This window comes from Diadema antillarum, unplaced genomic scaffold (assembly GCF_040938485.1).
Source record: "Diadema antillarum isolate AM-2024a unplaced genomic scaffold, OU_Dant_1.0 seq00000675_RagTag, whole genome shotgun sequence".
Classification (NCBI taxonomy): Eukaryota; Metazoa; Echinodermata; class Echinoidea; order Diadematoida; family Diadematidae; genus Diadema; species Diadema antillarum.
Genome location: NW_027271581.1, coordinates 1,329,227 through 1,396,116, shown reverse-complemented (window position 1 = coordinate 1,396,116; position 66,890 = coordinate 1,329,227). Strand labels below are relative to the sequence as shown.

Below are 66,890 nucleotides of genomic sequence, written 5' to 3'. Positions count from 1 at the left end.
AATGAGCCTCAAAAGGCTTCTTGCATTTGTGAAACTGAGTTACTTGCTTTTCTATGAACATATTGAAGATGTAACAGCATTTTAGTTGTGCTGTTGAAAGGCTCTACACAAAATCTGTATGGTTATTTATTAAATTGTTATTCTTTCTTTTCGTTTGTTTGGTAGCTTGTGGGAATTATGTACTATGTAAAGCAAATTTTTGATGGTTTGGGTTTAAAAAGAAAAGAACTCTAAAAACATATGTAAAGTTTTAATAGTACTACATTATATATCTCGAAATCTGCCAAGCATAATCATCTTCATATCGTATTCTGTAGATAAATGCACACACACACACACACAAACAAGCATGCAAATGGGCAAGCTAATTGTGTTCATGTGTATTGAAGTCATTCAATATGCGTCAAATAACCCCTCGGCAGTGTGTTACGTGTCAGTGTCTTTAAGCACCATTCTTCTCTTTGAAAAGAGAAGTTGGACCACTTCAATATTCACCTTTTTGTTTTGATTTCTGTAGTTTCTGAAGAAATAGCATGGTTGTCACTTAATTGTAATGTGGGACGTAAATTAATCCCAAATGCAATGTAAATGTCTTGTGTGTGCTGTACTTATGGTTATCAGCAGGAGAAAGGAGCTGTATTTTTCTTTAAAATTCTAGTGTTATTTACCTGACCTGTAGATCAGGAGACTTGGACATGTGAGAATTAAAAGCAATATTAATTGCAAATTTGGTATACATACTTTGTAAACTGATGTAGCCAACTTGAGGATGGGGGTTTCATTTTCATTAAATGTTTTAATAGTAGTGTGCAAATGATTTTGGTTTTTCCAACCAAGTTAATATCTGAACTGCTGACCCATTGGCAAGCCATGTTAGTCAAGAAAGATACATCAGAAGGTACACTGTACAATGCAAATCAAGGACCTCAAGACCAGGGGTTAGGGGGCTACAGACCCACCCCCACTCAGACTTTTTGGAGCTCTTTAAAAAAAAATCTACCCCAACCTGAATTTTAGTAATACTGATGTATTGCCTGATTTGTGAAATTCAGGGGATTTGTGTAGGACGCAAACAAGAATTTGCAGTGTCCCAGTTCAGCCATTTTGATACCCTGCTGATGTCTGGAAAAATGATTTACTTCAGATAGTGATGGATGTGTGATGTAATCACAATTTACATGTATTTGTAAAATATCAGAATAGTTCTATGTTTGTTTGTTTGTTTTCTTGTTTGTTTGTATTCTAGTGGTGTGAATGGACACATGTACAGAGACTCCAACTCTCCCGTTTTCGATGGGAGATCTCCCGCCGAAAGCCCATTTTTGCAAAATCTCCCGTTCTCTTGCCCTGGCTCTGTGTCTCCCGCTTGAAATGATTTCTTACTTATTACTAACGTATGTTGAAAAATAAGCCTTAGATAGCATGAGAGAGCATCTGGAACCCTTGAGCTTGACCCTGGACCCCGGCCGCAAGGAACTTCGCACTCGTAATATGGACTTTGTGCATATCAAGTTGGAGTCTCCCGTTTGCTAGGGGTTTCAGGCGGGAGAATCTCCAGATCAGAAGGTGCTTGGGGTTGGAGTCTCTGCATGTATTTTCCTTCTGTTGTGTGTTGTTCTGCATGGTGACTTCTTCTTCTTCTGTCTCATTCATAATGAGCACACATCACACTCTAACATTGAGAGTAGACACAACATATCTTATGTATTTCCTACCCTACAAGATCTCTGTTTCAAAGTATGAATTCATTTTGCTTTAGAATTGCTCTACAGCTTCACATGCATACATGAATAAAGATGTTATCAGGGAAGACCTACAATAGTGTTATATCTTGCAGAATTTTCTAGTCCTGTGGACTGGGTAGTAGAGTGTTCCAATAAACTCGAGGGGAAAATGGAAAACTGGCTGTCCCGTGTTTTTGATCTTTGTTGCTTTCATTTGTGAGGACAATATGCATGTTTGTTTTTGTTGTTGTTGATGTGCTTGTTTTTATAATTGAGCCTTTAGCCACAAAATTGAACGAGAAAACTTTAAAAATGTAAAAGCATCACTGACCACTGTAAAAGTGGATATTTTCGCATTAGTAATTTTTCACGCTCTGCCGAGTAAGACGAATTTTGCATGACGCAAATCTCTCGTTTGAAGAGGCTACACCCCCGTAAATAATGCCAGTGTATATCTTGGCAATCAATGACTTAAAAACCAAAGATATAAAACACCTGTTTCTTGACCCTGGCCTAATCTAAGCATCAGTCATCGCCACAGCGCCACGGGGGGGGGGGGGGGGGGGGGGGGGGGGGGGGCACCGCGAGAGGAGGAGATTGTTTTGGTTTTGGCATGGGCTATGTAGCTCCATGGTGCGTGTGTGTGTACGTGTGTGTACGTGTGCATTACACATTGTCAGCACCGGCAAACTGGCAATGCTCTCCTTCTTATTCCTGTATTTTCGTTATTTACGGGTCAATTTTTTTCGTTCGAAATGTAAAATGGATGACGATAGAATTTCTCAATAGAATATAAAATTGAAAACTTTAGAAAGGATAGAGAAAATTGAGTTCACTTTGAATGGTCTGCCACAGGCAGATATCCTTATCATGCTCTTACGTAATACGACAGCTGCTGGAGTCATTAAACCCTGGCTTGGCCTCCAGGTTTGTCACGCCTGAGCAGAAAGTTAATTTGCAATGGACAAATACTTCGACTCCCAACTCCCAAACGAAAAATCTTTAGCGAGGTATAGCACCCCATCAGCTTCGTGGAAGTGGGGTCTCGCCTCAAACGAGGGATTGACGGCATGCATGTTTTTTTAAATTCTGTGGAATATTGGCAAAATATTGCCGTGGGTTAATTTTGGGGCTAGTTTCTGGCCACGCAAAATGCACAAAAATTTCCACTTTTACAGTACGTTTTCAGAAAAAAAGTGATACATGTGTTGGTCTCTTACGACCACATCATATGCAATATTGTAGGAATGACATTCCATTCAACTGTCACACTGATCATACACAAAAAACAATTTATAATGGAAGTACATGTAAATTATTTTGTTATTTATGCACTTGTCAATGTAATGACTCACCCCACTACCCCCGGACATGGGTGCGTCATTTCCTCGTTTGGTCCGTCAAATTTGTGACCCAGGTGTTCGTCATTTTACCAGCTTTGTCCGTCAAATTTTTGACCGAGGGGTGCGTCAAAATCCCATCAATGTCGGTCAAAATTTTGACCGAGGTGTGCGTCATGGTACGTCACTTGGCTATGGAAAATAACACGCATTATTTTGAACCGAGGAGTGCGTCATGGTACGTTACTTGGCTATGGAAAACTGCACGCATTTTTGCACGCTACAAAAAACGCGTCCCGGATGCGTTTTTTTTTAAAGACGGCACAGATTGGGGCATGGCGCGTGTTAAACCTATGGGAAAAACGTTGGGTTAGGGTTTTTGGTTATGGTTATGGTTAGGGTTAGGGTTAGGGTTGGGGTTAGGGTTAGGGTCAGGGTGAGGGTTAGGGTTTGATGGTTAGGGTTAGGATTAGGATTAGGGTTAGGTTTAGGGATAGGGTCCCCGATAGATTTTTAGTTTCCCCAATCTGTGCCGTCTAAAAAAAAACACGCGTCCCGGATACACGTACCGCGAGTGAAATTACAGTGAGCGCTTTCCCGCGGCAAGTGAAAATCAAAGTCGGGAAGCGTTTTGGAATAAGAGGAAAAAATGCTTGCCAGAATCTGGCAAGCAAAGAATTTAAAAGCCATCCTTTCTCCTTACATTTTCCCTCCAACAAACCCATGAAATCATGCATACTCAATCTCAAACCAGGGACTGATCAGCGATGTATCAACTTAGTTCAATCTTTTCTGTCGAAACGGCAGCAGAAGAACTGCCTGCCGCATGCTAGTGCTCGCCGGGATAGCCCGACGTAAACCAGCTGGCCAGACGCGCGCGCGACGCTGTTAGCTGTGCGAATAAGATCTCTACGTACCGCGACTAGGCTGTAGTTACGCAGTACTCGAGCGGGAATATGTTATGAATGCCGCGCCGTGGCGTGGTGTGTACCTACCTGCGCTGCAGCAGTATGCATCCACCGCACTAGCAATGGCCGCGCACACACAGCGCATTCTGCACACATGGGAACATGTGATTGTCATGTATGGATTGCATGCACAGAATACATACAGTACTACTTACTGTTCGGAATATCGTAGCAGCAGCGTGATGTACGGTGAATGACAATACGGTGCTTACATGGTAAGGGAAACTTGCCGAAACTTTTACAAATTATGTGTACGAACCAAAAGAAAATGAAATTGCTCGAATAAAACGTATGCAAAAATCGTTTCAGTATTTACGGGGGTGCGTCAAATGTACCTAGGATGTCCGTCACAAAACTGACCGAGGTGTGCGTCACTTTCAACGTGTTGTCCGTCAAAAAAGTGACTGTGGTGTTCGTCACTTGCAGCGTTATGTCCGTCAAAAAAGTGACTGTGGTGTCCGTCAAAAACCCCGTGTGGTCAGTCAAAAAATGACCATGACGCACCCATGTCCGGGGGTAGTGGGGTGCGTCATTACATTGACAAGTGCATTACAACTACATCCCCTTCACCCATAGCAGTTATAATTACAGGGGGCTTACCTCATTAAACAAGGATCTAAAAACAATGGCAATTCCCTTGTTATGGCAGGTTTCTCACTCTATCATGGTACTTTAAAAAAAAGAAACATAAGACTAGAGACCGACAAAACCATGTTATAACAGGGTTGTGTTATATCCGAATTCTAGGGCCCATACTGGGATACAGAAGGTACTAGCTTATCACATAACGAGGACATTTCGGTGCTGAGAATACAAGATTTTCTCATTTTCATTCAGATTATGAGATGAAAACTTTTATAAAAAATATTAAAAAAAAAATACCAGGTACGTGTAGTTCAAGATGTGTGCAGGTCAAAAAGAAGCATGTGAGGCCTGCTATTTCCTCAGCTCAATTGCAAACGTATGTACATGTGTATTTGCAATAAAGGTCACTGTTTCGTGAAATCTGAAACTTTCAAATACAGTGCACTCCCGTTATAACGAAATGCTCGGGACCGGCAGTTTTCTTTCGTTATAACAAAATTTCGTTATAACCGAACAAACACAACATATAACGAAAACGAGGAAGCCACGTATATACAGATGTATGATATTCTGTTTGTTGAAAACTCGTCATACACTGGAAAGCTATGTGAACATTAAAACAAATAGTTAATCAATTTCAGATTATTGTATTACAATAATGCAAGTCCCCCGCGGAAACTCTGCGTGACGCACCAAGCGAACACACCGTGATGTGACGCGTTCACCCATGCAGAGACGCTGTAAATGCCTTGTTCCGCTACGTATTTTCGAAAGCGATCCGCATTTCGTTATAATGGAGCACATTTCTTTTGTTTTTCTTTGTCAGTGGTGCTCGGAAAAGACTTCGTTATAACGAAAATTTCGCTATAACCATGTTCGTTATAAGCGAATTTTGTACCATAGACTTTAATGGCGATAATTTTGGGACCAGAAGTTTTACTTCGTTATAACAAAATTTCCTTATAACCGTGTTCGTTGTAGCGGGAGTGCACTGTACCACCTTTCATTTGAGATCTTGTATATGAATGGAACTGGATGTGTGAGTCGACTCACACTTGCACTATGTGCATCTATAGAAGCAAAAACATTCAACTTGGAATCCACAAATAAAGCAGGATCTCAGATGAGCATACACAAAAACACCAGAAGCTAGAAGTGGCATGTTATCATAAAAGTGTAGGATTTATTTTCCAATAATCTTCTTTACACTTTGTGTTTTGATATTCCCCGTGTCGGCCAAGTATTCCCCACTTGGCACACAATTATTCTATCAACATACAGTGTACAATACATCGTAAATACATTGCATAGCCCACAGTGAATCAGCACAACACATCACAAAATAATACACTGTACATACAGAGCACTCCAGGTATAACAAACACATTTATACCAAAATTTCATGACAATAAAGTGAAAATTCTGAGTCCAAAATGACTACAATTACATACCTTTTTGTTTGGCTGTGTAATGAAATTTTGATATACATGTAGGACAACTGCCAGTCCTAAGGTCCTCGTTATAACAGGAGTCTCTTGTACATACAGTGTACATGTACTGTAAAACGAGGAATGTTCACATGCATTTTAATTGCGTGAATGTTGTGATAGCCAAGATTCGCAAAATTAAAATGCACCTGAAGTTCTTGTCTACACTCTACGCATTGAATCTTAGAGGCAACTTGCAAAAATTTTATGCCGCGAAAAAGGCCGTCGGCTCCAATTTGCGAAATTTCATGCCGCGAAAATATAGTGTTTTACAGTATGTATGAATATGGTGCTGAATTGCTGGCATTCGTGGCATCATTTACACAGTGACATTTCTGTTGTTTGCTGTTGTATTGTTTATAATTATAATGATTACTAAATTTACAATACTACTCATTTAATAGTATTGCATACAAAGAGGCAAAATATTTATTTTCCATATATGAGCCATCTGTTCATATGTACATGTAATCGTTCTTGTTGCACAATTTTCAAAAGCCTCTCAGAACCCAAGTTATAAATGACTCTTAACCCTAACTAGGCCGGGAAGGGGGGGGGGGGGGCCTCCGAGGCCCCCCCCTCGACGTTCCGCGCGATGTATCGCAATCGCAAAAAGCTATCGCCGCGACGTTTCATGACTTTTTTCTTTCAAGTCTCCCGCATCTTTTGACACCAAATTTGCGACGCCCGGGCACGCGATTCCGAAGTTACGCATAAATTTGTACATGCATGTCAGACCAAAAATTGCTCAAAAACGTGAATTCGTGTACAATTTCAATGCAAACTGTGTTGCAGGCAAATTTCATAAAAGCATGATTATTTTGGTGTTTTATTGATTAAAATCAATGAATAACATATTTTCTGGTTCGCAGCGATGTCGCGAACAAATTCCATCGAAAAAAACAATGAAAAACATAAAGTCGAAAAAACAAGGATATACATAAGAAATTAAAAAAAACAATAAAATACTTAAGAATTCTTTCTGATATCACAATTTTTTTAAATTACATTTGCTAAGGACACTAAAAAGAATATTTACACAAAAAATGTGCCTGTTTTGAGCTTTATTTTGTGATTTATACCAAATAGTCTGATTTCATGCATCATTATGCATAAATTAGCATAATTTAGCATAAATGATATTTTTTTGAAAAATTAACTTCATGGTATTTTAGTTTACATCATAGGCAATGTGTGTGCCAATTTTCGTCGCGATCGCGCGGTCGACGGCCGAGATCTGGAGGGGGGGCCTGGGAGGCCCCCCCCCGGCTCTATCAACTACCTAAATGTGACCGTGCACCTCAAAACGAACATAAAGTCGCACACACTGATTTTGCGTGAGGACTGAAAATAAGTGAAATGGGTCAACCTAGCCGACCTTGACTTTTTCATATTTTCTGAAAGAGCGGATCTTCTTTTACATTCTGCTAAAATTTGGTGTCATAAAACGGGCAGGAAAGTGTTTTTTTTTAGCAGTTTATCTCGAACATTTTTGGTAGAAAAGTGTGATTAGGCGTGTCTGTAGAATCCCTTTTTCATTTCTGAATAACCTTGTCCACACTCTTCACTTTCAACTCTAATAACTTTTGAAAGGATAGGACTAATGCTTTGAAAGTTGGCATTAATTATGGACAGAATGTGTTAAAGAGGCGTGCTTAATTTCAGTTTAATCTGATAATCCTTTCATTGTTGTTACTCTGGTGGTTTACTTCCTGTTTTTTGTCCCATTCATCGCACAGCCAGCATGGTTTGGTAAAGATTAAGCGCTTGAATAGACACTGTACTTCAGAGCCTCTTTTCTCAGTTCACACTTTTCCTGAGTTTGTGCTTTCTTTCCAATATTTAGATAGGTTAGGAGAGTCCATTTGATTTGACATATACATCATTTTAAAGCTTAAAGTCTGCTCTTTCAGAATATGGTCTTAACTAAAAATTCATGTCTGGCGACTTTTTGTTTGTTTTGAGGTGCAGTGTCACAAATAGCCCGGCCTAGTTAGGGTTAACCCTAAGAAGACTGGGGTATTTTGGTAGCTGGAAAGAGTGGGGGGGCTAAAGGACCCCCCCCTTGAGATCTCGGCCGTGGATCGCGCAATCACCGCGAAAATTTGCACAATGGTAGTGTGCGATATAATCTACAAGATCACATAATTAGATATTTCAAAATAGTCTTCTTTTATTCTATATCAATTAATTATGCTAATTTATGCAAAAATCAGACTTTTTGCTATAAATCAGTAAATAAAGTTCCAAAAGTGCAAATTTTTGGTCCAAATACTCTTTGTGGCATTCTTAGCAAATGTACTTGAAAACAAATTTGGTATCAAAATTAATTTCTTATGTATTTTATTGTTTTACGAATTTCTTATGTATTTCTTTGTGTTTTACCTTTTGTTTTTGTCTTTTTTTCAGCAAAATTTTATGTCAGACGTTTTTGAAGAACAATACTGCTAAAACAAATTGAATTTAGCCATTGAGAGTAAAAATAAGCATATTTATATGAACCATGTGAGAAATATCAATTTGCATTCACTTTGTACCCAAAATCACATTTTGGAGCCATTTTCAGTCCAATGTGCACATACATGTACAAAAAGTTATATACCATAACCATACCCCCGGGGATCACAAATTTAGTGTCAAAATGTGCGGGAAACTCAAAACAAAAACGTCATAGAGCGTCGCGGTGAAAGCAATGCGCGTTGCCGAGAAATCGCACAAAATGTCAAGGGGGGGGGGGCCCTTTTAGGCCCCCCCCCCCAGTCTTTTTAGGGTTAAATTTAGAGCACATTTGAAAAGAGGAAATTTCTGTATCTGTCTCCTATTGCTATTTCTTTGCAAAGGTCTATCTGATTTGTGCAGATTCAATGATTTCAACCAATTCCATTCAATCTTTCTCCTGTTTCCTCAGCTAACTAGAAAGCTAACCTGTCTTTCATCTCTGAAGAATCCGTATTGTATGTGGTAGGCAGAGCCAGCCAGGAATGACAGTCAAATGAATAGACAAACTGGGATTGACGTTTCAATATACTCGGCATATGAATCAGTTTTGTCCAGACATTAGGAACATGGCAGATGTACAAGTGTGGGTCCATGAAACGGCGCCCTCCTGAATACCCACGTCTGTGTACCTTTTAGCACAGTCATGCAGATTGACCAAATGACAGCCCTTCATGGTTGATGTTGCACTATTAATAGGGAGGGGTGATGGCAAGACGTGTCCACAACCTGGACTGCTCATGGAATAGATTCAAACATTAACCCTCTGGCACCTTCAGGGTCCTTGAGATGTCTTCTGCTCACCAAAACATGCAGTATATTTCTGCATGGTTTAGATTAATAGCTGTGACAATTAACCCCCCCCCCCCCCCCCCATACTTATTTTTCACAAATTGCCACACACTGGAGTGCAGTGCTTTCTTCACCAATTGGCCCCAATGACTGGACATTTACTGTCAAAGAATAGAGATTACCTAATCCCCATAATCCTTATTGTATCATCATGACCTTATGGACTAAAGGCACATTGTTACAGCTGGGTGGGCTTGCTTTTGTACTCCTGGCTAAAGTTTCAATGGATACCTGAATGCTTTCCAAGTAGCTTGGCAGTAAATTAACCTACATGCCTGGGCACATAAAAGGTTAATGAGTGTTCCACAACTTTCCATGACTTCCAACAAGTCAATCACGCCACCTGCTATCATTCACAGAACCTTTCATGTAATTTGCACACCACTAACAATGACTGCCAAAGTTTGTCTTTAGGACAGAGAACTCAAATCAAGAGATTTTCACATTGCTTTAGATTCCATCTGCCGTATCATTCCATGAATGGTAAAGCCAGGGTAAGAGACACAAATTTTAACGCCAACCATGCTTGCTATCCAAATGTATGTGCGCTGAAAGTCGTAATCAACAAATGTCTCTAATCGAGAGTCACTATAATTTTGAACCCTTATGGATTATTTGGAAGGAATTTCCCTTCATTCAGCCAGACCTAAAACGAAACATCCAACTCACTCAGGGTCGGAATGCTAAATGTCCAACGATGGAATTTTACATTGGCCGGCTCTGGAAATCCTACTGATGAATAATGGGACTCCATGCAAACAAAATACAAGTATAATGTGGAGGGACTTCAGCCCTCAATGTTCTTGACTCTGAGTACGACAGGTACTGACGTGCACGGCAGCATCCCAAGCTCGGTGATCACCATGGAGACGAAGTCGGGAGGCGTGACATCATAGACAAGATTGAGGAGGCTGAGAGAGTTGATGTCCCGCCAATTGTCAAGGTTGCTCTTGGGTCGTCTGACAGAAACCAAGTCCTCGGGGTCACCTGGCAATATGGAATGAAAATTGGAATTTAGATATCAGATTATTGGCTGATATGGGGGGATAAGACCAAGAAAAGAATCTTATCCAACATTGCTTGTAAGTACTATGATGCCAGACTCAAAATCATGTATACCATTACACATTCTTGAAATCTGGCAGAAACGATGAATTGTTAATTTTTATCTTCATCACATTCCTAAGAATATTACAGAACATGAAGATAAGTTTACTCTTAACTGAAAGAAACATATGCACTGTCTCTATGATGTCATTTGACATTGGAATTTCACATACTGTATAAAGAAGAAAAAATGGGATTGTAAAGCTCTTGTCATAATTTTCTTTGCCACAGGTGACATTATACTGAGAAGTCTTAATACTTTATCAAAATAATTGTTAATCATTGGATGTAATCATCCAGATCTCTCGAGACAAGGAAAACCAGTAAGTGAAGTGGTACTGTATACAACATATATTTAGCAAGTCTAAATTTTTGCGAATCAAGACTTCCCGATGATTTCATGAGTGGTTAAATTTGCGATCGTGGAGTACTGTACTGAACAGAGAATACAGGTACATCACATTCATATAGGGACCCGAGTCAATATTTTCGCAAGTCTTTAATTTCGCATATTGCAGCTGACTTGCGAAATTTGCGAAAATAAAAACTTCACTAAATATTTGTCATATACGGTATACATATTACACCTCACACAGTTTGACATAATAACATATCTTACATACCTAGCTCATTTGTGACAAAGCTGTCCGTCTGAACCCTGTCACTGAACTTATACGTCTCACAGCACACGAGGACGGGGACATTGTAGGCCTTTGCTACCATGGCGATGACTGATGACCCCACTCTCGACATCACATAGCCATTGGCTAATAGGGCATGGGCCCCTAGGAACACTTTAGAAACCTGGGGAGAAATATGGAAGTTCTACAAATGAATACCAAGGTACATCCAATGTGAACATAGTACAGCTCTTTATAATTTTGCCCTAAAAGGTGATTTTAAAACAGGCATTGTTTGAAGATTTTCATGGTGGTAAAATTTTCGGAGTGGATTATTTCATTGTACACCAGGTATTCTTTCTTGGATGTGAATGTGGTCCTGAACAGGACCTACTGGCACTCAATCTCAACATTTGGGTAACTGTTTTTTACCATCCTGGGGAAAATTCTTGTGAGGACTGTAAGAACATGCTTACCAAAACATTGACATTGAGTAGGTCATTTTCAGGACTACACACAAACCCAGCCATCCACCACTGAATGATTTCAAACGTAAGAATACATACAGTATGTGTGCTTGTGTCATCAAGTTTACGATGAATAGTGCTCCTGAAGCATAAGGTATAACCACCCTACAGTCTCCAAGGAATATATAGTTGTAATGATGACACATCCATATATCCAATATACTAAGAAATCATGTTGTTTTCTCTGATTGCTTCCAGAAGAGAAACCATGTGTCTTGTTGCACTCATGCAAGATGATTAAAAACTAATGCTCTGCTACATTCAAGCTTGGCATCAGTAATAGTATTGTTTGTGAAAAGATCATTTTGTACTCCACCTTGAAAGGTTCCATCAATGCAAACCATTATGATTTCAGTTTCTTAAATGAAAAGAAATCTCTGTGGAATGACAGCAAAAGCAAATCAATGCCTGCTCTTCACACTATGTCAATACATTTCCAAACATTTCTGATCATGGTCATGCTCAAATTGTTCAGTATCATAAAATACTGTAAGTGTTTTTACTCTCAGCTTCCAAGTTCTGACTTCACATGCATATAAACTATACATAAAGATCATATTACAGTAGGCTGGTGAAACTCTAAAAAGAGGAAAGTCTCTATGTGTTGCTTGAGCAATGCTGGAAAAACTTACACATAAACCAACAATAGCATACAAGTATCTGGATGGTTCTCTAGGTCTTTTTGTACCTCAGGCATCATATAGGAAATAGCATTGATGAGTATGTATGTACACTTGATGCCAGCCGCCACCAGCCGCCGAATACCCTCTCGACCCTCGACCTTTGGCCGGCTGTCCACCATGACGACCCGGAACTTGATGCCAGATTTGTGGGCGTCACAGAGGACCTTCCTGATTAATGAGGAGCTGGATTGGGAAACAGGAAGACATGAAGATACGTGTACTACAGAAATCTGTGCTTTACATCAGCATGGCTTAAAGGTACTAGCCCACATTTGCAAACCCACGAAAATCAAAACTGCATAAAACAGGTCCAATAGGACTTCAAGTACAAGTTATAACAGTAACATACCTCACCTGTTGCTCTTTGTCTATACCATTCGATAAAAGAGAGAAAATCATCGTTTTAAAATCAATTTTCAAACCGGGTCAACCCGACCCAAAATCGAATTACGAGCGCGGGCTATAGCTACGTACATGTAACTTACACATGTATCGCATGCATGTAGTACGTACGTGGACCGGAGCTAGCGAGCGTTATACGATGCATACGGTGCATTTTCATTTATTTTTATGAAAGTAATGGACTAATTGGAACGAAATTTTGCACAGGTGTTACTGCAATCATACCCAAACTCCATGCTAACTATGAGACCAATTGCTGCAGGTTTACAAATGTGGGCTAATACCTTTAAACTTTGATGACTCTTTGTATGAACTCTGTGTGTGTGTGTGTGTGTGTGTGTGTATTTTTTACACATATGTCAAAGCTAGGTCATGACGAAGTTCAATTAAAAGTTTATAATGAGCTTATGGGAAACTATGAACACATAGAAGATTAGTCCCGAGTATAGTCAGACAGATGTCTGTGGAAAATTACATGTCATAGCAATATTAGTTTGTCCTCAACGTGACGACTCTAAATCTGCAGGAATCAACACAACTTTGTAGTTTTTTTTTCACTGTAAGACAACAAACCACAGCAAATCAGATTTCTTGCCACTTGTGCTATATTGTAGTACTGCAGAAGAGCAAATTGGACATATTTTATGTCATGAAAATGAAAAAAAGATTCTTTTTCTCTAACAGAAAGTAAACAATCTGTCATTGTAAATACAATTTTGTGAAATTCTGAGAAAGTTCCCTCTTACCAGCTGTAAATGAGGATCACATCTCCATCTTTGATCTTTTTGCAGGCAAATGTTGTTGAGATGGCTTCTTGGGCCAGGAAGATTTTCTCCTTGATGTAGAGGTCAATGCACTCTAAAAGTCGCTGTTTGGCCTATGGGTGTGGAGGATGTTTAAGGACATACAGGAGGAAGAAAAAAGCACATTTTCACAATTATTAAACTTTGAAGATGACAGCAAAAGATTGAGAAAAGGCAAAAACAATCATTATGGTTCCACAGGTAATGCAAAACCCTCTTATCCACAGAGGGCAATTGAAACTCCCTACAAGACAAGTGACAAGTATGGACATTATGCCTATTTAAAGTACTAGTATGAGGCAATTGCTCAAATGTCCCATATCTAAAAGCGCAAGAGATTCTCTTCATATTGCCCTGTCTATGTGTACATTGTATATCAAACTTGTTCTGGCATTCTGCAGTATTTTGAAGCTAATTTCACACCCCAATTCCCACCCCCATCCCCACAGACCCATACACATTCTTGCAGATCTTTTGTGCTTCACATTCGTGGGTGGCGAGGTGGGTTCACTCAGGCACTACCGTGTCTGCCTCATGAACCAAAGGCCTCAACTGCAAGGCCCATTGTGAACTACGCGTGCATTAACATACTACCCCCTCTGCTATTTAAAGTGGCAATAGACTCCATTCACCTGACAGAACCTAAAAAAGGTACAATTTTTTTACAGAGTCACAGCCCATGCAAATGTGAGATCCAGCTTCACTTCTTGTGGAGAGCAAAGGTACAAAACTGGTTAAGTGGACAACCCCACACCCCCGCTGGTATGGGGTGAAAGTGAAACTGACCTCTTATTGTCTGCCACAGGTGACAAGCAATGGTCAGCAAAACAAGAAACAAGTATGAGCTGTGACAAATTTTTAATCAGTTATCGCCCTCTTTACAAAGTGGTCAGCAAAACAAGAAACAAGTATGAGCTGTGACAAATTTTTAATCAGTTATCGCCCTCTTTACAAAGTGCATTGGTAAGATCGCAACTGCTGATCTAAAATTTAACAAACACGTCAGAAAAAAGAACTAGTAGGATTCAAGCCTGTCATCTCCAGGTCGGAATGTCAGAATTTCAGAGCCTGGGCATTTGTTCTAAAGTTCATTGTGTCACAGCCAACAACCAGGGATAGCCTGGTGGTGGGGCTGCTGCCTGGAAAGCAGTAGATGACAGGTTCGAATCCTTCGGGTTCCTTTTTCTGAAATGCCTTTCAAAATGTAGACCAGCAGTTGCAATCTGAGAATACTTTTTGTACAGATAGTGACAACCAAAAATTTGTCACGTCACATATTCATTCCTCTACGTGAATGATCATCTCTTTCCTTCAAGAAACAATTATGTAAGTGGTTCCTGATTAAAGAGGAAAAGTGTAATTTTATCAAGTCAATGATTGGCAAGCTCACCTCTTTGTCAGCCATGCCTTGGGGGATGTGGTTGATCTGCATCTTGAGGTACTTAATGGCGTTCCCCATGCTGACTGACTTGGGCCTACACTGGTTCAGAAAACTTCACCACGCAGAGAAGAAGGAGAAAAGTATAAGAAAATACCAATACTCAAGAAAGCTGCAAGCATATCTGATCATACAGTGTACTTCATCTCAATCCTTAGGGGAATAAAAGGTATTATGAAGTCATTACGATTCAATACAGGTGGATGCAACAGTGAATATCTATGAACACAAACCCGTTCTGTGCTTGTTCAAACGTACTGACAATTGTTGCTATGGCTTACAACCAGAATGGATGTGGTAGAAGGGTGTGTAACCTGCTGCCTCTAAACTTCAAATATTCCAACTTAAAAGCTTCATGTGCACAGTTGCCACCTTTGTCATGAGCAACAGAAAGGGGTCTTTTTTTCTGTTCACAACACAGCAGTTATATAATGAAAAAGGAAAAGGTTGCCATGGTTACTTACTTGATGTAGGGCTTTATTCTGCTCTCCAGGTCCCTGGAAAGGTCCTTCTGAGGGGGTGTGGTATAGTCTACTATGACCTTCTTAAAAGCAACTAGTAGAGCTATGCACCTGTGTCAAAAGCAGGGAAAGGGAAATACATTTATTATTCTGTGCATGTTCAAACAAGTGTCTTGCACACATTACAAAAGCTTACTACAGGGATGCCAACCTTGTGTAACAGCATTGCAGTATTCTGAGGGCTGAAAAAGCATATTTTTGGAGGAAAAACAGTATTTTTACCTTTCTGCAATAGACATGTGTAGTAATAACATTGGGGAAAAATAGTATTTTCCATAATATTTGCCATATTTTGGGTAAACAAAAAGTACAGAATACTGCAATAACAGTAACAACTGGCATCTCTGTTACTATCATACAAGGTACATGTATGTAGAGTGAGATTCATTCATATTTGTTGCAAAAAGAAAGTAACTTGTTAGAGCACTTCCCGTTCAAATGTTTCCATGCTAGTGGTGCCAGAAGATCCAGTGAAAATAATCAAAAAATTTCCAAGCTACATGGCAACATCATCCACAAACTAAATGCATAACAACATCACAAGAAATGCAGAATGCCATTCAATCCTGGGACAAAGGATGCACCATGGCACTTACATCAGCTCTAAACAGTATTTTGGAGATTTGGGAAGTCATAGCTTGAGCTTGCATTACCACTGACCTCGAGTTTGCTCCCGAAATGATTCCTTCAGCGTACTGCAGACCCAGCTTGATGATGGCGGGGTGGATGCCCCCAGAAGCGAAGCTGAGCTCGCTGGTCAGCGACACCTGTCGCTCAAACTGGGTCAAGTGCGAGAAGAGGCTGACCTTCTTCTGGCTCTCCGGTCTCTTGGGAACCTGTGGGTACAGAGGTCAAAGGTCAGTCATGTATAGAGAGGTGTGAAATTGGCTTGGACAGTGACTGGCTACCCAGTGGTCTTGGGATGACAAACCAGTTAAGATGATGGTTGTCATACATATTTGCTTTAAATATACATATATAATCAAAGGATATTTATAGCACTCTGGATCTGACAGGTAACCTCCTATGCTTTAAACATGACACATAAAATGGTTAATGCGAGTATACCATCTTTGATTCTTCCAATTTATCTCACATTTTTCTCAGTCACATCATACAAGCTTGAAATTCACTGCTTCATACACATTTTACTGATGCCATCCTTCACTTCATTTTACTAAATCCTTATACGCTTTGTTTGCTAATTGATTAGTATGTCCCCTGGAGTGCTCTCCATGGCAATTGGCTCAGGTCTCTGGAAACTGATTGCCAATAAATAGAGATTATCTTATCCCCTTAATCCCTATTGTGTCACCATGGCCCTCCTTTTGTTATGGCCAAGTGGGCTGGCTAACTCACAGGTCTGGAGGGATTACCAAAATGTTGATGAAATAGCTCGGCAGGTTACAGTCAAGTGTACATAAAGGGTGACGTATCAACTAACTTAATTTGGAACATCTCAACATGTTTTGGCAAAGTTCAGTTTGGTGTTTCAGTATGAGCACTCCTGCCAATGAGAAATACATGCTTTCACTCTAAAGCCTAAAGTGACATTTCTGAATCAAGGAGGAAACAAAATAACTTACTTGTTGCCTTTCCAATTTTTTAGCCATCCTCTTTTGGACATTTGGGTCGTCAAGTTTGATGTCATCTGACACTCGGTACATGTCCTTCTTGCTGTGTGCTGCTGAAAATAGCACAGGATTATTAGTGAATTATTACATTGAATTACACTGATTTGCATATCACAGGAATGAAATGTGTCACAGGCATAAAATGTTGCATATCACAGGCATAAAAGCTGGTGTCATCAGCCAAACAATTTCTTCATTTTCTGATGGAAATACCAAAGAGCAGAAACACATCCTTTTTTGGTTTGGTTTGGTTGACATCCTACACTGGATATACACACAGTTTGTAGGGTTATAGATTAAAGGCACTAAATATATATTGACAAGGTGCCTGTTTTATTCGTCCATATATAATCACAATTTGGAGATTTTCATTGCAGACAGTGACTGTAGACAAATAATCAAGATCTTTGCATAGATTTTATTCTCCGTTCACATCACTGACATCACTTGGCATAAATGCTATGAATAATATGTACATACTATGCTCATAATGATAATATGCTATGGAGTATGACATACACTGTTAAAGTATGACTTTTTCAGCCGATTACTTTGTGGAAACAAAAAAAAAATTAATTCATGAGTCCCTTAATCTCACTCACTCTCAACACATTATATGTGAGCTAGTAAGTTCTTCTGGACAAGATGTAATGTATTTTTACACAATTTTATTAGTTCTCTGACATCATATCACAGGAGGGGCACAAAACTTCTACACCCTACGAAACATGTCAGTACATAGATATATCTAATTCACCTTCTGCAGGTTGTTTGGTGGGCTTGCTCTGAGAGGCATTGGCAGTGGTTCCACCAGCCTGACTGGTTCCCCCAGCACTTGATCCTGTCCCACTGGGTGCTGGTTCCCCAGACTTCTTGGCTAACTTTGCTGCTCTTTCTGCTTCCTGTTGGGGGAAAATTATTCTAATGAATCAGTCCCATTTTCTAACTTTTCACTGTTTTACAGCCTCACTGTAACATTTTGGTACATACAATAATTCCAGTGTAATTTGTTCATGCGTGCTGCAAAAGCAACATCTCTGTGAACAACTCACATATACCTCACTGTGCAAAGATTACTGCAGAAAACACTTGAAATAGTACAATAACCTGTTCTGAATTCAGTTGATTACTCCTAGAATAATATTAATTCGTTAGAGCTCTATGAATCAAATATAGATGACTGATAAGAAAGGAGTTTCTGATAGACGCCATTTTACCAAGATAGGTGAATTGATGAGGGCCAATACATGTCTTTATTACACTGACAATTCCATTTAAACAACAAGATATCACACAAACTAAGTCTTGATGCCCATTGGCTGTTGAAGACAAGCTGATCTTGCTACAACACACATTTCCATTGACACCTGCCCAAGTATACTTGAACTAGTTTCTTTAAATGAGTGAAAGATTATTCAAATAATGCCTCACTTAGCCAGTAAAGTTATAAATGATAAAATTTCATGTTATATTTTCTTTCCATACTGTGCATTTCAACTGAACCATTGCATATCTAGCACCTACAATTTGTCACTATGTCAGGCAAGGTTAAACTGATATTGCATCAAAAATTTGCAAAATGTAATACATAGGTAGGACCTAAATATTAAGATATCCATACCTCCAGGCAAAATTGTAAAAGTAATGCATGTACACTATTTAGTGTGCATTCAGCCACACGATTGTACTAGACTGATATAGATATACACGTAGCTGGTTATTTCAGGGTTATGTCTTCCTGTTATTAGTATTTACAGTGTATGTGCAGGTGTGTGCACAAACATGTTTGTGTGTGCACTGGGAGATTCAAAATCAAAATGCTTGCAAGAACCACAAGAAAAGGATAAAGCTTTGTCCTACCTGTTTTGCTCTTCTTTCTGCCTTTAGCTCTGCTTTGCTCTTCTGTGGAGCTCCATCCTTAGACCCTTGCAGAGCCTCCTTCTCCTTTTTCTCCTTCTCCTCCTGTAACTGTTTCAACTTCAGGGCCTTTCTCTCCTTCTTGGACAACTTCTTTTCCTCGCTACCATCCGCTGCAGCCCCATCTTTCTGTGCCACCTTGCCCTTCGCAGGGTCCACAGCAGTGGCAGTGGAGACTGCCGCCTCAGCCATCGTGTCTGTATAAGGATGTACTGTGTGTGATACAGACTGGAGATAAAACAAAACACGGATATCAAAATAAGAATGAGTAACAACATTGACAATTTACGCAGCAACTTGCAATATCATAACTTATGATATTTATGACATACAAAGTTGTAAGGGGAAAAAAAGCTCTGGAGAAGTGTCAGAAAAGGAAGAGGAAGAAAGAAAAAATCAAAGAAAAGAGAGTGTTTTGTGGTGAAGTAAATGTATGTGTTATTGACTGTTAAACAAAATAACAGGAGAAAAACTGAGAATATCCACGGCAAATAGAAAGAATGAATTTATATAAAATTTATGAGATAAGCTTTGAACTGTGCAAGCTAGGTAGGTAGTAGCGTAGACTAGCCCCAGGGGCAGGGCACTCCTTGTACAGAGTTGAACTGTGGGAGTTTCGCGTTTGGCATTCTGGCTGGCATGGTCACAGTTAGTAGTACTAGTAACTGTTACTACTTAGTAGACCAATAAATCTGCGTCTTGTTCAGTGGCCTCTTAACTGTACCGTGGCATAAGTACGGTAACACACAGTCGGCCCCTTGACCGACCTAAGCTAGGTGCAGCATGCACTAGATAAAGGCTAAATGAGATACAACTGTACATAATATCAATACTAACAGCATTAAATTTTAACTAGCATAGTTCTACCAGCACTCACCCAGCTGTCAAAAGCAGTTACAGTTTCGAAACCACAACCATGGCATAATTAACAAATTATCAATGGAATGGGTGCCTGAATATGGCATGAAATTCAATCTCTAAGTAACTCAAGGCAATGTTTGAAAACTTTTCACCGTCTCTGTCTGGGCTTGTCGTCACTTTAAATCGTCAAATGAGTACTCTGAATCAATCTCTCTTTCGCCGTTTATCATGCGTTCTGGCGCTGAATTGACGCGCCGAGACCCATCCATGGCATGCCCGACTGCGAGGTACGAGGGCCAAGTTTTGCGTGGTTCTGCTGAACACTCACAATTTATCGAACGTATGGGACTGAGGATGACGATCCATCTGGATGCAACACTGGCTCACTGCCGCATGGGTACACCCGTTCTCTCGCATTATTAAGCTTTGGTCTTTTTCTTACATAGTTTCAGCCTAGGATGACATAAAATCAGTTTTATTTTCTTACAAGCAATAGCGAACGGCAATCAGAAAGCGTACTATTATAATTTTCTTACCCACTGTCGGCAGTTGTCACTGTACACGACGCGAGAGTAGATTTTACACACAATTTCATCATGTACAGTGTACAAAGCCTGTTCCATGTTATAGCACAGTGTGCACTGGTACAGTGGTGAGGATAGTACAATATGTTGGATATCATATAAAGATGGAATATATTATGCCTTTTGGGAGTTTCATGTGAACCAAATTATAGTTGCATAACTGTTGATAACTTATAAATCACTTTTAACTAAACTATATGAGCTTTGTTCCTTAATGCATTTAGCAATGTTCAAGTCCCCCTTTCGTTCACCAAGCTGACACCCCCATACGTATAATGTAGTTTACCACTCAAGTAATTTATCAAGAACATAACACACATGGCAAAATACCACCGCACCCGCGAAGTCAGACGAACCAGCGATGTATGCTTGTATTCCACCCATATTTCCGTGATAGCGACAAGCCTACAGTTTTCAGTTTTACAACGAGTTTCATCCCTTTTCACACTTACACAGAGGACGAAATTAATCACACTAAGATGACAGTTAAGGGTAAGTTAGAATGAGACGTTTCATTTGCATCTTTTCCACCGCTCATATCGATAACTTCCTTTGCCTTTGCAACTTGGAGCTTGGCGGTTTTACCACGTAAACCCACTCTCTCGCAACTTGACAAGGCGGTATTTCGGTCACAAAGATAACTTGGTATTGAGCAAAGATGCATTGGGGCGCGCTTGAATTGAAGAGGATAAAAGCATGGGCTTGGCACCGGTGAATCAGAATTTGTATGTGTGTACCGCATCATGACCCAAATGCTTACTCGATGACATATATCGCAATGGAAAGCATGAAGTATATTGATTTCAATACATGCTGTTTGTTTTCTGACTTTACATTTTTTAACACATTGAAGCGGAAAAAAAGATACTCTATTGATACTCTAGGTTTAGTGGCACGGTCTTGAAACATAATTTTAGACGAAGATGTGATATCAAGGATCCATGCTGCATTACATAGATATATCGCAGTGACGTAGTATTTCTAACACTTGACCATGGTTTAGGCCCTATCGATGATCGTGTGATTATTGATAATATTCTAAGGAATGACCACATCTCTCCTCGTCTCATGCGGCACTAGGAATGCAGTATTAAGCATCAATAAATCCGCCACTCTGACTACTATACTACACTGTCACTCCTAGATTGCTACAATTGTGGTACTTACTATATGGTACAGACGTGTGGCTCTGCTTCTCCCACTGTTCCTTCTTGTACTCGTATACTTCTTTTATTTCTTGTACTATCATTACGACACTACTTCTTCTACTTCGACCACTAAGTTATTACTACTTCTACTAGGCATACTAGACCATTACTGCTACGTATTACAGCTTTTACCTATACTACTATAATATAGCAGTATACTGCTGCTTAATTCTAAGTATTTCTAACGTAGGCCTATACACAGCGTAAATGATAAATGTTTCTCACACTCTTTTTTGTTGTTTGCAGATGATTCAAACGTGTTTTTTTTCACATTCGGATCCCCACATTTTGGTGGATACATTAAATTCAGAACTTCAAAAGTTGCTTTATTGGATAAGATCAAACAAATTGTCTTTGAATCTTCTCAAAACTAAGTGTATGTTATTTAGTAATTCTTTGAATAGTCTTCCTAATGATATAGTTTTAGATGATACTGTTATAGATGTAGTTTCATCAACGAAGCTTTTAGGATTGACAATTGATAATAAACTTTCGTGGAAGACACATATTGATAATATTTGTCATACAATATCTTGTAACATTGGTGTTATAAATAAAGTTAAGTTTTATTTTTTGCATTCCCACCCTCCTTATGCTATATTCAACTTTGATTTTGCCTTGTCTCAATTACGGTATCATAGCTTGGGGAAATACGCACTCAATGCATCTCGATGGACTGTTACGTCTCCAGAAAAAAAGCCCTGCGTATAATTTGCAATGTATTTTGGAGATCTCATACAGACGTTTTATTTTTTTGAAAATAAGATTTTAAAGGTAACTGATTTGTATAAGTATCATCTTGGCCAATTCATGTATAAATTCAGTAATGATTTATTACCTCCCACTTTTACTGGGACGTTTGTGAGAAACAACTCCTTCCACAGATACCCGACTCGTCATTCTAATGAATTTCATTTACCTTTAACCAGAACTATATTCACTCAATCCACATTTATATTTGTTGGACCAAAATTTTGGAATAGCCTTAGTGATAATTTGAAAACGGCCCCAAGTTTGAATTGTTTTAAAGTTAAGTTAAATATTTTTTTTAGATATTTATAATAATTCATTTGAACGTCATTATTAAATATATGTATTTTTCACATTTAAATCAAAAAGATAAAATTTTGTTGAATTTTTAATGATTGCAGAATTACTGGAATATTAACTTTCATCTTTCCCTTCATATTATGCGTATGGTTTAGCGGTTCCGTTCACTCTTCACTTCTTGTCTTCTCAATCGACATAGTTCTTTCTTTCTTCTATTCTCCAACCATATTATTTCTTCTTCTTCTTCTTCTTCATTTCTCTGTCTTTTCTTTCCCGTTCTATTTTCTGCATGACAGCGACGTAGTGTTTGGATTTGTCTGGGTGTCTGTCTAGGGCTAGTTAGGTTTTTATTCGTAATTTGTGTAATTCATTTTTGTAAATTGAATTTCGTGTACAAAAGTAAAAGATCAATGATATCTTATGTATATTTTGTTTCACTATGTTTGGGGGGAATGCACCCTACAAGCATTGCTTCTTCAGCATTCCTCCCCATCTCCTGCATTTTCTAAACTTCAAAATGTTTTGTGCTTATTTTTTTCCACCCTATCATTTGTTTATCCTTAAATATCATTTTTCATATTTTGTAATTGTTGACACATATGTACTTATGTTTTATGTGAGAAAAAAAATGTATTTACAAGTTCTGCTGGAGATGAAAAAAATAAATGAATGAAAAAAATGAATGAATAATTATTTTACTGTTACTTCTGCTTTTACTACTACTTTTACGTCTACTTCTGCTTCTGTTGCTGTTGATGCTGCTACTATTAGGCCTATACTAACTGATATTATCATTATTATTATCAATATTACTTCTACTACTAGCGCTCCTAAAATTCTTTCCGTTTGATTGATTAGAGCTAATTTGTATATGGGAGCTGCAAAATTTCAATGGCGCACAGCCATCACATACAGTATACAATGATATATGATTGGGGATGTACATAAGCTACAAGCATACAGCACAAAGCACAAATCTCGCATGCAAAATGACATCACACACCCTATATACCATACTTTACCATAGCGATAATGATGAGTCCGATATAGGAAATGGCATCGATGAAAATAAAGGTAAGAGTTTATAGTGTTTTAGTATGATGACTTTCATAATATAAAAGTAATATGCCTAACATTGTAATTATTCTTATGGTGATGATAAGGACCAAGACTGCGTTTGTTTTCAATTTACGGTCATACTCAGGGTTTATTTTCATGTCATACAAAAAACCTACAAGATCTCATTTCAGCAGCATACAGAAGTCTCATTCTAACATTAGCATCTTCAGTATTCTAATGTTGTCCTTCTTTTATCTATTCTGTTACTATTCCCAGAATCAATCAATGTTCATTGTAGGATCTATAATAAATGTATTGCAAGAACCAATTAGTATACGTTGTGTGTTATCAGAAAGCAAGCGACATTAGGCAAAGGAAGATCGTAACCACAGCCTTCGGTAGACGCGTGATAACGATGATATCGATTTTCTCTTTCGATGTACAATACATGTCTCCGGACGACTGAGTTTGGTCGTCAATTTTCCGCCTTCCTTTATGAATTAAACCAAGACCGACGTGACCTAGAAGAAAGCACTTGTGTGTGCAATACAGACAATGTTTTGGACGTGTAAGCAATCGATGTTATAGGAGTAGGGTAGAGTGCTCGTTTCGTGGGACTTTAAGCCCGCTGCTTCTAAAACGTGGTAATTGGAAGTATGCGTGATTTTTTTCTTTTGAACCATTTTATTGATCAGATAATTGACACGTCCATCAAAGCAACACTGCATGGTTATATAATGATTAACTTACAAAACAAAACAAAAACAAAAAATGTAACGATGAAATTACATCAAACAGCATAAGATGCACATAGTGGTTAATGATATTGATTAAGGATAAGGATTATATTTTCTGCAGGGAACCAGTTCTTGTAATGAATTTCCTCAGTTTTCTTTTGTTTGGCAATAGTAAGTTCTATGTATATTGTGTTGAAATGTGAATGAAAGATATCAATCCAGATAAACACGGTGTTGTGTTTTTGCATTTACTGATATAGATGTACCTTTTGAAAATTAATATCATATGATTTAACAACAATTCCTTGTTTCCTCTCCAATCTTTGATGAAACCACACATTAGTCTTTTCCTCGTAAAAATCTCCTTAGATTTAAAAAAAAATCACTAATCTTGTGTACAAATTCGTGTCTGAGCTCACAAACAGCTTCACAGTCATAAAACATGCACATATGTGTTTCTAGCGTTGAATTACAAAAGGTACACCTATCATCCCTGGTTTCTTATTCATTTACTAGTATATTCAGCATTGGTTGATATAAGCAACGTGTTGATTGATTGTGAGTTCTCTTACCAATATTACTGCCACATAATTTTTCTAAATTGTTTTTAATGTAAAGAAGATATTCATGAGATTTTATTTAAGAACATGGTATAAGATTATATAAAACACGTTTTCGTCAATTTCATCACAGTTGTTGGAAAAAGATGCAGCGCTCGTTTGTTATTAATTGACGTGTTTGTTGAATCCGCATAATGATCATGTGCACATATTATTATAGGCTAAATTCACGTAGAAAAGGATTAAGAGAGAAAGAATGGTTTGTGTCATTTCAAATAAAGATGTCAAGATTTCACCAGAAAGCATGTCATCTTTTTTTCCCCTATAGAATTCCTTGTTCATCTGATGATTTGTTGACACTTACCGCATCACTTAGGCCTATACATTCGTAGCTATTGCATGTAGTAATGTGCTCACGCCATGTAGTCTGCAAGTGAAAATGCAAAGGGTTCCCAATTCAAACTAGGTATGATAGATTTCATATAAGATCTTTATCATCTTCTTTTGAAAACCAAATCAGCGTTCGGCATTTTGTAGCGCGACAACATTGACCCCGGGAAGAAAAGCATGAAAAGATTTGGCCAGGTTTTCCCCCATTGATTGTTCGATGAGACATCGGACGAATTTGCCCTCGTAGTAACAATGGTGAACGAAAATTAAGGAGTGAAAAAAAAAACCCGCAATGGCATGAGAGTCTGTTGGAGTTGTCTATTTGTAACACAATGGTTGGGGGTAGATGCTGAATCAAGTACAATATCACAGCGGTAGGCCACGTATGTCCTCCTTCCACCGAATAGTCGGGAACAAAATGGGGGGGGGGGGTGAACATCTGTCAAGGTTAACTCTTTATGTGCTTTGAGTGCCCATTGGCGCACACACACACACACACACGCACATAGAACATGAAAAACATAGCGTTTATACACACTGTCGAAAGTTTCTGTCACAGAAAGGGGTAATATTCTGAACTCCACCTTCTCTGGTCCTTCCTTCCATTTTTTTTTTTCTCTTTAAAAGGAGACCTCCCGATGATTTTCAGATTTTTACAATTGAACAACTATAAATTAGTTATACTGAGGACAGAGTTTCAGAATTTATCATAGTTGGGATGAAGAATAAGAACATTTTCGAAATTTATAACAAATTTCAATGAACAAGGATGATGACATGGCAGGGTCACCTTAATGTATGAGTTGGGGCTCAAGGAAGCAGAACAAAAGAAGAAGGTATGCATAGATTATACACAGGTGAAATCGCAAGCAAGCGGTATTGTAATGGAATTACACTGCTACATTTCTGAAATATGTGAGCCTACTATGTCATCATCCTTGTTAAGTGTAATTTGTTTAAGGTTATTACAAGTTTTGTTTCCCTGCTTAAGAACCACAATAAATTCCACAGATCTATTACATGGAGCTGTTGATTCATATACAGCATTATTTAAAATTATGAAAATCGTCTGAAATGCCCCTTTAATGTACATCTTTTTTTACACGCTAGTAGGCCTGTAGATCATTCCCATTATGTTGCAACTCTTAAAGAATAACATTGTATTCACAACGTATCTTCTCTTTTGGTCACATTTTCCTGGTATGCACGGCCAAATAGTGTCTGTGTCAAATTTTGCTATGTTATGATATATTTATATGTATGTGTATTCTAAAGTCATGGTAAATATTGTTAATAGTATGTTTGTATTATCAACATCATAATGAACAAATGTACAATGACATATAGATTAATTTCATTTGTATATTGGTGCTGTCGTTCAAGTTTTCATTCCAGTGTTCCACGTCCTACAAGCTTTTTTTTTTTTTTAGTGGGACACTCTTTTCCGTCGTTATGATTACTTACTTTTTTGTTACCAGGACAAAGTGTGCATTGTTTCTTTTTTTTTTCATAATATTTTATCATTCATGCATATACTTTATATTGTATTCAACGAACTATTTTATTAGATGAATGAAAGTCAAATTGACAATTTGTACCGCTTTGAATCATGTTTTCTTTTTCTTCTTTGATGGAAATAAATGAACTATATTGAAATGAATTAAACTGATCATCTACCACTAAAACGTCTATACAGAACTCGCTCGATTGTACACGATATAAAGACAGTTTGTATCCCTGCTGGAACGAACACAGTGTGTCCACTCGTAGTCTGCTATGTGGAAACGCTCCGAATCTAACAGTGTGATGCTGATTTAACAATATAGTGTGGTTTTTCAAAGAGTATTCACATAGTAATATTCTGTTTCACACTGCGAATGATTCATAATGTAATCATAATCTTCAAACGCTCAAATTTACCAACGTGAAGAGATTTGACACTGTGTTCGCAATGTGCTCACACTGTGTTTCATTATGTTTCACACTGTGGGACACTGTATTCTTTCCAGGAGGATGATATTGTCAAGAAGTCCTTGACTTTTCATCATGCATATTTGATAGTGTTTAATTGTGCTAAATTTTCTCTTTGATGTTGATTATATTATTTTGTTTGCTTTATTTTATTCTATCTGTGAAATTTAACGTCAGTTTCCCATATTTGGCTGCAGTGTAATTCAGTTTGGAAATAAATCGCATTTCTAAGGATGACAAGCTGCAGTGTAATTCAGTTTGAAAATAAATCGCATTTCTAAGGATGACAAAAAAAAAAAAGCTCTCGGTCATGGAGCAGCGCTGTGAAATATGGCTCCCGATCTTATATACACTCATGTTGTGCATATTAATCTCAAGCACATGCCCGCTTCCAAGTACGACTATAGGCCTACGTGTCTTATCATTTTTCACAGTTTTATCAAATAATCATGAATATATGTATGTGTGTATATGATTATTATGTATTGTTTTCATCCGATAATGGCATTTCATATTTTATTGTACATGCAAGTGTATGTCACTTCGCAATTCAGCCACTTAGCTGCCATGGCAGTATTATGAATAGATTTGATTGAAATGAAATGAAATGAAAAAATGGAGCATACTGTCACGTGCTTATGAAAACGGTATGGATCTAAAGATCACTGCATGCATTTCAGTTTTACAAACGAGGCGATCCACGCCCATTGCTGAACAGTATGACGTGTACCCTGTACCAATTTTATGGTATACGGAACGCTCAGTGTCGCTAGGGCTCGACTTTGTTTTGTTGTTCGTTTATTATTTTCATTCTTTCTTTCTTCTTTATTGTTTGGTTACCCGAAAATATTTCCGTGAATAGACTCCGTGGGTTCGCCCGTCACGCTCCAGCAAGAAAGCTATGTCGACTTTGCCACACTGTACGATTCGTGTAATGACAGTGCCCATAGTAAACGCACATAACATACAAATTGTACCTTTAACTGAGTATTGAGGCTTCAGTGCAGACATTGCCTATACATGGGAATAATTCTCAAATATAATGATATTTGTCTCTTCCGGAAGAATTTTGCTTTTGACCTTTGATCTCGACTGATTGAAATGTATTTGCTGGATTATATCCCATCTTTTGATGAATGCCATCTATCACACGAACACAAAGGGTGCATGAAAAATCCAAGTTGGAAAAATACATGCAGCATGGATTATCCATGTATACGCACAGTCTCATTCTCCCTAAAAACATGAACGCATAATACAAATTGATCATGCTTCCTTGTTGAATGAAAATTTGATTTGATATAAAGTACATTTAATGTTATACTGCCTATTATGATGTATGCAATCATTAACGTTTATAACCATGCTGTAGTATCAAATGAGATTGTCTTTTCTTCTTTTGTTCTCCTTATAGTTTATGTATAGTTATGTTGTTTTTAACAGTTTAAATCTTTAGGACAATGCACATAATTGTATTTTGTTTCGAACTTTAGAAGAGGAATTACTAAAATGAAAGAAAGAAGAAAATGTAGAGTTGTCCATGCAGAAAGCGTTCAAGTATTGCCTCATCGATTTCCAACCCCATGAAAGAAGCGTATAATTGGTGATATTTAGTCCACTTCTCTTTGTTGCATATTAATCAAGGATTTCCTCAGGATACATCTTAAACTTCTCTTTTCTATTTCTGTGTCATTCCACAGTTCTTCCAAGCTTTGTCATTACGTAACTGCAACCATGGAGACGCAAGTCATCAACATCTACGGACTCGAAAATGACTCTGGAATTCGAATCGCTCACTTTACTGTATAGGCTAATGTTTCAGTAAGGGCAAACGCATTAACTATACATAAAAAAGGAGAAATAAATAAAAGGTGACGAATAACGCTCACCTTGGAGCTCAGATCCGTGAAGTAAGATATTGGGTTTTAACAGGCGATCGTCGAAAATGGACATCGGGAGAACTGTCGAGTGGTCGGAAGAGACCTATACGGTCTCCGAACTGTTAGATTTTAATAAGATGCCGGTCGTGGCCATGGTGAAGCAGGGTCACTGCTCGCTGAGAGAAGAAGATTCGCTCAGCCAAGGACAGGTGAGTTTCTATATGTAAACACAGGTACATTCTAATCGATAAAATGAAATGTTATGGCTTATGAAAAGCTTCTTTGAAAGAAAGATATTATTTACAGGGGTGAAGGTTCAGGTGTGAATTTCTTCAACCTGTCTCCCTCTAAGAATTGTAGCTCAGCAGTTGCGATGTTAACATATTTCATAGAGGGAGACAAATAATGAAGAAACTCACATCTAAAAGCTTTTTTTTTTTCTTTCTTTTGTTGGGGACACATTTCATAGAAACTATCATTCAGGATCATTCGTTTCTGGCTGTCCTATCTGAAAATATTTGGTGTGTGCGTATTGTGTTTATGGAAGAGCATAAGAAGATTCCATTCTGTCTGTTGAAAAATACTGATGAAAAGCGCTGAAAAAGAAATATACGTGTTTATCTGTTAGCAGATGAATAGATGTGCAGCCATGAGGAATAATGAAGTTGTATTGTCAACTGCGAAAATGCCTCGATCCTATTATCACATTATTGAAGTTAAAGAAGAGAAAATGTCAGGAGTCAATTGAAAAATGTGTATGTGTTTATGTGTGATAGTGCACTAACACACATGTATGCGACTGTGCATCACAAAACTTCCAAAAAGAGATGTTTTTAGTTATCTTTCCATTGTAGAAAGGGAGATTTAAAGCTTCAAAATGCAGGATTGATAACTCATCAGGTTTGTGTTTTTTTTTTTAACACATCAAACTAAGTAATGGCATGTTGAACATACATGGATGCCACTCTTGAGAAAGGGCGCTTTGGAGATACAAATGTGTTTAAGTGAATTGATTGCCCCTTGTAATATATTATTATGGAAATTTAACTGGAAATTGAAAACTCCGTGGCATCTGCTGTGAATGAATTATCAGATTAAATGAATTGGTGCACTCATAAACATTCTATTTGTGATCAAAGGTGCTGCAAACAGTTTTCACATCTTCTGTACGTTTCAGTTTCAGTTTCAGTTTGATTTTATTCGTCCACTTGTACAAAAATACAGAAATACACAAAAATATACAATGAAATGAGAAAATCGGGGATTTCTAATCTTACTCGTATCGACAAAATATGGACATACAGGTACATAAAAGGAAATGACATACGTGTGAACAATTATATATTTAAAGGTAAAAGTGGAGGATACTGTAATCAATAACCAGTGTGTTTGACTGGAATTCTAATTTTAGTGAATAAAGGGGATAACTCTATCAGAAAAGTATATCGTAAATGATAGATATTGTTATACTTAAAAGGAATTATGTTAGAAAACACCCCAAACCATAAGTTATAGTTCATATTAAAAGATATAAATAGTATACGTTATGAACCTAAGTAGAAGATCAATCTATTCAACTCACTGTGCGTGCTGTGAAACACGGTTACACACAAATAACAAGGTACACAGAGACAGACACTGATAAAGACAAAGACACACAAACACACAAGTAAATAATGGGATATCAGTCCTATTTTGCCATTTGCAATTAACCATATGGAAAAAAAGCATAATTGCGTTGTTTTATAAACGTATATTAACATACATGCATATTGCTAATGTTTGTTCATCATATTGACATCGTCGTCGAGAAGAATATAACTTCGCTGAAGGTAACTTCGCAGAAGATTCAGATTAAACGGGTGTAACAGCAACAAATTAGTGATACAAATTTTGTCAACATTTTGTTGGAATCTAGCAGATCATAAGACGATATGTCACAAGACACACTACAGATTAATGATCAGAAACTTTCTATCATTTCTGTAACTAACGTGCCCAATATTCGTTAATCTGGTCGTAGGGGTTCTGTTTGTTGTTGAAATGAAGATGACAGCAAAATCACAATAATGATAATGATGGACATTGAAATAACGATGATTATGACAATGATGGTCATAGCAACAACTATGTAGCTTGATTTAATTCATAATCACAGCTCCTTATTTTACGCCACAGATTATCAGGATTGCTCGTCTCCACACGCAGAAGCGCGTCATCGCCCGCGACGCCAAGGGTCGGGAGATCAGCATCCCGCTCGACTTCCCGCTGCAATTCGAGATCCTACCTGCCAAGTCCGGCTCTCTCAGAGGAACATGTAAGCAGCTTGTGGTGTGAATAGAAACTTAGCAACAACTGTCGATGGTTTTTGATAGCCAAAGGTATAGAACTGCTTTGATAAAGGGGGATTCCAGGCCAGTTAAAAGAAAGAGTAAAATATTGTGACAAGCAAAACGGTGCAATGAACATTTTGATTAAAATCGGCTTGAAAGTATAAGGAAGTTGTGCCATATCAGAGATTCGCTAATTTTTTGTATAAAAGTTCTCGAAGAGTCGATGATTGTGAAAATGCAAATGAGTGAGCTGATAATGGCATCACCTGAAACATTCCATTTCACTTTCATTTTCATATCATGTCATTTCATTTGGATGCAAGAAAATTTTCCATGTTAGGTTAATTTGTCAGCATTCACCAGCAACCAACAAAAACCAATGAAAATGATGAAAGCATTAAATCTGAAATCTGAAAGTATTTACATGCACACTCATAAAATGGAGTCTCCTCTTGACTGCATTGACCGAACCACTGCCTATACAAGTATTATATTTACTTGCAATTTCTGGAAGTGAATAAGGAACTTTTTTAACTTTATTTGTTTAACATTCCAAGCCTTTGTTGACGTATTGTTTAGATATTCAAAGATGGCCGTGTTTTTGGTAGCATGAATTCTATTTGGAGAAGGAACAAATAAACTTGTAACCGTCGATATTCCATGATTATTTCCTGAATGCCCATCAAAAGACATCTTTGTTTCTTTGTGTCTTTGACTTTTTCCACTGTGTGCAGTTCGAAAATTAAAGAGAATGCGATTGACGGATCTCGTACGCAATTACCAGCTGCCGCACAAAATTAGACTTCCCTCCAGCCTCCGCACCAATCCCATCGTTCTGAATCTCATTGGCATCGATCTGGTGTCAGGACCCATCGACTTAATACGCATGGATGAGGAAGTCTACCTGCAGGGGAACGCAGTCAACTTTGGTCAGTGAAGCGTATCGGCCACAACATGATTATTATTATGCTAATAATACCCCTGGGGGGCATTTCATCAACGAGTTCGTCGGAGTTTTCACCGACAAATTTGCTATCAGCCAATCAGACGCAAGGATTTCATTAGCTTTTAACAGTTGTCAGTGTAAATCCTTGCGTCTGATTGGCTGATAGCAAATTTGTCGGTGAAAACCTCCGACGAACTCGTTGATGAAACGCCCCCCAGGTATCTCCTTTGTTCGTGTACCAAGGAACAGTTTTGAACAAAGCCATAATGACTGCGAGTTTCTTTGTTATTTATCATCTGGAATATAGCAGAATGGGGAGGATCAAAAATCGCATTAGCAAAAGAAAACAAATCATTTCTGTAATTCTTTTTTTTTCTCTATCTAACAAGATTCTCATTCAAATCTGAAAAACCTACACAAACGATTTGATTGATCTGTCGCTTTCTATCAACAAGTTACTTTCAAAGATTTCCATGATTATCCTATAAGCTGCTTTACATCAGAGTTATCATGGTCACCATTGCATGTAATACATTAATTACACGCCATATATTACGAACTAGGCCAATATCATTTTGTCACTCTACGTTACAATCGAAATTTGTCTTTTCATGTAGTGAAGTTGTTCACACAATTCCCATATGTCATAAATGTAACGAGAAAAATACAGCATCTCCCCAATTTTTGTGTAAGGTATTAGCGCGTCCACGTCCATAAATTGTCTTTGCTTTTATCTTTGTTTTCTTTTCTTCCTATATCCTTTACTCCCATGTAAGTCAACCATGCACCACTCAACTCTAAATACATCACATTTAATATCTCGACTGCGAAACAGAAATGATTAAGAATTAATTCCGCGTTTTCCTTTATACACCAACAGGTATGAAATGCATGACTGAGATTTTGGTAAATGATTTTGAATTCTCTACATGGATGAACTCATTTTCTTTCCTTTTCTTTTTATTGTCTACAGGTGAGCTAGATACAACCATTCTTAACATTCCCGATAATTCTGACCTGGAGGTTTCACTAGCCGTGGGCGCCAGGGCAGGCAAGGAGTCGCAGTTCAGGAAGTTGGAGAACAAGCTGGCGGACAAGGTGGCCAAAGACGTGCGATTCGGGACCGTGGTCGGAGCGCAGGGTGAGTCACGATGCGATCGCTCTGGCTTGGAAGTCACTGATCTTCACCTGTTCAATGAGGGTACACTTTAGCCGCGATCACACTGGCAAGTTTAAGATCGCGATCTTTAGGCCGTGTCACACCGTTCCGGGCAAGCTGCGCGGGCTTGTGGTGAGGAGGTAGTTTCCAGCACGTAGAAGATTTTCAGCGGGCGAACAAGAATGTTTGCAATTTTCATTCATGCCTTGTTATACCGCACCTGAGGAAGTTTTGCGGCTTGACTTGCGGGGAAACAAATTTACTCGCCGGAGCTCTCTGCAGTTGGTCCGCACCTGACACTTGTAAATCTAGCGCGTATCTCCCCTGTAGTTGCCCGGAGGTGCTCACGCAAGTCCGATTTAACCGCAGCCAAGTTTTGAGCATGACCAAAACTTTTTCCGGGTGAGTCGCGGGAATGCCCGGAGAGGTCCACGCAGAACACCAGTAGGAGGCCCTTAGCGGCAGCACTTCCCAGGCAACTCCCACGCAGGTACTTCGCAGTCCCGTATATTATGCAGCAAAGATAATGAAATTCTGTGGGATTTCAGCCATTCCATCAGAGGAATTCCTTCACTGAGTTGTCAGCCCCCACGCGACTGGTACATAGGTCACACAGTATACTCGCAAGTATGATTTAAGTAGAACGCGTCCAGCAAGTAAGACACTCGCTCAAATCCTTTTCCGCCCTCAGGAATGTCCGGCATGCTAGAAAATCCCTACACGTAACAAGCCCGAGTAGCTTGCCCGGAAAGGTGTGACAGGGCCTAAACACGGTTGCGGGTAAAAAATATGCGTGCGCACCTCCAGGCAACTACGGTTGAGATACGTGCTAGGTACTGTCATGTGCGGATCATCTACGGGGACCTCCGGGTAGTAAAAATTGTTCTTTGCAAGTAGCACGCAAGGCTTGCCCGGAAAGGTGTGACATGGCCTTTTTGTCAATGTGATCGCAAACTCCCGGTGAAACTTCTCGCGAAAATTTCCACTCAAACTAGGTATGATTCCCCCACCCCGCCAAACTTCCATTAGATCTTTTGCCAGTGTGACCAGGGCTTATAACGAGTAAAGTGGCGCCACTGATATTGCTAGAATTTAGACAGGGTGCTTACTCTTCAAATTACGTTGTTGTTCAATCATACGGGTGCATCACTAAAGACGAGAAAGTGGTACAACCACCAACTGCATGACAAGCTTCATTATCTGATGTTCTAGTTTTTGATGAAAGGTAATGTCGTCCTGACCCTGCCTCAAACTGCTTACTGATATTTTTTGAGTGTATCACTGTCATAATGATTTCATATTTTGAATATAAACTATTTTTTTTGTAATGACAGGTATGATCTATTTTTTCTCGAAGCACTTAATCTGTGTTCTGTGTATAATTACAAACAACAGAGAGATGTTGTGTGGAATCTTTATGTCTTTGCAAACAAATTCGAAATTGAATAGAAAAAAAAAGACTGGGCAGGTCTTCGGATGAACTGGGTCACAACATTCTACATGCCATTATTTGTCTAGTGAGCGTTATGCATGGATCAGGTTTGAAATACCTCTCCCATGAAAGGCTACAAGCCAATTTTGTAAGCCCACTTTTCACCAAAGCAGCTAGAGTTCACGTTTTCTATTAGCACTTGCCGAATCTATCTATAAAGTAGTCCATGCGCCGACATGCTTTTACTTACCTAGCTGAAGTGTGTTTGCGAGTTTCTCGTGCCTTATATAGACACTTGAAAAGAAGCAATCATTATTCTACTGTGTTCAAATTAACTTCCACATATTTTGACCATTTATGTCATACGATGTATAACTATCATGAGTAGCAATTTTAAACCACAGTAAATTTTCAAATGAGGACTGCCAAAAAACAAAAAACAAGTGGGGTAGCTATGAAATTACTATATGGTTCTGCAGGATAGGAAATAATAATTAAAAATTTATATCGTATAACTTCAGCACTTATGACATAAAGCAGCTATGCCCAGATTTTTAACTAAATTTTCAGTGCTTGTCAAATAATTTCACCCGCGCTGCTGTACAATTTTAGTCTGGTAAATGCATTTGCAAATATGGCACTGTGGTCCTTTCATCCCGAAGGGTTAGGGCGTCAAGCATAACTTATACATATAAAAAAAAATCATCAAAATTGAATTTGCTTATCATTCTTTCATGACAAAGACATCATTCTTTAGTTGCTGTTAATGAGAGTAACGAGGGATTTTCGTTTTATTCTGTCTCTGATAATATCAAGAAATCAAGCGAATATTACACATCGGCGCACAGACGACCCCGGCCCGCCCCCGTTTGCAGTCCACTATCGGTGGTGCCTCGTCCTACATCGAGCAATCCGCTGGCTACAACCACTCGCCCACCCAAAACGGTGACGCCGTTTCCGGTGGAATGTATCAGAAGCGGAACAGCCGGCCCAGTCTGGCTGCCATCGAGAAACGCCTGAACTCCGGCCCCTTTCCGCTGCCGAACGCCAACAGCAATGCCGAATTCCACTTCGACAATGCCGCCTTCGACAGCGCCGACCTCAGCGAATCGGACGAACTGGAGAGCGAGAGTGACAACAGTGACGCGCCCAAACAGGAGACGTGGACCAACATCAAACTGGATGGGGACGATGACGACAACGACCTGCCACCACCGAAAGAACTTTTCACTGCCGTCTCGTCCTTCTCCTTCCATAACCCTAAAACATGGGGCTTCGGCAAGCGAGGGAAGTGAACAACAGGGACGCATGATAATACTATACAAATTTATCAACTAAGTGGGTGCTAAATTCCTTCACTACCAGAATTATACGAACTGCGATGTAATATGCTACAGAGTCTGTGACAGCAAAAATCGATGTTTTCGTGTCATAATACGTATTGCGTCAATTTGTTGAGAAAATGATCTTAATAAGGTGCACTTATCATCTAATATACATAAAATGGACTCCTTGAGCACTGTGTTGAGGGAGGTAAGCATAATCACAGGACAATAGTTACTACAGCTGACCCGTAGGTTGAAGTAAACTTCTAATCACGTTGTCCGAAATATCTACAAGTATAGAATCAAAAACTGTAAACAAGAACAAGTGCATAGTAAACAATATGCTTTTGTCACGGTACTTCATGTGAAACAAGCCATTACTTAAGTTGATGAAAATTGTTTTGTATCCAGCTTTGTTTTTGCATTGTGCACACCATCAACCATGCTTCAAAAGCTCAATGAAGGTATTAGATTATTATCTGGTATAATCATAACAGCTAAGGTATTATTGTTCCTTGCTTTAATACTCTTTGACGTTGATTATGTGGTCGTGTCTGATGCCATAATTTTTCAATACATAAACTTTCCCATTCTGAGTGCACATCGAAACAGTCTAATGTGGGAGGTCATTAATCTGGGAAAAGATATTTTGTGAACACCTTTATTAATTAATAATTAGTTAGTTGAAAAATGAGCAAAGAAATGGGATTCCATTGGGATTTGAACCCGAGACCTCCGGATTGCTAGCCCGGAGCTCTACAGACTGAGCTATAGAAAGCCCTAGTACAGTGTTCGTTTGTGAAGCGTTACCCAGGAAAGTGATTCACTTTGTGTAATCTCGTACCTATTAATCAAGATTATGTTGCTTTCACGAGATTTTTGTACTATCAGACTTTGTAATCTTATCCTGTATACATTGAATTTCATTTCCAACGGCTTGCCATGACAATGTGCCATGCATCACTAAAACACCCGGAAACACGGTTTATCGCTGCTAAACTGGATGGTGCGTCTTAATGCATAGTAACTATAGTATAGGCCTAAGTTAAAAGTTCTTGAGGGCTACATTATGCAGCAAATTACTTGCCTATCGTTGCTGTTTTATATCATCAACTCAAGCTTGTGAACATACAGTTGTATAATGCAGTGACTGTTAAAATGTTCTGTGTTCAAACCTTTTTCTGTAATCTGTTTATATATTCTCAGATATTTGAATTTCATATCGTCACATGATTATAAAAGAATTATTTTGTTTTAGCATTTCGTGTCTTTCGCGATATTTGCCTATATAAATAAATTCATTAAAAAAAATAATACTATGAAAATGTTTTCGCAATTCATTTTGTTTATTTCATACGAATTGCTCTCTTTCTAATTTATCAGTTTTAAAACTTGCCCCTATCTATTACGCTTGCAATTAACCTAAATGGGTTTTCAGACATTGTATAACATCATTGGTAAACGAAATTCATGCCAATATTCTGATGCCATTCACGAAAGTGTGATCAATAATCGCAGTTTTCTTCTGTTCTACAGCAATAGCTATGTTTTTGTTTTATTTTGTTTCTGTGTTTTTATTTAGTTTTTCAGTGAGTCGTTACTGTTGCAGAGTAATCTTTGACACTTTAAGGTTTTTTGGGGAATAACAAGTTTTGTTTGAAAAAGAATGTCTACTATGCAACTCATTTATGTTCTTATATTTTCTTTTATTTGTGTTATATAGCAAGGTGTGGGCAATTCATTCATGTGGATTTGTGTCGCAATATCACCAAGATTCTATTGTAACAAGTTCTTGGTATAAATCATTTAATTACCAGCATTGAAAATTTCATACTAACTGTCAGCTGGTTATCTATTATTGACATCTGATTAAATCATCTGTTGTGGTAATTACGTTGCGAACTCCATAATGAAAGCGGATTATATGAAATGGGAGACTGGTGAATACATGATACTATAACTGTGTCATGTTGATAAATACTTAAGCATATTTAATAGATTATTATGATTGTGTGAATCTTTATGAAGTATTCAAAGAATATTTATTAGGATCGTGTTACAATACTCCAAGGTTAATGTGTTGTGATACTCAGCATTCTATATTCATATTAAATTGTATTAACGTGTAGTAGCAGCGATGAGTGTAGTGCACTGTCCCCTGCTTGACAAGCAGCGACAGGCTACATTGGATTACCTTGATGATAGAGAGTTGATTGTTGTTTTATTTTGTAAGAAATATTCTCATTTTGTAGTAATGTGGATTATACTCTTCATCGGTTATGAGGAAAATTCTGAATGATGATATTATTTGTCATTCTTCGTTTTAAGAACCATTGTACAACACAGTGTTTCCACCACCGGGTTGTCTAATTTAAGAGAATAATGGTCAAGCCTTTGAAAACGTATAATGGCTGATTATTGTAATTGAATACTCTCACATATTATACATGTAAAGATATATCGATGTTTCAAATGAATGAATATAGTTTGTATGTGTATACTGAAATACATTATGCATTGAATGAAGTACGTGCGTATTATATAAAAATAACGAAACAAAGAGCAACTGTCTTGGTGGTCTGTTATTTTCTAGTCTCTATATTTTTCCATTGAAAACAAGAGTCAAGATAATATGCTTTTTTATATCAGTTTATTTTCATATTTCTAAAGAAAATGGCATACACAAAATGTAATCATACAAGACTAAAATTACAAAATATAAAATAGGCGAAACTTCTCCTGAATATGCAACTGCCTCAATATGGAAAAACACACACAAGTCTGTTTATAGTAGTATATCGGACTATGTATGATTATTTTAAGTACGAGAAGTGTAATTGCGCCTATATACAGAAAATCAAGTTTATTCAGTCGTATAGGTCCTGGAATATAATCAGGTGTAGCGAAATCTGGAGCGCAGATATCTATTTGGACCATATAATTGAAGAGAAAATGACAAAACACGAACAAACTAATTAATGCTATACAAAGATACCACATGATGCAACATTATCAGTAATGCATTACTGACAAGTAAAGACATTGACGGAATTTGTTTTTTCCCCTCGACATGGAAAGCAATTATTTTACCTGGAGTGTACAGATGCAATACATTTGAAGGGGTCGGTGCAATAAAGTGCAAACCCACACAATAGTCATTTTGAGATAATCGCTGTTGAATCTTTGGAAAGTCCATCATTGTACATTAATAAAACATGAATGCATGCATTTTTTACCATCTTATTGGTTGAATTCAAATATGATATTTTCACGGAGGTTAGAGTGAAGGATAAGGATTATGAAAATGCATGTAACTCAATTTTGACCAAATTGTGTGTTAGCACTATATTGCACCGACCCCTTCATTTTATAATCTTGAATCCAGTTTCATGCAGCAATTGTTTCTTTACGTTTTGCATGTCTTACGCTATAACCCACAAATTCTTCTTTAAAAAGAATGCATATTCAGATTCAGTGTTTAGTTACAGTGAAAATGAATTCGAGTTGTCTCAAGATTCTTTAAGCAAAACTTCATTATGAGACAATACATCTATCTTTATACTTAAAGGACAAGTCCACCTTCATATACATGTGGGTTGAGTGAATGCAGCAATATTAGTAGTACACATCAGTGAAAGTTTGAGCAAAATCGGACAATCCGTTCAAAAGTTATAAATTTTTTGAAGTTTCTGCTCACTCAAGGCTGGATGAGAAGACTACTATAGCTTGTGATGTCATATGAGTACAACGATATAAAGAAAGAATAAAGAAAATTCAACATATTTTCTCTTTTCTCGCATAACAAAAGAACACTTGACTTCTCTCTTTCAGAGGGCAGGGGGAATAACATTACCCTTATGTCAGTAACAAGTCGAAGAAATGTGCGCTTTATTCAAAAAGTACAGTTTTGTGAAATTCTCTTTTTATTTTCTTTATATGGTTGTACGCATATGACATCATGCACTGTAGTAGTCTTCTCATCCAGCAGTGACTACGCAGATACTTTAAAAAATAATAACTTTTGAACGGATTGTCCGATTTTCCCCAAACTTTCACTGATGTGTTCTACTAATATTGCTGCATTCACTCAATCCACATGTATATGAAGGTGGACTTATCCTTTAATAATATACATGATACATAATCTACATTATACATTTACACACACACAGACTCACCCACACGCAAACATACACACATATATATGTATATATATATATATATATATATATATATATATATATACGTATGTCTATGTGTGTGAGTGGCAATCGCATATATATCATCCATAATCATGTACATATTTGTGTTAATTAACGCAGAGAATGAGGAAACTAAAAGGGAAGGAAAATATAGAAGTATACGATACAGAGGAGTAATAAAACTTTACGTTTACTGGTCAGCAACTATCAATTTGTATAGTGCACTATACACAAATATCATTTCCATTTCTTTCCCCAAAGTTGACGGAGTATGGAATGCTGGTATATAAACAAAAGTCACAATGGCATAATCCGCTCTTTTTCCATTGGGCGAACTTCTAATAGATTTTGTATGCACGAAAACTGGGTAGATCTCTATTGGCGACGCACCCAAGTTTATAACCTTCATCAGGGGCGCGCGCGATGCTTCGTCTACTGCAATCAATAGCTTCCCACGCTTTTTCTGTCTCTTTCTCTCTCTCTCTCTCTCTCTCTCTCTCTCTCTCTCTCTCTCAATCTATCTCTCTTTGTGAGCGCTCAAGCTGAAATAACATTGATGACTTTGGTTTGGATTTCGAAAGGCAAAGTGCGTTGGCGATGGCAAAATACATTCGAAGTCACTTGTTCAAAGTCAGTAAGCCGTAGATATTCGTTTAATTACTCATATGATTTCCTCTTTCTTTCCTATATTCTTATACTTCTGCACCCTGTCCTACATACTCTCCTTCTCATTATTCTCTTCCATCTTCATAATCTTAGTCATTATATCCATGCATTGCTAATGCAGTTCCCAGCCAACGAGGCGTCAATACAACATTTACATGATATTCAAATGAATGTGTCGTAGCATAATTTATACGACCAATACAAAGCTGTGCGATTTGTTTGGATATATCCATGATATCACGAACCAGTGTCTGTTAAACCATGATCTCAAACAAGAGCTACCCAACGCATCACTGTACGTTTATAAGAATCGTCTTGTGCATTTACGGCTACAAATTCTTGACATGCACTCAACTTATTGCGTGTCTATTTTCTTGTCCATAATTATACATGAAGCTCTTGCCTGTCGTTTACGCAAGACTTTACAAGTCAAACCTCAAGTCTCACGATCTCCCGTCTTTCTGACTTTGTTAATTGACAAGAAAACAGACAAACAAATGACGTAATCAAATCACAAATGTTATTCTTCATTTTAGCATGTGGTGATAATTACGAAATATTTGACCTCATAAGAAAAATGAGAAATTGCAATTTTTTAGAAACATCATAGTTGTTGATCAAGTAGGCTACCAATAAGGATTTCATCAGACGTATTACTATCATCTAATGGAACTTGACTGTATCAGAATAACATTATTATAATATAAACATGTTTTATCATGGATTCTTTTTTATGACAGTTCCGTAAGTTTGTCTAACTTCGTCGTATCAACAAGCGCTATGTAATTTTATTGTCCATACAAATCAGACAAACTGATTTGGACTAAAGCAATCGACACCCGCTGTATACACCCAATACTTATGGAACCAGTTGTAACGAATGAACCAATGTAGCGTCAGTATTTTCTACTCTCTGGTATATCTATATGAGCCGGGGGAGCACCCTCGCGGTAAAAGTCAAGGTCGGCGCTGTTTTGAGAACCAGCAAACGAGAGCACGTTCATGGCGGTTTGTGCAGGAGAAAACTAAATGGAGTTTTCCTACATAACAGGGCGCCAAAGATTCACGCCATAGCTAGTTGGGAATTTTGGCATACACTCTAGGTGCGCCCGTTGACGTCTGCCGAACTTGCTGGCGTGCTCGTTCATTCGCATCTTGTGCCTCAAGCAAGGAAGAAGAGAGGGATAGAGGGGAAAAAAATGGTGCGCACCCTTCTGTGCCTTTTCATTCAATCGCTGATTAACATGACAATCAGTTTGACGATAGCTGCTGAAAAGAATCTTCCACCTACATACTGTTTTTTCCTGCCGGGGTTGCGGGCTAGATAATGGGGAGAGACGGAATGTGGGGTGAAAGAAAAAAAGAGGAAAAGAAAAGAACGAGATTCGATCCAGTTGAGCGGACACGTTGGTCTAAACGGGCCTCGAAAAAAAAAAGCAAAGAAAGCAGTGCGTATCAGACAAATAAAAAGGCGAGGACACGTACATAGCACGTCCGTGCACCAGTCCAATGGGTAGGTTAACTTTGTAGCTGTTGTGTCTCACGGGTTAAGATTTGGGGCCGCATTTTTGGGGGTCCTAAAAGCGTAGAACGACACAGCGATGATACTCGAAGAACTGGTAGCTAATGTCATGACCGCGTAGCTTCCTCCAGCCAGGATTTGTGTACAGAGATTTTGTCAACTCACCAGCAAGCTTCTGTAACGTGTGGTAAGGTACAAGGGCAAGTGTGGGGCGTCACACGAAGGATGGAGATACTTTGGATATCGTGTCTTCGGTAGCATCCCCCCCCCCCCCTTGTCATTTCATACTAAGGAAGGTAAGTACATCCACAATCACAGTAATGTAAAATGATGTATCTTCGCTTTTCTGTATTTTAGGCCTACTGGCATTGGCCTGTGATACGTTTCTTTCTACACGTTACGTGGGACAGGAGTGTTCAAGGAAGCGTTGCAGCAAACTTTATAGCACTTGAATCTGTATGTGCGTGATAAATGGTTGCTGTTGCATTGTGTATATTTGGATAAGGATCCTTATATCCATTTCAACGTACATGGTGCATATACATATATATATATATATATATATATATATATATATATATGTATATATTTACATGTACATTTGTGTGTGTATACAAAAGTATACACTGTACATTTGTATTGTATGTGTGCATGTGTGTGTTTGTGTGTATCATGCACTAACAAAGTTGTGAACTGTGATGTAAAATATCTACCATATTTGTACATGTATATCATTATCATTCAAGTGAAAACTTTGTGGTTGTGTGTTGTGTGTATAGATACTCTGTGTAGTAAAGATTCAAATAGAATTGAATTCATTTGTTCAGCATAAAAAAACATCAAATCATGACAATGATAAACAATCACGACAAAGCATAGAGTAAAGACAGACATATGAAATACATATTAATAATATAATGCATACATGTCTGGTAAGCTGAAGGGAAGCAAATAACGAGAAATGAAAGTTCCCTTAAAATCAGGCGGATCCATCTACAGGTAAGCAGTGAAAATATGCATAAGAGGTAATCATTTTCATATTTTTTAAACAAAGGATGAACAAAATGTAGATGGAAGAACAGAACAAAAAAGAAAATATACATGTAGAGCAATGATACACAAGCACTACATTTACATTACATGGGACAGTACACAAACATTAATTATAATCATTAGATGAAATAATGCCAGCCATGTATACAAGCGTGTCGAGAAGTTATGAATGATAATTTTGTATATACTGTAAGTCTCCTTAAGTTTACATTTGAATACACTGAAAAAAAGCAGCTTTACGAATACCATCTGGTATTCAATTCCATATGAACGGGCCTTGATAAAAACAGATTTCTGAATTAATAATGTTCTTACAATATGTACTTTGGACGTGTAAAAATTCTCAGCATTTCTGGTACGGTAGGGATGAGTATTACGTAGTAATATCATATACTTACATGTATATCTATCATAAAGTGTTAAAATGTTTTGGGAATAAAAAAGGTGAAATGTGAGCTAAATAAGTTGAATGATTAATTACTCTTTTGTACACATTTTTGTAGTTTAAAAGGTCAGGTCAGGTCACACCCGTAGCATTTCTGCCGTTGGGGCACTGAGATGTCCTTCTCCAGGTTTCCTTATCCTCCGCCATTCTCACACAGATTTCCACCGGTTTCTCCGCCCATCTCCTCACATCATCCACCCAATTCCTCCCAATTTTCCTCCCAAAGTTTAAAAACTTTGTCTAAATATATATTATTTGCAGTATTATCCCCAAACAGAAAGACCATAATATTCTAAAAGGAGCGCAATAATTGCATTGTATATAATTTAAAAAAATACTGTGGGTACAGATTCAAGTAGAAAAAGTATCCCAACATTTTTTAAACCTTATTGCATATGATATTTATGTGCATTTGTAAATGTGCAACATTTTAATGTACAATATTATAAATGCTTTGAAGGATTCCGTGGAGTGATTGTATTAATGCGTTGCTACCTACAGTACCTACAACCATACCTATACATATCACAGGGATATACTTATGGATGATTCTGAACTCGGACTTTAAGTTTCTATAATTCAGATCAGATATTTGTTTTATGTCAGGATCATAGAGCATAATATTTTAATATGAATGATCATACGTTGTTTCTCAGTAAATGTGAAGTCGAAATTACGGTGATTAAGACAATGACATGTATTAGCGAAATATACATACATGTACAACACCTGTACAATTGTACATAATATTACTGCATGATGTATACAGTAACTCCCTTCATTGACGAGGCAAGTGGTGAAGAAGTGCATACAATGTGAACAAAAAATGTTTCTCTTTACTTTATCAGTTAAGCAAATACATTGATGACAGAACCTGAAATCTTAACTTCATATTTTTTTTTGTTTTGTTCAGAAGCTGGTATGAAAGCATGTACTTTATTATCCGATCTTAAAAACTATACAATATCTTAGAGTAAGGGGATTTGTCATTTTGCTACCACCCAAAGTATTAAATATCACTAGTATGTAGTCTTCAATTATACGTAACTTACAATTGTACATGTACAGTGTACAGTCACAATCTTCCACATCTGTATTTTATCTGAACTTGCAAACAGTGTATATCTGGACTTATCGGGATACACTCAATATACGTGTTTGTAATGTCAATAACCATCGCATTGTCTGCATTAATACCACTGGTTCATGAACGTCATTTCCGCCATTGTGAGAAAATGTATACCAAAATTCGCTACTGTAACATGTCGGCCGCCATCACATCGAATCCTACAATGCAATGAGGCATTCAGAACTCAATAAAAAAGGTAACACCCGAAAGTAATTAAGGTTGTAGTTTTCGTTTTGATTGACAATCTGTTTGAACTTCCTACTCTACAATGTAGCTAAGAATTATGTGCAATTAGCCAAAGCTGTAAGAACATGAACCAGTGTGGTCGATAAATATAGTTTTGTTTATATTAGGAAAGGCGGAGTCACGACGTGCATGTGTCTAATATGTGAACGAATAAAGACGAGAAATTAACTCAAATTGACAAGTACGCAAATATCGCTTTCGTACAAGCTATTAGAGAGGCCTTTTGGGATTACATCTTTAATAGCAGCCTGCTGCTGCTCTTACCAGGAACCATTTCCGAGATAGACGGATTTCTGGAATAGCTCATGGGTAGCCTTTGGAATCAATCAACAAAGACCAATCATTGCTGTTCGCTACACTCAGATATCAATGAGTTATGCCACTACACAATCAAGTTGGCAGTAAAAAAAAGGAAGGTGCAATATACTAAAACAGGCAAAGTGGTAGATGTTTCATCAAAAATGGAAATGAAATGTATATTCTACATGTGTCAGTAAATAAATCATCTTTTGTTAGACATACTTGAAGCCCCCCCCCCCCCCACATAGAAATTACCATTTCAAGAAAAAAACAGTATCCAAGCTGAATTTGTTTATGCGTGCACCTCAACTACGTATACAGATAAACGGGTTTACAGTATACAATTGTATATACCATAAATTATTCTATATGAGTTATGTGCACATAGGCCACCCCCCCACACACACACACACCCTTTCTGTATCTACTCTGTTGTATTCACAGAAGAGTACAACCTGTTCATGCCCAGAATACAAAATTAGATATGATAGATTATAATATTTCAAATCTTGACATAATCAAGCAATTAAACATCCCCTACTGTACATCTCCCCCTTTAAGCTTTGTTTTGCATTACCCTTCTGGGCCTACATGTATCCTTATTAATTAATTCCTAAACCTTTTGTACAGTATTGCTGAAATAGTAAAATGATGTGGGACTCTGAGCTTAGAATATAATGTACGGAGATGAACTGCACCATTTATGTAACTGTATTAAAATCTTATACATAAACTACATTTTTATTACAAAAATATCCAATGACTAAATTCAAATTCCATTCTCTTCAATGCAATTCAATTTATTTCCACATAATCATTACAAATACATAGATACATAAAAATGTGATATAACTGAAAATAAATGTATCTCACCAATTGGAAATAAAGAGTATGAAGAACAACATTATGATACATGCATATGCACCAAGAAAGTTGATCAACAAACACAAAATAAAAAACAAATAATAACATGGGAAATAATTTGTAGAGGGATTATGTGAAATATCTTCTTTTTTTTTTAAATAGAGACATAAAGTTCTATAAAACGTATAGGTATAATGATCCCCAAGAGAATAAGGAAATTGAATAGGACTTTTACAAAAGATATGCCTGACCTAGCAGCAGCAGGTGAATGTAATTTGTGTTGCAATGTTTAACACGAAAGAGGTACTGTACATGTACATTTGTATGTGTACCACGTCTTCACAGCAGATGTACTGTTGGCCTACATACTTGCTTACGAATGACGTAATGGCGGTCCATTGGATTAAAGCAGTTCTAATCACTCGTGACTGTGGATTTTGTATACTGATTCACCTGTAGCTCTGTTCAGCTATCCACTTACCCTCATGAATGGCGCGCTGGTGATGAGATTTCTTACGTGATGGGCATCTTATGACACATTCTGAAACGTTTGTGTTGGTATCAGTGTAAAGAGAAGTTACGAAATTTTTATTCCGACGCTGGACCTCTCTTCTGCTTAAAGGGATGGTACATTATCGGTGGAGATGAGAATTGGGCTTTTAACTTTTTGCGAGATACCAAGAAAACACTTATGATATAGTACAGAGCATACCATTTTAAGAGGAATTCAAAGTTTATTTGATGAAAATCGGGTTTGGAATGACTAAAACATCCAAAAACAAAGTAAAACAAAGCGATTGTAATAAAGTGTGGGTCCCACACTTTATTAGAATCGCTCTTTCTTGGATATCTCAGCCATTTCATAACCAACTTTCATCAAATAAACGTTGAATTCCTCATAGAATTACATGCTCTTTCATATTTCATAAGAGGTTTCTCATTATCTTACCAAAAGATGTTGGAAACCTGAAATTAGGTCTCAACCAAAACTATACGATCCCTTTAACCTTTCTCAACTATTACAGTTGTGTATATCATCACATAAGATGGTCCTTGCATATATTTGCATAGTGTTTAGTCAGAGATTGAACTTCTAATGATCACGAGACTAAAACTTTTAAAACTTTTTTAAAAGATTGCAAGACAGGGATGACGCTCTTAAAAATTGAAAAAAAAATGTATACATTTTATATGTTTATATCCGTCGTTTGCATACTGCAGTTAACACCTGCAGTATATATGTTCAAGTGCTTAGGACTAGCAGAAGTTATTCACCCTAGTCAGCTCTTGAAGCGTATTTATTGGAAACACTAGTTTCTTTGTTCAATAGTTCATTCGATTATTCTGTCGAACATGACTTGCTCAAGCTATTGGCCAGTTTATAAACGGATTCGGGTTAATTTAGAATCAAATTTGTGATCATATTCAACGACAGCTTCTCAATAAGAAGTCAATCCACTTGTGAAATAATACATGTACTCTATGCATTTCATTATCTGGATCCAATTTGCAAGATTTGTCATAAGCATGCCTTTGTCAAAAAAAGAAGAAGATAAGAATAAACCTGTTTGCATTAAGAATATGACTGAAATCATCTATAGGCCAGTAGCCTACGTCAGGCGGAGGAATACCAGAAGAATTAAAGCACATGCTGCTTATCTGTTACAAAGTAAGTCTGTAGCTAAGATATACAATCGTAACGACTTCTTGAGCATTTTTCCTAAAATAAAAAAGCAAAATCATACACTTCATACCGCTATGGGAATAGTTGCAACGGCCACACAACTTTACTCAAGACTTGAGCATCAGATAATCGGAATATAATGATAATAATAATAATACAGGGTACACTGTACTTATAATGTGCCAGTTCCACATAGTTAACGTGCTCAAGGCGCAGTAGAAGAGTAAGTTATGAAATACAAAAATCCTTACACAAACATGCACATGAAAATGAATGACACAATAATGATAATGAAAAAATATACATCATAATATACAATTCTACTGGAAAATGGTCATGAACAAATGAGTCTTGAGGGCAACTTTAAAGGAGTCAACATTCGAAATGTGACGGATAGCTTGAGGCAACTGATTCCACAGGTAAGGTCCAGCATGTGCAAATGTAGACGACGTGTAGACGTATTGATGTCTACCATTACGCAATTTTACACGTGTGTCTACAAGAGTGTCCAGTAAATAAAAACACACTGAAAAGTCTTTGGTGAAACATGTTGTCGGCCCTAATTAGCATTTTTTGGACTCAAATTTTGTCATGTTTTGAGATCTGTTGCTCCCCCCATCCACTGGTACTTACAGTACATGTATTCAATGGCAGTTGAGTCTGAAAGGCACCTCGGCCAAATTACATCGGAATGAGGGAAACAGTTCTTTTGTCAGTGACCATGCACGATTACACAATCATCATTGTCCAAATATCGGAATGTACATGTAGAATGTATTCATGAAGATGCACAAACACATTGTTTACAGGTGACGGTGGTGATGATGGGATCACAGAAAGACCTCCGTTTATACATGTTGTTCATATAATATGTGTAGTAGGTCCGTGATTACAGGAACATACTGTCGGGGATACTTTGTTTATGTATTGAATTGTATTAAACATTAAATGAAATGAAATATTAAAAAAAAATGTTAATTGAAACTGTACCCTCCTGAAACGCTGATCTTATTACTATCCGAATGATTCAGACAAACGAAATTGATATGATATAATCGTAAAAAAGAAGAGTTCTTTATAAATTTAGATTAATATGTCAGATACACTGTAAGTGTCGAGCATGCCAGGTCCTCTCAGTTCCGATTTTTATTTCATAATTTTTTGGGCAATTTCTATTCGCTCATCTTCATGTCTTTACCATTTTGTATCGCTAATATTTCATAAGTAGGGATGGCAATATGTACTGTAGTTACCATCGTGAAGGTACAATAATTATTTGATTTATATCTTCCTAAGGGAGTGGCTGGACATTTACATAATTATATGCAACGAGACATAAATCAATTGTCTTCCTACATGTGAGGCAGATCCACTTTGGTACATTATACTTAAAATATGTAATTTTTAGTGGCGGCATCTAGCGTTGGCTCAAAGGGAAAATGATTGTTGTGACTCCATGTCTTGAACCTCCTTGGATTAGCTCTTCCCGTCCTCCTTGTTATAATTATGTACATGTAGTCTCCTGTATACGTTGACCACACCCCTCTATCCATGGCACCATCCTGTGATTAGTTGTTCCGAATTCCAAAACCTCTTATTAAAGTAGAAAAAATCAGAGAAGCCGTGAGTTCGCGTGAAAGATAGAGAAAATTTGGATTGTGTAATGCAAAATGTATGTAAATTGCAAAAGTTTAGAGAGGTACAGCTGCTCATACTTGTATTACACACAGAATTGCCAATATCGTTGTTTTACTCTTTACACTTTTATGATTCATAACTTTCTTATGTGTTAGCACACACCAATTAACCTTGGCATCGGCGATGTAAGAAAGTATAAAACAAGCTTTGAAAAACAATGAATATCAATGTCTACGTGTACCTGTCGTTTTTGTCGCACTGATATATCAACTTAAATGAACTTAAGATAAAGATACAATGTAACAGATACAATATGTATGGGAAACTTGAGAGACAGGAGAACGAATGTATAATAGGTACATAAAAATATATCAAATACTTGTGTTTATAACATTATATGTATAATTTACAGGGAGGAGGCAGATGTTAAGGCCCTTCAGAAGAAAATAGTCAATTATGACGTACATTGTACATACATCAGACATTCAATCGGCCCTTCCTACAAGACATGGACGAAGGGTGGAAGAATAGCTATATACGGAAAATGTGCTAGACAAGGCATGCAATCGATAGCCCAAATCCAGGTCCTGTAACCGAAAGATCAATACTGAAGGCCATTTGTATGCATTGTGGTCTGGTTGTAAACAACAATCTGAGCATTCGTAACATATCTTACAGGTCAGCTTGTACTATATAGCCATGTGCATGCAGGTGCCTTACAGGAATAGATACCCAACACAAACACACACACATCGCACAAAAGAGAAAAAAAGTCTTCATAATTTTCAGCGGCGGCATTACCTGATTACTCGTCCATTAAACGCTTGTATTCATGCTAAGAAAAAGTAGACACTGTTCCACACTGACTGATTCAGAACAAAATCATGACTTCAGAAATGAAAAATCAGTGCCCTGTCACTAAGATTTTATAATTGATTAAGGTGCCCCCAAATGGAAAGTGCAACGTATAGCTTTGCATTTTAGACTTAACAAGACAACAGTCACATGCAATATACCGTATATACTCGATAGGTTTGTGCCACATCATCGTAGTTGTAATTTGTAAGTTACATGCATTGCAAAAACTTAGGTGATCCTTGATTTGTTACGGCCATTTATACTATCAGAAATTATAAGCCTACACTTACAAGCAACAGTAGCATTATGGTCGTAAGTGTTGAGTCGTGTTCAGCTTGCTGTATAGTTGAAATTGTCATTGTGGATAACGACAAAACTTTTGAACTAATACCTTCTGTCCCCCCCCCCCCCCCCCCGGAAAAGGCGTGAGATACACTTGTATGTATTTGGTATATTCAGTGCAATGTAGCCATGTTTTGTTGTTGTTGTGATTTGTGTTGTATTTTGTTGTTGTTGTTGTTGTTGTTGTTAGTGGTTTTTTTATTTATAATTATTTTTGGGGGTGGAGTGGGGGGGGGGGTCTTATTCCTCCACTATTGAGGAACAGATTGTGGACCCATCATGTCAAATCATTGCATGCGGTTAGAATACGATTGTATGTCCATGGAGTGGCCTTCTCACGACGGCAAAGACGCTTGGCTTCATACAACGTGTTAGCGCTGTGTCACATCGATCGAACGATCACAGAGTCGTTTGTATTCAGTGCGATATTGATTGATACATGTTACTGACTCACCTGCTTGCATGCCTCTCGGGTCTTCAAAAGAACAATATATTATAGCATGTTTGGTACTCCCACCTGCGGAATATAGTCCAACTTCTGTTGATAGGGAATGTTTCTCATTTTCGAAGTAAGCATCAAACAACATTCAGTACAGAGAAGTACGACTTGCATCTTTAAACTGTACTGTACTAACTGCTGCATGATCTTCTTTTTCCTTTTCATATGCAAGTGACTTTCAGTTTAATCAACGTTATGTAATTTTATGTTATTGGCATTCGTTATCACTCTTTTTGTTGCATCAAATTCATTACATGCGTATACTTTTATCATGCATTTGGTTAAAAAAATAAACATGAAGATGCCGTAAAACGATGTATAAACCGTAGGCCCTATAGTTACATGTCATGCATTTAATCCGCTTTTATGTTAGTCGTGTTGGAAGTCTGTCTTATTCCATCTAACGGCAATCTCGAACGGGAATCCATTTTCCTATTACCAAACATGTTTTATCCTTGGCTGGTCTTTATTAACAGACTGGCATGTGACAGCACTTTTGTTTCACAATCTACCACCTACCAGGTGAGCAGTGGGATGTTGCTCATGATTTTGATATTGAAACAATGTTCATCTTTCTATGAATCTATGAATAAACAGTCATCAGCATCGAGTCAATTTGTGTCACATACAATCCTTGTAATAGCCCACATCGCGGCCATGAACTGTAAAAGCCCGATAAACAACTGTTGTGAACATATGTCATATTATGCTCCAATAGCTCATCATGCTCATGGAGCCTCTATGACAATTATTGGCCGATAAGGGTTGACACACCTTAAAAAAGGCAGAGCTCTGACGTACATGTAGTGTACACCGTACATGTACACCTCAAGTTTCAAAATGTATAGAGTCTGTGGCGAATAGTGTACACGTGTTAAGAGAGTGTACAACATGTAATATTGTGTAAGAATTGTGAGGAATCTAGGGGCTCTAGGTGCAGATTCTGTATATCATGAGACAAGTTTGAGCTGTGAGTTAGGCTTGGGTTTGCTGTTTGCATCATTTCTGTTCTGGAGATTCTCATGGCTTTGCAACTGAGGGCCACTAAAACGTAACTTTCAAAGTAAAATTCAAGCGTGTGATTTTCACAAAAGGATTTTTTTTTTAATCTACACATACAACTGTGTTCAAAGATCATCAGATATGTACTGTATGAATAAAGGTATATGCTACTTTCAATTATTGCATTCAACATTGAACGCTCTTTAGGTGCTTGTTTTAATATTACGTCGCAAAAGTTATTCTTCTCTATAAATACATATTGATTCATTGTTACATATCGGGAGGGCAAGAAGGGCGGAGATGCAGTTATCAGTTTCTTCCCACCTACATTGTAGTATAAAATGAATGGATCTTTTGAAGGCAAATACTTATGTTGGGCGTGGGGTGGGGGTGGGGGTGAAACACACAAGAGTGGATTCAAAACCTGTACGGTAGCACCGTAACAAGTATAGCTGTACAATTACGCACAAATAAAGCACACAACAAAGAGGATATGTACTTTGCTCCTATACGTGCTATATGCATGTAGGTATTGTGGCTTTATGCGAATTCCGAAAATATCCCGTTTAGAATAATAATCCCAAAGATAAACATCTCCGGTTCATTGTCATGACTAGCTTACAATCAAATAGAATTATCGCGGGTGGGGATAGCTTGATAGAATTATTGTGATGATGTGTTTACTGCTACACAGTGTATTGCGTGCAATGTAGACGCAGCATTTATAGAGACGAAAAAAAAACAACCAACCGATGCGTAACAAACATGAGTAACAAATCAGACCAATTTGAGGTTGCTTTATACAATCACGCATATCGAATTGACGCCTAAAATCATCATCAAGAAAGAGGGGAGGGGGGGGGGGATCACACAACGATGCCACCTCCGAGTTTAAGCATTTTGGGGGACTATCTCGAGAAGTTCGATCACCTTAAGAGATTTGTCCTATTGTTTCTCAAAACACTGAGGTTCGGTGACTTGTATAGGGGCCGCTATTATTTTTATTTCTTTTATTTCTTTTTAGATAACAATAGTTACATTTATGACTACCTCCTTCAGAGGCATTTAACGCCCTCCTGTGGGAAGGAGTAATTGATTGATAGGGGAGCCCCTTGATATTCTTGAGTTTATATACAGCGTAGATAGATATGAATTTTTGGTTGTTTTTCCTTTTTCTTTTCTCGTAGCCAGAAGCAGAAGAAGGAGTATACAATTTTGGAACACAATTGCTTTCCTCAGGTATGCAGGTCCGCTAAATACTATTTTATGACGGTGATGAGCATTTTTTTTTTTCACATAGGCCTACCATGTATTGTAGAGCCTATATACATATACGACTGATGATAATATTGATCACCTTCATTTGAGAGCTTCGTGCTTATCTTACTAAATGTTATGAATTGAATCATGAGGTGTTATGTTACGCGTGTAGATACCTGATTCCGTTTCGATTTCATTAAAAAAATGCACCCCAAGTTCCTTTTTATATTCTTTTGTAAGGGCTGAGATTTCTTGTTTAACTTTTTTTTTCCTCGTTTGATTGATGCTGATTGCTAACTCAGTCCTGGTCTTCGTCTGTGTTAGCATCCGAAGCCTCCTCAGATTCGGCCGGAGCACAATGCATTTTGTTTGCCTTGCAGAGCGCCCTGTAAAATGTAAAGAAAAGGGGGACAAACGTATGAAGGACTTTAAGGAGGGGAGAGGTATGCATACATAAATAAGTAACATGAATTACCTAGGAGGGAAGCTATACGTAGCGTATAGGCTGTTGTGGAAGCACAGCGACGCAGATAGAAAAAAATCGTGATTGCCAAAATCAGTGAATAGTTTGATTGCATGGTTATCATACGATGAAAATGCTTGTAATCTCGATGAAGTATAATAGCACGTGGGTCTATAGGAGCAATTCTGCATCCAAACCGTGCTAGTAAGCATTATAGGATGAACGATGAACATTGAAAGCTGCAGACTAATATGCCATATAAGATTGCAAAATTAATGGCTTCCATGATCAGTTATTTAATACTGTTTTGTTTCCCTTATCTAACAGTGGTGCATGTCGCGCATAATTATTACTGGCTTCTATGAAACACAGAAGTAATAATGATTTTGAACTCGGAATTTGTGTAGTACTAGTACTCATGTGCGAAATGTGTCAGTGTGTACGACAAAATAAAGTAAGCCTAACAATTAAGGCAAAGCCATTTGACCTTTTGCCCCAGATAGGCAAATTGCTCTCGTGGTAACAGAACACTGTTCATGTGGGCAAGTTGGGGAATTTTCAGCGATTATAAGATGGAAAAGACCAGCTCCTGTCTGTTGTTGAAGAAGATGGCGCGCATCCCTGTCCGTGACTAATTCCCGCAGTCACACAATGAGTGTAGTTTTGTCAGCGGATTTGTGCAATAGGTCTAAAGAGATTTTGGGAGCATGAATTGGCATTTTAAGAATTGAACAGTAAAGTATAAAGCATGCGCTGTTTTGAAGCCTGAATAAACTAGACTCTTCATAGGCCTACACTGAGTTAATTGGTTTTCTGCATAATTGATCACGGTTGAGACGTGCTTAAATGCTTATTGCACACACACACACACACACACACACACACACACACACACTTAAATTGCAATTTGTATGATATTGCACAGTATATCATATCTACTGCATATATACGTGATTTATGAGTATTATATATATATATATATATATATATATATATATATATATATATATATATATATGTAAATACACATGAGGATGCACACGTAAATGAACATGTAATGTACAATTAGTGTGTGTAGGGGAACTCGTACTACTTGTATGTGCCTTTGTATTAGGCCCACAAAGAATCATAAAACACACATGAGGTGAGTACACATTATCAATTGTTCTTATATACCTTTTCATGATTATTATTAACGATGTTAAGTCAACCGTGTGGTTATATTATGAATGCACAATAGCGATGTATACTTTTCCAGAAGATCGAACGTTTGCATGATGAAGGATGCGGATTCCATTAGGAATTTGTCACGCACCTTGTTTTTCATCGCACAAGAGTACAGATCTCGATGGAAAATCTTCAGCACCTGCTTATATTTTGGGCAGAAGCACAATAATACGTGATTTTTTCCCCCCATTCCTTGTGTTGAAATTTAAATTGGAAGCACAGCGCCTAAACATCGTCATAACAAACGGCCTATGATGCGTCTTGTACATCTTCGTTTCATTCCTATAATAATAATTTACCCAAGAGACATGTTGGTAACACATTGCAAGTTCTTAGCGTCAAGTGTGTGAGTAGTATTCTCCTAGAATACTAAGAGATGCATTCTTTGGACGCCTCAGAATGCAAGGCGCCATAGCAACACTATACGGGCTCGATGTGGTGTCCGAAAAGCGACAGTTACTCCAGGCAAAATCAATGCCTCTCCGTAGACATTCGTAGAGTCAGCATGGCGTTTGACTACATATAGGGGGAAAAAGAATAGAAAATAGCACAATGCAAGGTTTTATATACAAGTCAAGAAGTCAAATGTGTCATTTGCAGTAATACAATTCATAAAATGCATTGCAGCTTGATAACATTTATTTCATCTACGGGACAAACTAATGACGTCCAATGTGTTAATTGAGTGTGTGTGTGTGTGTGTGTGTGTGTGTGTGTGTGTGCGTGTGTGTGTGTGTGTGTGTGTATGTGTGTATGTGTGTGTGTGTGTGTGTGTGTTTGTTTGTTTGTTTGTTGGTTTGTTTTTATTCTTCCGATATGTATAAGGCCTACTTGCATTTACCATGGAGCTCTTACAAAGATCATTGTGTTGTAAAGAAACAATACATACACACACACATTCATACCCCCCACACACACACATACACACACACATACACATACACATGCACAACAAGACGGGGTGACTGACTGATAAGAGTGTGGGTGAGTATAGTGAATATAACTATTACAACTTCGTTTAGAAAAGAAAAAAATAATAGATCTCTTTCTCCAGAGATTGTGCGGCGCACACTGCTATCTTATATGCATGTCAGTACCCCTTTGTAAGTACACTTTGTTTGACTACGGTGTTAATTTGCCTGTGTTTCATCCCTAGAAACTGCAGCAAGGTCGCCAAGTTTTGGAACGTCGACAGAAGTGAACTCACTGCAAAGGCTAGACGTCAGTCCCAGCCGTCAGGATGAGTGCGAAGGCAAATGTCGAGGACATCCAGTGGTCTCGTCAAGCCTACACGCTGAGGCAGGCAATAAAGAGATGCACCTTTCCGCAATTAATCAAGGTTGTGCAGGGGTACGAGTCTAGTGATGACAGCGAGACCCTAGCTCTGGGTCAGGTAAGGGATGTTGTATAGGCACAGAAGCATATCATCGGATGGCCAATTACAGTGATGTTGGTTGGCCTAAACTTAAAGTCTAATCATTTCACTTTTTGATAATCATTATTTTGACTACTTATTTAAAGTCTAATTGAATCTATCGCAGTTATTATTTCATCTGCTGCGTTCAATGGCAGATTGCGATATGGGGTCTCAATAAGTGAAGGCGTGATTAGCAAACCCTTAAGTGAAATTTGGCCAAATTTGTCTGAATGATATGGAAGTTAAATGATCTGGCATCGTGTCAATGTCGAATGTTCAACTAATCAGGATCTATTGCGAGTGATCATGATTCATTACAAAAGACAAGCTTTGCGTGACTTGATTTTGTCATGTCTGTTTTACAACAATCAAACTAAATTAATACAGGCCTAATCACATTACAATACGTCGTCGCCAGAATGAAATTACACTGTACCACATCGCAGTGGTTGCAACTCAGAATGAAACCGAATTAGATGATTACCAATAAAATTGAATGCAGGGCGGAGTACTGCAGACGGAGTAGACGAAGATCACAATAATATAGTATAGACCGAACATTTCTATACCACGACAATAATGACAGTTTTAAAGGGCTGCCCAAAATAAAAGTACTGTAGGGCCTTCACTGTTCGGACGTGTTGGAGATGCTGTATTTCATTTATTATAAGGTATATTATATATGTATATGGCATCATCATCATGGGACACAGCGTTGGAGGAGGGAATATTGTGATCTAAGTCGCTCCTAAAGGTCCAAGCTAGATTTAGAGTCACTCATAGTTTATTTCAGTTGACAATCGCTAAATGTCATTTCTCCATTGATTTATTGTCGATTGACCGTTACATTCGAGATACATTGTATGAACAAGTGCAACATTTTCGTTTCCCACCAGGTCTTGCGGATAAACCAGATCCACACGCAGACCCGCGTTCTGGCCACCACGGACAAGAAAGGGCGATGGCCTGAGCATCCCGCTCAGATACGCCGAGGCGAGGTTCGAAGTCGTCTCCGGAAAAACGTAAGAATACGAAATACTTCCATCTACTGCATGTACTGCCATGATGTTAACCTACAGTATAGACCTATTCGGTTTTAAAACACTGTAATTAATGTCGCTCATAACTTGGGTGATCCCAACATAAGAAGACAAGATAATTCAATTGATTATGCAATGAGTCAGGTGCATTACTATGTCACTACGGTCGTCTGTTAAGAATGAGAAGGACTTTAAGTTGTCTTGAACACTATGGGTTTAGTGGCAACTTAACGCCCTTATTATTCTCAACCGACGATTTTACTATTGTAAGACATTTCGAAGCCAAAGCCCTCCCCCCCCCCCCCACACACACACATCATTAACAGTAACGAAAAAAATATCGTTTCGTTATTTCGTGACGAAGTTGTTATTTCGTCAACGAATTTGTCGATTGACGATGTCACTTGCCAACAAACAAAAAAATTGTCACGAAATTATAATTTTGAGACAAAAGAGACCTTGCGACACTTGGCGCCCCATAGGTATACTTAACTATGAGCTTACCCTCGAAGTTACGAATCATCGTCTGAACCTAACTATTGACTTCTAGTCAAACTTGATACAGTACTCTCAGCTTGATTAAAACTACACTGTTGGTCATAAAGGTGGAATATTTTTTTTTCTCAAATCTTAACGGCATATCTATTACAATGTGCTTCGAAAATAATATGTTTGATGTATGTCAATCACTTAACTTTGTTATGATGTCGTTTACACACTTTCACAGTGATTTTTAACTAGCATAATTATGTCTAAATCATTACAAGCTATGGGCATAAAACAACATTGATAATATTACAAAAGAAACTTTATCAACAGAATAGTTGGTTTTAAACGTCATTCAATTTTCAAGATGACATTTTTGTGTGATTCCATTGACAAGTTCACATCAAAATTAGTCATTGTTCTCAGATTTCATTAATATCGGGTAGGTCCACCCCGGGTATATCCCCCTAGCATGAATCAAAGCGCGTAGGCGTTGTGGCAGGCTGTCCACCAGGTTGCTAATGACGTCGAAAGGTATGGCATCCCACTCTTCCCTCAACGCAGCTGCCAGCTCCTGCAGATTTTGAGGAACGACTTCTCTGCCGTTGATGGCTTGGCCCAGGGCATCCCATGCATGTTCTATGGGGTTCATTGTATCTGACGAACAAGCTGGCCATGGCAACTGCTCAACCCTCTCTGCCTCTAGGAATTCTCTTAGTACAGTTTCCCTGTGCGGTCTAGCGTTATCATTCTGCAGTCGGAAATTGAACCCATACACATGTCTTTCATAATTATGGAAAGTAGTGGAACTCCAACATCTCCCTGTAGACAGCGGCGTTCACTATGTAAGTAGATGCCACTAGTGGTGTCATCCGGCACCACTAGTGGCGTTTTTCCTCCGTAATGGATTCCGGCCCAGACCATCGCTGGACCTCCTCCACCTTGGGCTGTCTCGTGGACACAGTCATTCCGGAGGCTTTCCCCAGCTATCCAACGAACTCGCTGTCTCCCATCTCTATACAATCAAGGATGAACCGGCTCTCGTCCATGAAGGTAACGTTTTGCCAATGTCCCAGTTGAAGCGTCCTGTGCTACCTGGCCCAAAGGAGACAAGCTACTCCGTGGCGAACAGTCAGGCGTGGACATCTAACCAATCATCGTGCTCGGTAGCCATGTTGTATCAATCTGAGATTGACTATTGATCTTGAGATGTTGTTGATTCCATGATGTCTCCTCCGCAAGCGTTGAAGACGACTCGCGGGTAACTTCCGGTTTCTGCGGCTAAGATTCGACAGTTGGCGATCATCTCTACTTGTTGTCAGTCTGGGACGTCCTGGTGGTTTCCGTGGCAGCACATTTCCTCTCTTACGATGACGCTTAAGGATTTTAGAGACTGCACCCTGTGAAATCCCTTGGATTTCTCCTATACGAGTCTGCTTGAAGCCCTCTTGCCTAAGCGCTATCACTCTCTCGCGCATTGCCGTCAGCATTGGACTAGACATAGTCAAGGGGGACTCTGTTCCGATTTTTAAAGCAAACAGTACAGGAAACTTGGAAAAATGAACTTTGTCTTCACGGTGCAAAATCAGCAAAAAGGGAAATTTTTGAACTGCACAGGGCTTAATAGTCTGCACAAGGTAACTTTGTTATGTAATAACACATTCCTCATGTTCAAATATCACCTGAATAATCCGGTAACATTGCGTAACCAATAACATACCAGACTGTCTACAGACAGCCGTTTAAATGCAAACAAAACGGTCGACTTTTATTCCATACAAAATTATTCCACCTTTTTGACCAACAGTGTATAAGCTTTCTATCATAATATGCTTGGGATCGAGGGGTCACTGTCTACTCTCATTCACGCATCTCTCGGCTTTCATCACCTGAAAGCAGAAATGAAGAAGCGACATTAAGATAAACAGATTCAGAGAGAAAGAGATAGAGAGAGAAGGAACATTATTAAGTAAATGTCGACGAGTATCTCTGTTGTAGATTCGATCAATTTGGGATATTGACATGGCGAGCAAAGGCAGACTTATTTTGTACTGAATAGTGGAAGATTCAGATATACAATTAGATTTATACAACATGCATTACTTTGTTCATTGGTTCACAGGTTCGAAGCCCATGTACATGCGTGAAATCATCGACAAGTCCTTACTACCGCAGAAGGTTCAGTTCTACACGGGCGATGATCTGACTTTTAACGTGCAACTCAAGGGGAGCCCGAACAACGCCAAGGAAAAGTTTGGCACCCTGCATTTGCAGAAGATGTATGAGACAGCTTACTTGCAGGGCAATGCAATTCACAACAGTGAGTAGCGATCATTTACCTTTTTATTGCTTGAACTTGCATGTACACTGTATTACAAAGCTCTCTTCCTCGTGAGGGATTGTAAAATTTTGTATGGGTCGTTAAACGGTTTTAAGCAGCCATAAATCTTTGCAATGAATATGAAATAAAAGCATTCAAATTCTTTAGAACTCGTGTGTTTTGTAAAGTAACCGAAGTTTCTTTTTTAAATTGCTACATAATAAACATTCTTTTCTATTCTTCATTCAGACTGTCTGGACACGATGGTCGTCAACATTCCCCTTCACTCGCCTGTAGAGGTCGTCCTGGCAGAGAGTTTTATCGTTGGATCGAGAGATCGGTGGGAGCGATATCAAACGCTACTCGATAAAATCGTATCGAAAAACGTCAGCTTTGAACTGCATCCGGGTAACCCGCGTAAGTACCTTCGTTATGTTTTAAACGCGCTGCTTCCGAGATCTTTCTTTTTTTTTAATTCTATGTAAAACAGGCCATATCCGAATTGTGATTATCTGGATCTGTAAAGCTAGAATATCAAATGAAAATAGATTTGGATGAAAATGTTATCTTAGTGGAATATTGACTAGTTGAATAATCCCCCCCCCCATAATGCAAAATAATACAAAATTTTGAAGCGGGAGTAGGCGGTCTATAAACAATACATATTCATAATACTAAAAGACAACGCATTTTGTTACTGTTGGTGTATACAAATCGACTCCATATTACAATAAAAAAATCAAAACCTACAATGATTAAAAGTATTTCGGACATACATTGCTACTCCTTGGCCATATCCGTCGCGGTCTTTACGAATAATCATGTCGGCCTAATCACCTAGGTCAAGTTCAGAATGTGCCATCGTGTTATAACATTTTGATTCATTCATAGCAATGATGTCAAATGTTTGATATTAAGACTGAGGCTTAATTCCTCAATCTTTGAAGGAACAAATTTTGATATTAGTGTTTCGGGAATACGAGAAAAGATCCTTCCTCGAATTAATAGTATACTCTGCCTTCTGCCTAAAGGCTTTGAACCTTCTTTTATTGGCAGGGAACAACTTGATTTGCATTTCTTACATTATCTGTTGTGTAGTGCTCTGTGAGTAGTTTGTAAACTGTCTATCCAGTCTTGAGGGAATATTCGTCATTTTGGTGGCGTCCGCTGACCAACAGAGATGTAAAAAATGTGTTGTGAAGCCTGTTTTTTTTTATCAGCATCGGCTTAGGCGTGTGTTGTTGCCAATTTGCTCGTTGTTCGCCCTGATGAAGCTCCTTGACGCAAAGCACCCACGTAAATCTACTGATGCGTCTCATTCCCGAAGTGAGCTATGATGTTAGTGGCAAAGACGCGGGTTCCAGCGGCTGCATAGGACTCCGTCTCTGATGGCATGGGAAGCAGCCCGGGGCTTATGTTGTCGTTTGGAGTACTAGACTAGCTGACTGATTGGCAAACAGTTTGAGCTCATGGTGCAGCTGTCTTTCTGTAAGGTTCTGCAACACCTCCCGTGATTCGCTCTAGCGGTAAATGATACTGGACATAACGATTTTCGTTGATATCGTATTTTCGACCAACTCATCTACGAGGGAAATTTTTTTGGCTACTAGTATCTCATCGGCTCTATCGTCCATGTTGCCATAGCCATAGCCGTAGCTAGATAGATGAAGGATTACCTCCTTCGGACTGATGAGTGAGAATTAAGCGCGTGAAAGAAACTCTCTCGATCTTAACAGGATCCTGCGTGTTTTAGGGAGTTAATGGATTGACTGCGTTTATCATCGTACCGGCGGTTGAATTAAAATATCGACGCTCTCCGAGTGTTGATTCGACACATTTGGCGTTCATTGAAGCATAACGAGCCAGGTGCCTTTTGTCTGTATATAAATTGTTCGCGAAGTTGATCCTCAGCGGAGAGCGAGGGATGCAAGTCACGATGGTCCTTACCCTCTTTGGAATGGGGATTCTGCTGAATTGGAATGATTATGACACGGGTTCGGGGCAGGATTTTTGAATCTAGGTCAACGGTGCGTTTATTAACTTGTCTGTTCTGGTAGAGCAGAGAACGAGTCCAAGAATGTATCGCAGCTCTCACAAGACATGATCTTTTGATTGTTGGGATTGCAAATTTGTCAAGGGTATTGATTAATTTACTGGTAGTAGTGCAGTCACCTAGGCCTACTAGGTGTCATCTTGTTTGGGGGCCTTGCTTTCGAAATCGAATATACGTATATATTAACTGCATAAACCCTTTTCTATCAGTCCATAGGCTTGGAAAAATACGCTAAGCGCACTTTTAAGTAAAGCAGTCATGAAATTAATGTACTGAATTTCCTTTCCATTTCTGCTATATTTTTCACAGGAGTAGTCCAAATGTCAAATAGCAGTTTGGACACACTTGCAGTTGTCAAAAACTCATTGCAATTTACATCTAAACTCTTTGTCTCCACGAGTTTCTCTTTCAGAGATAGGTTTCAGTTTTGCCATCTCTGTGTTCATATCAAAATACTGGATAAAATATCGCAGCATATTGAATCAGACAGAAAAGTCTTATGGCGGATACACGGGGCATATCGTCGGAGATAGCTAGGGTACACTCCCTTCATAGAGCTGGGAGTCCAATAAGTTCCATGGATTGATAAAACAGTCCAAAATAGCGCAAGAGATGATGGCAATCATGAAATAGCATCTAAAGATTTCAAATCCGGGTGAAGAAAGTTCACGGTGACGTACTTGTACACAGGCGTAAAACAGTAAATATGAGTAAGATTTGGAGGCGAGAATAAAATTGTGTCAGTTTTGTTTGTTGTCCTCTAAACATGCTGCCGCCAAAGCAGAAAGAAGACGACTAAGATTAATCTTACATTTCGACTCCTATTTTATCTGTAGGTAAGGAGGACACAATCGTTCTACAACAGTATTCACACTTTGTTAAAATGTTGAATCAAAATTGCAGGTTCCTCACAAAAAAAAAGTCAGAATTTGAATCTGACACTGTGGCATCGTCTATCAACTGCGACACTAGTTTTAATTTCATTTTGTTTCTTTTTCTTCCTCACTGTTTCCCCCACAGACATAACTTACTTCACCGATAAGAAGCTTGAGTCGGCTGATCTACAGGAGCATTACGAAGAGATCACGCCAGTTGGAACAGTCTTCGTTTCTTCTAAGAACTCCAGTCTGCGGCCAAGTAAGAGTGCGGTCCTTGCGGGTCCTAGCGGGGCGCGAACGATGTCTGCCGCGACATCGGCCAGGAAAAGGTCTCCAGAAGTAGGCATTGACCGCGACAACGCCTCTGTTCAGGCTGGCGACAGGCCCACGAGACCCATCATGCGACATTCGCAATCAGAGCAAGGCAACATGAGCAGCTTCGTGTCGAGTCGTCCCCGGCTTCAGTCACCCAACAGAAGCCCGCAGAAGCAGCCGGTCTCGTCAGTTCACGCCACGATGCCCAGATCAATCTTGAAGAAGAAGTTGAGCTCGCCACCGGAAGAGCGATTTCCGCCACCTCCGGCGGATTTTCTGTCACCATCATCAAACACCGTTCAAAATCCGATGGCGTACATCCACAGCAACCGACCCCAATCCCCTCCACCGCAGCAGGGTGTGCGTCGACGGACATCCCAGTCGCCCGGGAGGACGGCAGTGAGTGCAAAGAGTCCGATCCGGGCGGACTTTCCGAGGCCAGTCAACCAAACTGTGAACAACGTATCTCCAGGGGGATCTGCCTCCAGCCGGAACAGCTCGGCCGATTCCGGTTACTCTACCAACTCGAGCGTCGACAATCGACCATCTCCCTCATCGAACCCGTTTCTGGGTGCACTACCGGAACCCGACTATCCAGGTGAACAAAATCGCCAACTTAATGGCCAGGGATTCGATAGAACAGACGGGTCTCCAAGGAACGTACCACAACCCCCAGCACCACCTCCTGTGGATACCATACCAACAAAGCAAGGTCTACCCAATGGAGGACCCAAGATTCCTGGGCCTCCTCCCCCGCCGCCGATAGGGTTCGTTCCTCAGCCGCCCAAGTACAACGAGGTTGACGCCATCAAGGCCAATCAATCCCCGAGACAAAATCTCCCCTCTAAGCCTCCTCTGCAGAAGGAAAATTCCCGGGACGACATGTTGCAGGAACTGAAGATGAGAGCAGAGAGGCGTCTTTCCCGCATCAACGAGGGCGGCGTGGCGCCAAATTTCCCGAAATCGACATTTGGCAGGAAAACGTCCCCGCGAACCCCCAACAACAATCCTCCGCAAGACAACAACAATCAATCGAAAAGCGAACTGCAGGAACTTCTCGCGAAGAGGAAGCTGATGAATAAGGAAGAAGGCTCTGCGTCAACGATAAAAGGTCCTCCGACTCCAGCAGCTAAACCTTCACCGCGACAATCCAACTCAAACACTCCTCCTGTGGCACCAAAGACTGGCGGGTTTCGGGCCTCACCAAGGGGCGGAGATGTCACCTTCAGCACACTCTCCGACGTCCCCAAGGATCTCAGCGTACTCTCAGTGGCGCAGGTGTGTCAGTGTCTAAAACTAATGAGCTTGGATAAGTACGACAATGCATTTAAAAGCAATTCCGTTGACGGTCAGTTAATGCTACAGCTCAGCAAGGAAGCCCTGAAAGAGAGTTTCAAGATGTCAGATTGGGACGCGCAACGGGTCGAATCCTTCATTAAGGGCTGGAGACCAAAATACGACTAAAGCCCCAGTGTGCTGTTTCTTGCATGCTACTCAAAGAACGATGGATGGTGTCACCACAAGGCCATTGTGAATGTTGAATTTCAACTCATGTTCCTCGTATAGCGTAAAAGGACGTGCCAACCAATCTACGCGATGGGACACCATGATATGTACGGAGTGAAGTAATACATTAGATATGTCTTAAAAATATAATTATGCAACTGGTGGTTTATAGCGATTTGGAGCACACGGAAGAATCTAATTTTTGTATGCATTTAACGGATTCAACCCGGACTTGCTGGGCCTGCTGAAAACGTGTGGCTGAGGAAATCAGAGCGTGATATAATATGTTTTATAATTGCGTGGAATACTGCAGAGAGGATTATACGTGCTCAAGACAAGCGTTTGCGTTCAGCAACCTGTAGGGAGACTTTCTAGACATCTCTACTCAAGTTGAATAATATGTTTCTCGCTTTCTGTTATCCCTCTTTTGCTCTGACTTTAGATAGAACTGACCTGGAACTTTCCTTCCACTTCAGCTAGGTTTAAGTTTGAAGATGAAACGTAATAAAAGAACTTTTTGGAAGGACATTTCCTATCATAATTTGAAATTGACCTCTCCTTCGGTCATTATTCCAATGAGAAATAGAAATATTTAGTGCATCTATTAGTCCTTTATCTAAATGGATTTTGGGTATTGTGTAGACCTGGGTGCAAATCCATTGCAAGTTTTGATGACAACTAGCAGGCATCTGAGCCATTCAAAACAAAAATTTCAGTCTTCACTTGTTTGACTATTACAAGGTTATGTTGCAGATATTACCATCCCCACAAGACATGACTATACCTTGCAAAACTAAACAGCTTCCAAACATAGGATTCCTTCTTTAGTGATTGAAAAGGGAAAAGAAAAAAAAAAAGTTGCAGTTAGCACAAGAG

At 38.6% G+C, this 66,890-nt stretch overlaps 2 protein-coding genes and 1 pseudogene across 2 annotated transcripts; 2 read left to right on the top strand and 1 right to left on the bottom strand.

Annotated features, from left to right (window-relative positions):
- Positions 1 to 10,239: 10,239 nt before the first annotated feature.
- Positions 10,240 to 20,540, bottom strand: LOC139736997 (translation initiation factor eIF2B subunit delta-like). The gene is made up of 11 exons (XM_071647670.1): positions 20,502 to 20,540; positions 19,048 to 19,332; positions 17,945 to 18,089; positions 17,140 to 17,240; positions 16,214 to 16,389; positions 15,497 to 15,604; positions 14,985 to 15,087; positions 13,538 to 13,668; positions 12,395 to 12,572; positions 11,183 to 11,363; positions 10,240 to 10,439 (listed from the first exon to the last, which is right to left on the bottom strand). The coding sequence occupies exons 2-11, from the start codon at positions 19,294 to 19,296 to the stop codon at positions 10,240 to 10,242; spliced, it is 1,572 nt and encodes a 523-aa protein (XP_071503771.1). The 5' UTR covers positions 19,297 to 19,332; positions 20,502 to 20,540.
- An 8,929-nt stretch (positions 20,541 to 29,469) lies between these two features.
- LOC139737019 (uncharacterized) lies at positions 29,470 to 36,569 on the top strand. The gene is made up of 5 exons (XM_071647697.1): positions 29,470 to 29,613; positions 31,583 to 31,721; positions 32,472 to 32,666; positions 33,657 to 33,824; positions 36,091 to 36,569. Exons 1-5 carry the CDS (start codon positions 29,470 to 29,472, stop codon positions 36,567 to 36,569), a joined length of 1,125 nt encoding a protein of 374 aa, XP_071503798.1.
- A 20,670-nt stretch (positions 36,570 to 57,239) lies between these two features.
- Positions 57,240 to 65,972, top strand: LOC139736996 (uncharacterized; annotated as a pseudogene).
- Positions 65,973 to 66,890: the final 918 nt, after the last annotated feature.

Bases quoted from the DNA above. Each gene is read 5' to 3' on its own strand.
- LOC139736997 (XM_071647670.1), bottom strand. From the start codon at position 19,296: ATGGCTGAGGCGGCAGTCTCCACTGCCACTGCTGTGGACCCTGCGAAG. The intron at 16,390-17,139 runs GTAAGTTATTTT...CTGTACCCACAG, and splicing joins AAAAATTGGAAAGGCAACAA to GTTCCCAAGAGACCGGAGAG. The intron at 12,573-13,537 runs GTAAGAGGGAAC...TTCCCAATCCAG, and splicing joins GTGATCCTCATTTACAGCTG to CTCCTCATTAATCAGGAAGG.
- LOC139737019 (XM_071647697.1), top strand. From the start codon at position 29,470: ATGGACATCGGGAGAACTGTCGAGTGGTCGGAAGAGACCTATACGGTC. The intron at 29,614-31,582 runs GTGAGTTTCTAT...TTTACGCCACAG, and splicing joins ATTCGCTCAGCCAAGGACAG to ATTATCAGGATTGCTCGTCT. The intron at 32,667-33,656 runs GTCAGTGAAGCG...TATTGTCTACAG, and splicing joins GGGGAACGCAGTCAACTTTG to GTGAGCTAGATACAACCATT.